The sequence below is a fragment of the Pavona decussata genome, unplaced genomic scaffold (assembly GCF_977016875.1).
Source record: "Pavona decussata unplaced genomic scaffold, jaPavDecu1.1 SCAFFOLD_804, whole genome shotgun sequence".
Lineage (NCBI taxonomy): Eukaryota > Metazoa > Cnidaria > Anthozoa > Scleractinia > Agariciidae > Pavona > Pavona decussata.
The window spans coordinates 20,416-92,111 of NW_028145922.1; the positions used below are offsets into that span (position 1 = coordinate 20,416).

The 71,696-nt window shown below is 40.3% G+C and overlaps 5 protein-coding genes and 1 pseudogene across 6 annotated transcripts; 2 read left to right on the top strand and 4 right to left on the bottom strand.

The window, feature by feature from the left end:
- The first annotated feature begins 789 nt into the window (after positions 1-789).
- On the top strand, positions 790-6,882 carry LOC146448696 (uncharacterized). 2 transcript variants are annotated; one of them, XM_085102393.1, is made up of 7 exons: positions 790-928; positions 1,588-1,754; positions 2,543-2,810; positions 3,833-4,396; positions 5,340-5,449; positions 5,837-5,971; positions 6,165-6,882. In XM_085102393.1, exons 2-7 carry the CDS (start codon positions 1,750-1,752, stop codon positions 6,301-6,303), a joined length of 1,221 nt encoding a protein of 406 aa, XP_084958519.1. In that variant the 5' UTR covers positions 790-928; positions 1,588-1,749; the 3' UTR covers positions 6,304-6,882. The 2 variants fall into 2 exon arrangements, with proteins under 2 accessions (XP_084958519.1, XP_084958520.1); XM_085102394.1 differs by lacking the exon at positions 6,165-6,882 and having other exon boundaries at positions 5,340-5,445; positions 5,824-5,959.
- Positions 6,883-9,476: 2,594 nt separating this feature from the next.
- Positions 9,477-11,275, bottom strand: LOC146448697 (uncharacterized). The gene has a single exon (XM_085102395.1). The coding sequence runs from the start codon at positions 11,134-11,136 to the stop codon at positions 9,595-9,597; it is 1,542 nt and encodes a 513-aa protein (XP_084958521.1). The 5' UTR covers positions 11,137-11,275; the 3' UTR covers positions 9,477-9,594.
- Positions 11,276-13,442: 2,167 nt separating this feature from the next.
- On the bottom strand, positions 13,443-22,929 carry LOC146448698 (lipoyl amidotransferase LIPT1, mitochondrial-like). Its single transcript, XM_085102396.1, has 12 exons — positions 22,728-22,929; positions 21,774-21,832; positions 21,055-21,118; positions 20,125-20,145; positions 19,666-19,755; positions 19,079-19,236; positions 18,381-18,486; positions 17,784-17,930; positions 17,260-17,328; positions 15,245-15,319; positions 14,444-14,549; positions 13,443-13,605 (listed from the first exon to the last, which is right to left on the bottom strand). The coding sequence occupies exons 1-12, from the start codon at positions 22,806-22,808 to the stop codon at positions 13,481-13,483; spliced, it is 1,101 nt and encodes a 366-aa protein (XP_084958522.1). The 5' UTR covers positions 22,809-22,929; the 3' UTR covers positions 13,443-13,480.
- A 1,810-nt stretch (positions 22,930-24,739) lies between these two features.
- LOC146448699 (uncharacterized) lies at positions 24,740-27,844 on the top strand. Its single transcript, XM_085102390.1, has one exon. It carries the CDS (start codon positions 24,778-24,780, stop codon positions 27,100-27,102), a length of 2,325 nt encoding a protein of 774 aa, XP_084958516.1. The 5' UTR covers positions 24,740-24,777; the 3' UTR covers positions 27,103-27,844.
- Positions 27,845-30,284: 2,440 nt separating this feature from the next.
- LOC146448700 (branched-chain-amino-acid aminotransferase-like) lies at positions 30,285-43,677 on the bottom strand. Its single transcript, XM_085102391.1, has 13 exons — positions 43,558-43,677; positions 41,661-41,693; positions 40,760-40,960; positions 39,630-39,740; positions 38,852-38,971; positions 37,828-37,991; positions 37,346-37,433; positions 34,045-34,099; positions 33,421-33,506; positions 33,245-33,313; positions 32,582-32,653; positions 31,671-31,742; positions 30,285-30,993 (listed from the first exon to the last, which is right to left on the bottom strand). Exons 1-13 carry the CDS (start codon positions 43,657-43,659, stop codon positions 30,952-30,954), a joined length of 1,215 nt encoding a protein of 404 aa, XP_084958517.1. The 5' UTR covers positions 43,660-43,677; the 3' UTR covers positions 30,285-30,951.
- Positions 35,001-36,981, bottom strand: LOC146448701 (uncharacterized; annotated as a pseudogene).
- Positions 43,678-71,696: the final 28,019 nt, after the last annotated feature.

Sequence of the window (71,696 nt, forward strand, 5' to 3'; positions counted from 1 at the left end):
TACCTATACACACTCAAACATTCACCTAGATTCAATTATGGCTGAATTAAACGAATCAGTCTAAAAATTCCCTTACTTACTCAAAAATTTCCTTCCATTTACTCATAAATTCACTCACATTTAATATAAACCTATGCATTTACTCATCCTTTCACAAATAAATTTACCAAATATTTCAACACCAAGGCAATTATAAATACCACGATGTATTTAGCAATATACATACTACAGTTGAACCTGGCGGACATCTCCTTACTGTAGACAATGTTACCGGTTCATTCCTAATATTAAAACAAAACCCCTGAATAACGCTGACGAACCAGAACTCGTTTTAGAAAGGCCCGATAACTCACCGTGCCCGAAAACTATTTTGCGTACACGTTTTTTCTAAGTTAAGGGAAACGATTCATTGTATATTATTATATAAATTTTAGTACTAAGAATTCACACCTGTTAATAAAAAGCATTTTTGATAAAATTACTCCAGCATTGTTCGTGTTAAGTTATCAAGGTTTTTGAGCAACAGACCAAGGGCATTCATGTGTTTTTTAAACTGAGTAAACCAGATTTTAAAGTATATCTGACATTTAGGCTCCTAAAACCAGTCATTTTGCTTTTTATTTTTGTTAATGCAACCTATTTTGTTCAATTTATAAACTGAATAGAAGAAACCCAAATAAGCTGACACAAGAAAAACGTGGACGTTCGATAGTTAGAGCGCGCATAAGATGATCACTCGAATTTGCTTTGATGACGTTGTTTTTTTTTTTTTTACTTCGTTCTGCGACGCGCACTGATTCAGTCGTGTCGCTTTCACGATGGGAAAAATTATTCATGGTAACATGAAAATGCATCACCTATTCGTGATTATTATCCTAACGTTCGTTGGGAACTTCCTCAGCGAATGCTAACAATGAAGGTAAGGCTTGTTTTTAAAATGACAAATCCTCGGGATTTTTTGTATGGCGTAAGTGGCTGGAACAGGTTAGGTCGCGTGCTAAAAGTGATTGCTTGACCCATTGTAACATGTCTTTTTTTTCAAATTTCTTTCTACTTCAGATTCTTCATATCTGTAACCGTAAAGTTTTCGTCAAAATCGGTTAAAGTGTTCTCCTGAAATCTTTCCTTTGCCGACTCGCTTAGTTTCAAGAATTTTCTTTTGTTTGGGTTTCGTTACCATGGTTTCTCTTCTTAATGACGTAAGTGATGTTTCGCGCGCACTATACTCGGCTGATTTGTTGGAAACGTTACATTTCATTTTTTTTTACGTGGAAAAATTGTCGCGGAAACGATTTTTGCAAAATTAAGATTCGTTTTCCGAGAAACAAACCGTGAAATGTTTAGATACATTGTGCTTCCACAATAATTGCCGTGTTTACGCAAAAACGAGGGAAACATGTGAGGGATATTTAGCTTGTTAATTTCTTGTATTTATCACCGGCATCCCGTTGTTAAATAATTTTATTTACAAACGCTATCAAAACAGTGTTATCGTCTTTGGCTCTCAAATATTTTTTTCTGATTTTTGCATTCCTGGGCTAATCCAAGCTTACATTTCTTGATTTTCTATAGGTACTACAGAAAGAGAATTGTTTGTCCGTCGATTCAGTGTCCATGTTTATGAAGATTTCAGGAACATGGATGCAATTGTTGACATCTACCTAATGTCTATTGACACCCTTGTGTCTTTGTCAGTGGACACAAAGAACAAAATTAATCTTATCGCCAGTACGTCCTTGACTGACTGGAATGAAGTAAGTACATTAGCACGTTTTTTTTTATTTCGAGTCCTAGGAACAATATCTGCAGACGCGAATTACTTCCAGCACTCCACTGAAAAGCACTAAACCAGCAGAACAACTGCGCATTGCAATATGAATCCCATTTGAGAGGGAGGGTGGGGGAGAGAGGAGGGGAAAGCCTACTTTTAAATAACGGTACATGTAATTTACAATACGCATCCATCTTGGTCTTATTAGAGGACGGGTGGGTATATTTATTAAAAAGTTAGTTGCAGCTCTCTCTTCAGCGCCCGGTTGCTTGAAAGCCGATTAACGCTAATCCCCGATTAAAAGTTAACCGAGGTTTTCATCACTCGTTAAAAATGTTTTTCAATGTGAATTTTAAACCAAAAGTAAGGAAAAAGTTTACGTCACAACTGAAGAGCAAAAGTCTATTGGAAAAGTGGTTATTGATTATTAAACTCGATTCAAACTTCACATAAACCTAGGATTAGTTTAATCGGGCTTTGAAGAACTGGGCCCAACTTATCAAATGGTATAATATATAAGGCTGCGTGAAGTCAGTTTAGCGCAATAGCCGCATATTTAGTTATTTTTCTCAGCTCTGCGGGCTGAACCAGAACACAGAGAAATGTTTGTCATAACAAATCAGTTGCAAATCTAGAGAGAGACTAGAGAGAAAGACTTGGGTGAGGTTTTTACGGAGCGACGAAGTTTTTTCAACCACAATAAAAAGTAGAAAACAAAAAACACCAAAAAACCAAGGTGGCAGAGTCATCCTTACATTTTCTGTTCCGTAGACTAAATCAGAAAATTTGGAAAAGACCTCAACTTGCCACGTACAGAATTCTTCACGTTTCAAGGTGCTCAAGACCTCCCCCAACAGCATTCATGCAAGCAGAAAGGGTGGGAAACAACTCAACTTGGTCAGTCGGACAAGTGTTCAACGGCTTCTCAGGGAGAGTAAATTCCCTTATTAAATGGCTGAACATTGGTATCGAGTGGCCATGGGACATGATTTCACGCAGGACAATCACTGCAGCGGATCGAACTTGTCCAGTAGACGGTGTAAGTTGATGGTTTTGTTTGTTTTTATAAAATTGAACAACGTTGACGTACTGGGTCCAGTTTTCATTCGTAATAAAATACGGCAGGATTTCCCTATAATTATGACACGGGTGATCGTCGTGCCTTTTTAAATTTAACAGCGTAGAAAATTTGCGGATTGGTGTGACTTAGGGAGATAAAATCCAAAACGAACACCTTTAGAGTTATAGCGGTACCTTTTTGGGTATAGAGCGTTTTCATTCACGTGACTACCGGCCATATTGGTTTACTGAAACAAAAGAAAGTATTTGCATAAAAATAGAGTTCAATTCACTGAGGTTTAGTTTGGGACACCAACATGGCCAACATTTCTTTGTTTTGGGACACCAACATGGCCGCCGTGAGGTCATGTGAAAACACTCAATTGAGCAGAAAGCAAATCTGATCGGAATCGAAAGATCTGGTCCTGGCCCCGAGATAATGTATCTTTTAAGGATTTTGTCCGACTATTTCCAATAAAATCCCTCTGCCATTTTAAGCCCCCCTTTCCCCAGAATCAAATTGGCTCTTTTTTTCACTGCAGCTACTATCCTGATTGAACACGGCCTATCTTTAATTGATTTTCATTTCTCCAGAATCAGCTGCAAATTTGAATCTGTACAAACCTTGCTCCATTATCATTTCAGAGGGGGTAAACCGTGAAGAACGTTTACCGACCCGATCCAAACTGTCCTGACACAGTTCTGATTCGTGCAAGATTTGTACCGTTATAGTGAAAACAGCAAAATGAAGATTGATTACACAATGCAACTGACAAACCCACTCAAGTCAAGATGATTGACAGCATGCTTCTACCACAAAACACTTTGCATGTTTCTATGAAGTTAAGCCGGGGGCCGAAGGAAGCTGGGAGAGGGGAGTTGGTATTATGAGTACAGTTCCAATGTTGAACTGAGAAACTTCTGTCCCGCTGATTGATTTGCCAGGAACGACTTAGCGGGTATGTCAACTAAAACGACATGCATTGTCTCCTCTTTTATTAGTTTGTGAATGACAGCATGTTCAGCAGTTTGGAACTGATTACGGAAGACATGGAAGACAAACTGACTTGTCTTGAGAATCATACTACTCCTATTATAAACCTCACGTCCATTCACAGTAACACCAATCCTTTGCTTCAGAAGTTTCAAAATGTTGCTACAGGGAACAGCGAAATCCTTGCAAATCAAACCGCAAACAAAACTGCAGATGAAAAGGACAACAAACCGAGTAAACGTCACAAGTCAATCGTTGTTTTCATGGGACATTACAATGACAATGAATCACCTGAACTTCTTCCAGAATTTGGTAATGTCAACCAGAATGGTTTATATCCAGAAATGTTGCAGGCGGAAAATAACGACAGCGTATTCCCTGGTAGTTTGAATACCACACATGTGGAAGAAGACGATTATGGTGGGTCGGAATCACCTCCAGAGTTAGCTACTACAAACTTCTATGGATTCTTTCCTCGAAAAACTGCCTCTGAACACCATGATGCAACTGACAATGTGGCAATGCTTGGTTTCAAAGTCAAAGGGAATCTACGGAATATGTGGACAAAAAAGGTTTGGCTCATCTTGTTAGTACTATATCCTCACTGCATATTCATTACCTCATCGCATAAGGTTAAGTTATGGGAAGAGTACGCGACTTATGAGGCAATGAGGATGCAATCAATCTGAGTTTGTCAACCGCCACCAGGGGAGGTGGGTGGCCACGAAGTTGACTGCCGTCCCGGAGTACAGATGAAGTGACCACGTTTCAGGTTTAGCGATCACATTTATAGAGTGTTTTCATTCACGTGACTACTGGCCATATTGGTTTACTGAGACAAAAGAAAGTATTTGCATAAAAATAGAGTTCAATTCCCAGAGGTTTAGTTTGGGACACCAACATGGTCGCCATTTCTTTGATTTGGGACACCAACATGGCCGCCGTGACGTCATGTGAAAACATTCCATACACCAGGAGCACAAAGCATTACCACCATAACCAGCATGCGCGATCACGGGGGAATGAGAAGAGATCACTCAAATTTATGCTATGAGCTAACTAATTATGCAGTGAGAAAAGCGTCGGGAACAGCACACCTGCTTATTTGGAGAATGGAGACAAATCCAACGAGGACGTTAAAGCCACATTTTTTGTAACGGATACCCCATCCAATGTTACCTTGAACCAAAAGGAATTGATATATCCAAATCCCACTGCAAATGCTAACTTCTGTATGAAGGAAGACAACCATGATATTTGTGAAACCGTTCAGGTAAATATCACCAATATGGACCCCTCAATTCCCTTCACACGTGGTGATAAACCATTATGGTGGGGTGGGGGGGTAATTTTCTCTTGCTCAAGCTCAACTAAGACAAGAGAGGAGGATTGATAATTAGTGCCGGTTGTTGTAACCTGTGCAGCAAAAGATAACGTTACGTTGACCTATCCTTTTAATTATCCAGAGTTTAATTTAATGCTTTATTGCTGAGACGGTCTATTTTTTCTCCATAGGAAACATTATTCTATCCAAAGAAACCAGGCGACTTACAATGGCGTACTCCCAAGCCGCTGTCGGACAAAGGTGTTGAAACCATTCGATGGCGCTATTTGGCGCGTTGTAAGTAAAGTCATTCTTCAATTGCTTGATGTTCATGCAAGAGTTCTTGTGTTTTTGGTAGCTTGAACTGCCATATAAGTGAGAAAACTTAAAAATAATACGGGAAATCATTTTGTTGGCGTAGAACTTGTGACCGCGATCTTTCCCCGGGCCGACCTTTTACGGAATATTCTCTACGCGGGAATGTAAATTTTTTTTTTCAAGTTCCGCCACTGCTTTATGGAGCTTCCTCTGCTCAGGCTTCGCCCCTCAAAAACGGATATTTAACTCCAATTTTGACGTGTTGTCTCATACCCTAGGGCTGCCCCTCGTCGGTGCTGATGAATAAAAGATTGTTTTGCGTTGATTCTGTTGATGATGGTCTTCCTCTTTCTTCAGATTACTAGAGCAGTTTCAAGACCACGATGATAAACTGGACATGGGAAGATACGTTTAACGTGACGATGACTATTTTGTTTATTGGCTGTTGCTTTATGGCTGTACATCTCTGTATTTCCTTCATTTACAAATGCAGTCAGCGTCTGAGGTATGGGAATATCTGCTAGGTTGATTTCTACAAAAAATGTATTTGGATACGAAAATCTTGAGCTTATTCAGTTCGCATCTACATGACGAAGCCCCTTTACCAATAAGGCAAAATACAGAATTCATAAACCACTTTCTTGCGTTCGTTTATTTACGTAGTTTTTGTTAATTTTTACCCTTTGCATGTTTTGCAGATTGCGACGACGCGAATTGGAAGAAAAACGGCAGCGTGAGCTTGAGCTTGAGCTCGCTAAACAGAAAGCGCTATGGCGTCCGAAACAACCCAAAAAGAAACGGGCAAATTATTGCGGCAAGCTGCAAAACTGGAACTGAAAACCTTGTCTTCAACTTTGGGAGTGGAACATTTTTGTATTGCTATCTTGATTTTGTTGTGGCAAATTTGGTCAAAAGTACACGTGTACGTTAAAAATAAAATCCATGTTTGTTATATTGATGGCTTTCTTTGTCTATCCTGCAAAAATAAGCCTATTTTAATTGGCTCCTGTCTCTTGATACAGTTTGAGTTCTGTTGGGTTTTGTACTTCGTGGTCAGTGAAAAAATTCAGAAGTGAGATTTCTTGTGGGTCGGTCTACTTTCCTTCTTTGGTAACTGAGGCCGAGAAGCTCTGCTTGCTGTGGTTTATTTCACAAGGCTGCAAGGGAATTTTCATAGTCACTTCATACTGACACTTCCCATGCATCGTGTATGAAAAATTAACTCATTTCCAGACGCCTCTCGACTCGTCTCTTGGCAGTCGCGCGTGACAACAGAGCTCATTTTCTCGTTTACTCCCAGGTAGCGAAGCAATCGGGCAGACATTCTAAGAAAGACAATTCTAATTCTGAATGCTTTTGAATTAAAAACATGAAACAGACAGGAAGAATGTTCATTCTAAGTGAATCAGCTAGGAACCCATGTCCTGCCCATTTTACAATAATTTTTCACATATAGGATTTTACTCCAAACTAATAGGAAACCACATATTTATAATATAAAAAAGTTAATCTATAAAACTCAAAAACAGCAATACTAATTACAAATAGGTTATAAAACAATATAATCCATATCAGGTGACGATACTTATCTGGAACAGAACAACTTACTCGAATGGGAAAGCTTCGTCAGAGAGTACCACAATTTCGCACGCACTGATGTAGTGAGCTTTCCCCGAAGTAACCCAGCCACTCCCATCCCGAACGCATTCACTTTAGAGAATTCGTGAATCATAGTGAGTGGGAGACGTACCTTCGACGGATGTCCATTAACCGCGAGTGAGGTTATTATGTTGCCTTATTAGGTCTGGTAAACATTTTCGATATTCCGGTTGCCTCTAGCTTATGAGAAGGCTTATCTATAATCTACCCATGTAACCATAGTCAAGAAGAAGCTGATTTCGACAGCATTACTTTGGTGGGCCATGAAGCCCATTAAAGCAACTTCCATACTCTTCAGCAAATGGACGCAAAAACAGCAGATGTACTCGAAGAATTAAAATTGAAGTATTAAGAAGGGTGAATTACTGAAGATCAAATTTGCCTAAAACGCAGAAAAAGTTGACAGCTATTCCCAAGACGTCTATGAGGGGGACAATGGTCTTCTGCAGGTCTATGTCGACGACAGTGTGTTTTGTAAAAGAAAATTAAAGAAAGACTGAGAGTCGAATCAGAGGCAAAACGAAAACGAAAGACAAAATCAACATATTACACGATAACGTATAGGACGACCGATGCTAAAACGTTATGCTTAAGACTAAGATCCGATTAAGAACAAAGGCGACGATAGTGGGCGAGATTTGACTGCCATCTGAAGCGAATTGACCGATTCTCCTTCCTTTTTCGGAAAAAAAAAACTTGCGAAAGTCTTAACTGACCCGCTCTTTAATTTGGAAGAGTTTCGTACAATTCGTGCACATTTTAGCCATTGTAATGGTATACAGTAAATCATTTACATCTATGTTACAGTTTATAGGTAAATTGTTCTGTTGTACTGTGCTGCTACATTATAATTTTTAAAGTTGTGAAATTTTGCATGCAGATAGTTTGAATATAACGACTGGTGTCATAAAAAAATGAATTCTATCAGTAAAGTTGAAATCCACTGTCCAAATATGAGTCCATTCCATTCTATATTTATGGTGAGGCGATCGGGGATCATTTGGGGTCCAATCTGAGGATCATTTTCCGTCCGGGGATAATTTGCGGTTCAATTTAACTGGGGATCATTTGCCGGCCGGGATCATGTGCGGGCCTGTATAGTAGCTTTACATAAGCGATAAGTAGCTTTCATAAATGAATGCAAAAACTCCCTCGAACTTATTCAGTGATGAAACTTTATCTTCGTGAAACACCGATCCAAGAACGAATGAAAATATAAAAGCAACAGCTGAAATTCAAAACCAACGACAAACTGTCTGAAATTGTCGGAGAAAACCTTAATACGCTAAATAATATGTCAGGTAAGTTGTTTCTGTAAGTGATGGCTATGGTTAAAGAAAAAATAAAATATTTTTTTGACCATCCAAACAGTGGGGGGGGGGGGGGCTTCCTCCCCCTCCGCGGTCCCTGTTACAACTATAAAGCCCCACGAGAGGAGCACTCCGTCAGTTGGCATCATCAATTTTCTTTTTGGTTTTCCTCTGAGTTCGCTACATGTATGTCAGCAAACACTTCCGGGCGCGAATTTGAATGAGCGATCGTAACCTGAGTATCGGGCCAGCGCTCGAGAAAAATGGTCTCCCGGTGGATTTGACGTGATTGTGTGTCGTGTGAATGGATTGTTCTGGGCTCTACCATCTTGAGGCCTGGGAAACTTCCGCTTGGCGTCGGCTGCAGGGCCCGGATTGCAATGCTATTTAATTGATATGAAACTAGGAAATTTGTGCTGGGATTCTGCATTGGATTTGTGGACGCTCGATCATTTTGAGCTGGGATTTTTCGCTTCTCGGAAGGGGCCCTCCGAGCTGGACTGTGGCGCCTTGTCTTTCTCTTAGGAGTAGGAAACCTAGGAAGCGAAAATTCGCTAAAATGGCCTCAATCAGCAAAAGAAGCGAACAGACAATAGGCAATACACCTCCAAAGTAAGGTATGCCATTTTTATTAAGAACTTTCCAGTATTTGTACCTCCTAAACCCGATCCTAAATATTCCCATAAAAACTCTTATATTTGGGCCGTGACATCTACCTCACTGAGCTTGAGCTTGGATCGCCTGTGCTATATTATATCGTATTGAAATTTTCTTTTTCTTTTTTACTTTTAAAAGTCTTGGTGTATTTATCTTTTTGCTTCCACCCAACTCGATTAGCTTCGCTACTTTCGGGTGGGAACTGTTCTTCAACTTTTTGTTAATATTATATTAAATAAATGATCAAATGATCAAATAAAACATATGGACAGTGTTGTTAATTATTCATCGTGCTACGTAACGTACTCTTCAGTGATCAAATGCGCCGACACTTAAAAATGCGAGGAATGCGTGACCACGGGCAATTCTGTACAATTACTTAATTCGACAAAAATAGCTCAGCACTCAGATCAATAAATAAACAATTGGCAATGAATCAAAAATAAACCATATAACATTTAAAATTCTTTCCGACGAATTAATAAAAGAGACCGTCTTTGCATTAGTTAGATGAAAAGGCTTCGTGCTCTGACGAATACAAAGAGGAAGAGCATGAGTCGATAATTTTAGGATTCTCTCTATAAAATGTTTCGTTACTCGATGCTTCTGTAATCTTTCTACGGATGTCGCTCAGCCTTTCTTGAACACGCGTCACTTGCAGTTTAAATCCTGAGGTTTCAATCAACTCTAGAGTTTCTTTTGCAATTTCCTCAGCGTCATGATACTCCTCAAGACGGTAACATAAGTCCATCTCTGCAATCAGTCGATGAATCTTCGATAATTCTACCTCCTTGCGGCTGTAGAACTCGTTTTCAAGAGTTCCCAGCCACTTTTCGGCTTCCTTAATGTTTTGCCTCTTTATGTCTTTTTTTCTGAATACACTTGTTTCGCAATTTAGATTCATCCCAGCAATTTTGCTTACAGCCAAGTGTTGAATATACCTACACATTTCGCTGTCGAAAGGAAAGCTCAATCCGATACAACTATCTAGCAGCTTCTTTCCTTCTGCAGCACCAGAATACTCAGTCCTCGACCCAACAAACATAGAGGCTATCTCTATTTTGCAACTTCCTAAATGGTAGAGCAAACACGCGACAGGAAAGCAAGGACGAAAACCTGAAGAAATCCTCTTACCCTTCTCTAAACACCTCTCGGCTTCACCAAACAATTTTCTCTTTCTATAAACCGAAGCGAGGTAGCACTTTGACAGGACTTCAAGCAGAAGCCGAATAAAACCGCTGGTTTGTTCAATCTTCTGCACGATATTGTTCATCATGTCTTGTGCCCTTTCCAGCTCATCCCACAAAGCAAAGGCGAGACTTTTCTCCAGGACAATGATGATCTCACGAGCTGGGTTATAAACCACATCATCTTTAAGTAAAAGTTCTTCGGCAAGACGTTCAAATTCAGTCCAGCTACCTTTCATTAATAGTGGATGTAATACTTTAAAACAACAGTGGAAGGTCTGCAGTGCTTGCTGAAAGCTGGAACTATCATTCTCGAAAGAAAGTTCGTTCAGCGTTGCCGTGTCTCTCCTATCTTCACCCGAGCTTGAAGTGGTATAGTTTGAGTTGCGTCCCTGTCTTTTCCTGCGCTTTCGATTACCGCGCTTCCTTTCTTCGTCTACGCATGCACAGTGATGTTGCTTACGCTTCACGACAGGGGAAAACGTCGATATCGCCGCTGACTTTTCCTCTTGAACTAACAGTTCCACAGTGCAACGGGGAACACCCCGGCTCTTTTGTGATATCTTGGCCATGTTTCGTTTTGTGAAGTCAAAACCACCAATCTTTTCATCGCCTTTTGATACGCGTTCGCTCCATAGGTCAGACAATGATTTTCTTTGAAGCTCAGTGTTATTGCTCAGCGCAGAGGAGTCAACATTGATTTCGTTATTGTCGCCAACCATAACTACTCCACAATTGTTGATATGCACAAAAATTGGATTGAAAGGCTTCGAGCTGGGGCACTGCGCCACATCAGTCGACGTGCTGGCAAGCACACGCTTGTTTAACACTGTGTTTTCCTGCGTCAAATTTGCCATTCTTCCACACGGAGGAATATACCAAGAAGAACAAAGCGGGAAATAACCGAAGACAGCTTTTTCAATTTAGGAGGTACCCACAGTTTGTAAGGGACTAGACTTTGGTGGTAATTCGTAGCTTCGTAGTGGAACACACACACATTACATCATTCTTGAGCCTCAGAAAGCATATTTTACTTCATAAATTTGTTTTGTATTTTATGCATATTTAATTTTTTTGATATTTCATATTTATTGCATTCTTCGCCTGGCTTCGATAAATGGATTTATCGAAAGAAAGAAAAAACTAGCACAGAATCATCTGTTTTAATTTTTTGCTTGGAGATAATTTTAGAAAAATGACATTAAATCTGTTGGTCAACAGTGCCTGATCTTCTCAGAAAAACAAAAGTCGATGATGTATAAATAGAACGGGACTTTCCCTGTGAAATCAGTTGTGAAATCGCTATTGTTTTCAGGTCATGCGATTGTCATATGACTGCAAGTTGTTGTCTATGAAACGCACTTCTAAAATTTATAATCTGTTTGGAATATATAGACTAGTATATCTGAACGGCAGTGAATGCTGCCTTGGGAAGTCAGATGACTATGAGTAGACCCGAGTACTGTTGCGACGAGAACAGGAAGGGAAGGTTGAAAGAGTTGAAAGTGGCCCATGGTGCCTAGGTGAAGCCAGAAAAACTCAGTAATGACAAGAAAACGTGTATAACAACGTAGTTAATGACATGTTGAAAGTACAGGCACTAGACTATTCACAGTCCCCTATTTTCCTGTGTGATTTTCGAGACTCGTACGCTTCGATCGAACTCCCGCCATCTTGGTTTGTAAAGGCAGACGCAACCTGGGGAGAGTGTCTAAAGTACCGAGGGGGGACCCGAAAGGACCCGAGCTCCCTGGCTCCCTGGGACGTCAAGAGGAGAGACCCTGGGAACTAAGTTGGTTATCCTATCTCTTGCAAGCGTGCAAATATTCAATAACAAATTAATAAGCCAATCAAATTGTTTCATTAATGTGATAGTATGTATATAAATATGGTATTTAGCAAAAATATAAATTTGCATGCTGTGAGCATGCCTTACACATTTCAACCCCTTGAGGTTTTGGTTGCAGCATAGACCTAATAGTATTGTAATGGTATTCATGTTGCCTGTTGCTTTGCAGAGGAAACATTCGAAAACAAAAAATATGTTAATTGTTTTAAATTTTATAATTAATTTTGAGTTTGTAAAATGGCATTGGTTTTTGGCACTCTACTGTAAGAAATTACCAGTAATTTAAATAATTTATCTGTAAAAATTTTTGACTTCGAGATTTCTTGCCCTCTAATTTTTTTGGCATAGCTTCCACGCTACGTATTCAAGGAATTGGGAGAAGTCTAGTTCAATAATTAGTACACTGTAAATAGCATATATAAACTTGAACAAGATTTGGTGCATTCTCACCAATGATCAACCTGTATGATTTGTGTGATTTTCACGCTATTGTTTTTTTTTTAATAACAAAGTTCTGGTCTGAAAGTGTCTCCGTCTTGTAACACTGTGATGAGTAACTGTAGCCCTGTCTGGTGTATTAATATCAGAGTAAGAGAGATTTAGAATAAATTATTATGTTAACACCAAACAGCAAAAATGACCACATGGCCATGTGTTTATCCTACTCTCGCCACTGACTGTTTTCAGTTTCTCAGTAAAATGTCAGGGCTGTCAACCTCACACGTCTACAAATATGGAGAATATGACTTCCCCAGCCAGCAACAACAAAGCGCCTTACAGAGGCGTCCCATCAAGGCCAAATTCACGGGTTCAGTGGGGAGGGGTGGGGGTGGGAGAACGTACTTTAAACAGTACCAGAAACAAAGCTAAACATTTCAGATTTTCTTGTCAGAAAGTTGAGTCTACGACAAATAGCAAACTTCGTCAATTCTCCGGGAGATATACAGACATAAATCTAGAGACCGGAACATACGGCTCAAAATCTGGAGATTACAGACAGAAATCTGGAGACCAGGAGATACAGTTCAAAATCTGGAGACTCCCGGATTATCCAGGATAATTATATACAGTGTAGTTGACAGCCCTGAAATGTACTACTAGTTTCATCACAGGCCAGAATTATTTGCACCATTCTCATCATCTATGTACTCAATTTTTCAACAAAACATAATGTGAATCTTACGTTTCCCGCGACTCTAAATCTCGCTACAATTACAGGGTACAAACATCTGAGAAGTCTGTAACAATCAATGTTTGAAAGAGGAAACAAGCCGATGAGACTACAAAAGCATGCACTACACGACTGCATGACTGTTTTGTTGCAAAACTTACATGATTTTATTTCCACATATTCATAAAACACTCACAATCCATTGGATAAACTGATAACCAATCTGCCTATCTAGGGCTGTCAGCGATGCAGAGTTGACAAACGTAGTCAGTACTGCCTCGATATCCCCAGCTTCAAATTTCACACCTGATAAGAAAATAACCACAACAGTTATGTGTCTGATACTCACAGCAAGAACAAAACTGATGTGTCCTAACACAGACTGAGGTTTTTTTTTTTTTCACTTTATGAATGTAGGAAAAGAAGCTCTTAGCAAGAGCTATTGGAATGCTAAAGGAAAATGAGGGTAACCATGCATTTTTCAGAGGTAATTAAGCAACAGCAATTCAATAAGGCTCTAAAATACAAAACAATGTGTGGATTTTTTTTCCAAATTGAGGTTCAATTCTCTATGAAAAATGCTTCGTTACCCCCAATAGCCCTTGCTAAGATCTTCTTTTACTGCAAACAGTAGTCGTAAACTAAAAATACCTCAGTTTGAATTAGTGGAAACCATCCTCAAGAAATAAGAGTTTCTCAGACTATCCTGAAACACACAGTACATAAATTATATTTGCAGAAGCAAAAGGAGACGACTTCCTTACTAAGGGAAGCTCCATCAAGTCCCTTCCTTACTTCAGATTGTAGAATGTGGGAATGGATACTTGGAAGACAGTGAAAGGGAGCTTATATTTCTGAATTAGAACTTTTGAATAAACTTTAAAACACCATTTAGTGAAATTAATAACAAACAGACTTTGTTTTACAACTCACAATGTAATCTGTACTTACTTGTCTGAGCCATTCTCTACAATTTTGTGACAAATGTGTTTTGATGTCTAATAGTTTCTAACTGTCAGTTTTAAAATTCCTACCAGGAGTAGTGGGCATGGGGGTGATACAAAATCTTGCAGTATGACGGTGGGCCGTCATGGTATCCAGTTACAAGGTAGAATGCCTTTTGATTGACGTTATTGACAATTACCTCTTAATCCACCAACAAGATCTGTGAACAGTCTCTGAATTCCCTCCTGATCACAATCAATGTCTGTATTTTCTACCAAACCATGATAGGAAGTAATTCTTACAGACTACAAAACAAATAAATCAAATCATTATTAATAATAACTAATAAAAACTCTCTTTGTCAAGGCTCAGTGTGAGAGACCTACTTAATAGCCGTTATTACAGTTGAACCTGTGGTTAATATATTTTTTGTTTAAAAAAGTGTAAACAAGGGTAAAGGGATAAAATCAAAGGGGTGCACATAATTATGCCCTAAGTGGCTTTTGATGTAAAGTCAAATTCTCCTTTGGTTCCACAAGTGAATAACAATGCAGTTTGGAAGAAGAATCTAGCAATTTTATTTATCAAAAGTGACTTAGCACTTTTTTTCCACGCACCCCTTCAATTTATCATGCATAATGCCTTATTTGTATGTCAAACTGTTGCAATTGACACCCCAGAGATCAATTTTTAGAAAAATTAGGTCTTCCCTACAGAATCTCAGTATGTAATTTTTATTTGATCTTGTAGATTCATAAGTCAAGAACCTTTTTGTTACTCACTGGATCTATCACAGAACAGATAGGGAGTAGCATATTAATCAATGACAATTGGAGCATTTGTGATAGAGCCCTAGTAGATTTATCATTAGTGAGAGTTGCTGTAGTCCTAATTAAAAATGACTGGTATTGGCTGGTGACTCAGTGATTATCCTGAATAAAACCAAGGGAAAATTAATAAAACAAGGACCTTATGAGAAGGGTACTGACTGCTGACTTACAATATTTATGGATGCAAGGGTGGTTGAAAAAGTGACAGTAAATCTTGGTGTTTTTCCGTAAATCCATTGCCATTCCTATAAAAACAAAGCAAGGATTAATAAATTGGTTAGGATAAACAACTGGAAGTGTTTTACAAGCCAGAGGTCAACAAGGTCACTGGTTCAGGACCTGGTTGTGGTTAGGTCTGATTTTGTACTTCCTTTAAGGTTACCCGGGACCTTAATAATAATAATATATAATTAAGCATTACACTAAGTCTCAATGCTTTACAACTCTATAAAAATGCCAATTACAAATGTGAGAAAAATACATATATAAAAGAAACTTCATAGTCACCTTCAGCGGTGTCTCGCGTTTAAGCGATGTAGCGCGTCCAGTTTAAACTGTAGATACCTAAACCCCTATATCAAATTAAAGCTTATAGAGCTGACTATCAAACCATGCCAAGAATTTTGAAATAAAATGAATTGTCGAATTTTTCACAACCTCTAATTGCGAGCGTCCGAATCACCTTTTTAAAGCTACAAGTCTAAGTGAATTTTGTTTTTTGCTAATTTAATTTGCTCCTCAGTTTCCTGACCCAAAGCGCTAAAAAAAAGGTGTCTGCGTTTTGCCATATTCAATCGCAGTGAAAAGTTATAGAGCATTTTCGAAATAGGATGAAAAAAATGTGGAGTAATCGTACAAAAATCACTCTCGGAGAAAAAATATTACGAAAGAAAAAAATCGCAGACTTTTTTTTTGTTGTTTATATGTTAAACTAGCTACTGTCCAAATTTGAAGGCAAACGAACAAATTCCTTTTGAGTTTTAGCTCTCTGAACTGGCTCCTCCAAGTGAAAAAAATTTATTCAAGAAAACAGCGCTAAAAATTCGGCAATTCATTTTATTTCAAAATTCTTGGTTTAGTTGGATAGCCAGCTCTATAAGCTTTAATTTGATATAGGGTTCAGGTATCTACAGTTTAAACCGGACGCGCTACATCGCTTGGACGCGAGACACCTCTGAAGACACACCTCTGAAGGTCCTGGGTAACCTTAAAGACAAGAAACCTTAGTAAACATTGTCTCTGCACCTATTATATGTACAGCTATTTCAATTAACATTGTCGGATCAGAGTATAAAGCTAAAAGACAAGACCTCAAGATTCTGTGAACTTTTTTACGAATAAGTTCATCGAAATCAGCTATGCCTCATTTGTCCAGTGAAGACATATGATGGCGAGCCATTTGGATGAAAGAAATGTTAGGATATCAAATGGATGAGGTGGCAGCCTCTTTGAAGTTGTCTTTTAGCTTTAAGCTTTGATCCGACAATGTTAATTGAAATAGCTGTCGGAATGGGTTCTACAAAGCCTTTAGCGAAACAAATTCCAGGCTGGGGAAGTCCTGCAATCAAATAGCCTTCCTTTCACTGGGGGAGGGGGGAGGGGGTAATAGTTGCTTCAAGTTTAGGATCCAGTGTTGATAATTGTTAGGCTGTCTTTTGGACTGCCTGTGCCTCAACTGTGAAATGACCTAAGAGTGAAAATCATTCCAGAACAACTATGATGACACCAGAGTAGCCAGTCACTGACAAAAACAGTACTGGTATATTAAGGACGGTGCGTACTAATACCAAAGTATTTTTGAGCGGTTTATGACTATGTGAGAAAAAAAGATCTTAGCAAGGGCTATTGGAATCCAAAAAGAAAATTGAGGGTAACCACACATTTTTAGAGATAATCAAGCAACAATAAATTATTATTCTAAAAAGCCGTAAAATACAGAGCAATTTATGGCATTTTTTTTCCAAATTGAAGCTTTATTATCGCTGAAAAAAACATGGTTACCCCCAGTTTTCATTTTGGATATGAAGAGCGCTTGCTAAGTTCTACTTTCTCTGCTTTGTTTTAAACTGTGCAAAAATATCCCTGTATTAGTATGCACCACCCATAGGAAACACAAGTGTCTCGAGATATGCAGAACGTATGCACAGTAGCAAAAGTAGGCACCGTCCTTAATTTTATACATCACCTGAAGCTCAACCTTCATAGCTGTTATTCCAGGGAAAGCTTCCTCATTAGAAGGATCAATTTCCATCATCTTCAATTAAAAAAAACAAACAAAATGTGACGTTTGGCCTTTTCAGTAACTAAAGTCCCATCTGCATGTGCCAGAAAATCATCACTGTGCCCCAAATTTTGGTACCTGGTCAAAATGACCTGTGCTGAAACTAACACTAAAATTTCGCCCACCGGTTAATCAGGGATTCAAACCTTCTGTGGGGATGGGATGGAAGCGTTCTGGAACAACACAATCGCAAAAACTTACCAATGTTCAAGTTTGACTGAAAAAGTGACAAAGCATAAAATTCTGTTGTAAATTTGTTTTAAAATTACATAATGGAGACAAGGTGGAACAAGCACTGATCACTGTAATTTTGGCCCAGCAAGAAGATTGCTTGGAATGCATTCAAACAATGCAGGGAGAGACATTCATTCATGATAAAAAAAATAATAATAAAAATGAAAATTCATGCAGTTATTCATTAAAATAACCTTGACATCCTTTCCAGGAGCATAAATCTGGCAAAATAGCTGGGCAACTGCTCCTGTGACAGTGGTATATTTTATTGATTGATCTTTGGTTGATAAGTTCATTACACTGGACTTGACACTTTGTGTTGCTTTACTGGAAATGTCTGCCTACAAAAAAAGAACACAGAAACTTCATTCAGTATCAGTATCAAGTATTGTTACTTAACTTACAATAGGCTAGATTTTGTTGGAACAACAACAGAATATTGTTCAGCAGAAACAATAATTAATATGTATCTTAAATTACGAGCCAGGGCTTTGTGAATGTGGCCCTTGGCTTAAGCCCCGAGAGGGTACAAGAATAACCCTTAGCTTTCATGATGATCATAATTTCAGATTTCAACACTCAAACCATGGATTGATTTTAACCCCTAAAATGGTACATAGCAAGCACCCCTGATTTTTTATATGGGAACACCATTCCCGGGAACTGACAATGTGGACCACCTGTGGGCTGACAGTAAGTAAACTTAACTTTAAACAGTCAGTCAGTCATTTCACCATAGGTATAACATGTAGGGTCACAGCAAGTGTAAAGGTACCAGTAACATAGCTTACATAAGCAGGTTGAAGAAGAAATCTGAGTAAATGTTCATCAGCATCCAAGAGTAATGTGCAATGATGAAAAGCAACACGGTGACCAAGTTTAGAGGAAGAACCAGAGATGTAATAAGTAGTCAAGGAATGATGCCCACACTGTAATAAACAAACAAACTGAGATACTTATCAGTCACGATAATAATAATTCCTCTGCAAGGGAGGCTACAAGATGGCGGATACTATAAATCACACACTTAGTTACTTTTCCCTACGATTTTAAGTTAGAAAAAGAAATGACTGAAATAAGAGACAAACACAGGTCGTCAGATTCCCAAGCAGGAACCTTACCACTAGACTATCGATAACTGGCTGCCACAATCAGCACTTTTTTGGCTACACATCCTAAACATAAATATATTTAAGCTTCCTCAAAGCTACCTAAGCTAAATTAGGCTAACCGGAGAGCTATAATTAAAGCTAACCAGAGTGCTATTTAGGCTAACCAGAGTGTCATTTTGTTAGTTATCAGTCTGTCACAGTGAGTGTCTGCCATCTTGAAGTGAGCGTAAAAAAAATTGCCTGGGCGGTGAACTGTGAAGTGGGCTGCGAGCCGCCTTTTAGCAAAACCCGTGGAGGAAGCCTAGGCTGAGCATTTTACATGCTTTGTTGTTTTAAAATATTAATGACTGTGTGAATAACAGAAAAATAAAAAGGATATTTTGTATTTTCCATCAACTAGTATGTCATCCCTGGAAGAAGCCTGCACATCCAGTTTCCATCTCTCTTGCAGTACTTTCACAATAAGGGCTAAGTTTTCTTTCCTATTGTACAACTTGCGAGGTGTAAAGAAAGATAAATTGACATTACCTAAATCCTGAAAAAGAGAGCAAAGCATTTATTAATTATTACTTCCAGGCATAAACAAACAAACAAAGGAAAACAATAACTTTGGAATGAAAGGAAAGGTGACACATTTCCAGAAAAACAGAACCATTAAATCAAATTCTAATACAATTTTTATTAATTGAAGGAGAAGATCTGCATTTAATCAAAATACAAACAAGTCAATTAAAAATTCCACTGCACAAGAAGGCCCATTTGCAGCGAACAAATGGCATGAGTGGTCTTAGCCCACAGGCTGTGTTATCTATAATTAATAATAATAATAATAATAATAATAATAATAATACTTAATTCATATAGCGCAATTTCCAGCGATGTCCAATCGCACTTTACAATTACAGCAAAAAAATTTCATTACACCATACAATACTGAATCTCTTCATTTTAAGCCCAAACTTACATGATAAACTGTTCCACCCCCACTCTTTCTCCTAGCTAAGTGCACATTGCATTGCTGAAGATTCTTCAAGTTGCATTCAGCCCATGGATTCTAAATAAAGCATAAAATTAATAACAATATCACAACAGTTACTAATTTACTAATTCACATAATTATGATAACAAACTGCTGAAACATATACAAACGGGAAATTCGCAAGCATGGCAACCAATCCTGAACTCTTTAAGCCTTAACAGTGATCAGCATCAAATTTCTCATCGTAATATCAATAGTTATTCAACCCCTGAAGTCATGAGAATTAAGGACATTAAGGATATTCACCCAAGGTGAATTTCCTTGATATTTTAATAACTTCTCCCAAGTTCTTTCATAAGAAAAGTATGGAGACAAGATAGGAGAATAAATATTTGTTCTTTGACATAAGGGGTTAACGGGTTGATTAACTGTCTATTAACATACCTGATGTCTTCCTACCACAATCTGAAAAACAAAAATTAAAAGTTAACCGAATTGCAATATGTGAGCTCATCCACTAACGATGAGTTTAATTGACCCATAACTTGACCAACCAAGGTGTTAATAACAACAACACTTTATTTAGACAAGGTACACCAGAATTACAGTTTCTCCTTGATGGTAAATAATTATTGGTAATTTTGTTAACTAAATCCTTGATTAATCATTTACATTATGAGGTATTTTCTGAGATGCTAGTCATTAAGGAGGGAAAGGTAGAGTAGTATCCTTGATGCCCTCAAGGATGTCTAGAGCTCAGCTTACTTATGCAGCAGGGCAATAAAGAGTGGAAAGAGGAAGGGGAGACAAAAAGGGAGGGAAGATTCTCCCACCTACAACTCAAACAAATGAGCTAGCAAGGATAAAGTTTTGGACTGCAACTTCAATTCTTCTCCATGTCTTCCTTTTTTAGACTGTGAGCAGTCATACCCTTTTCTTGCTCGGCACTCGCTAGATCCATTGTGTGGGCTGCAGAACTTAAGACTCAGAAGGAAGAGACTGCTTGCAGTGTGTTGTTTTAATTTGGAAGTGATATTTATAGTAAGTTTAATTAAAGCTGGAGAAATTTGGACAATACTCAATATAAAAACCTTTGGCACTTGTTTGTTTTGAACCTTTTGTTACCTTGCACAATAGCAAACTATTGTTCTACTGGAGTTTATACCTTTTGTGTCCTTTGTTTTACATGTACATCACTCATGAGTTTCGCAGCTTGTTATACCAAGGATGATATAGAAATTTGCCTGTAGCTTTCTCTTGGCTACATACATAGCTATATCCTTAACAAGTAATAACAATAATTTCTAATCTGAACTAGATCCCCATTAAAATCTGTGTCTAATTGAGCATTTAAAAAGATAGGCATGGACTCACTGTGGGTTCGTTCCTCCATAGGAAAAGAATTCTTCTGTTTGTTATGTCAGCATTAAGATAAAGCCTGTAGCAGACAAAGGAAAAATACTCTCAGTATTAAGTAAATGATTTTTAATATAAAATATCTATGCATAAAGTGAAGTTTCGTCAGTCTTGTCCAAAGGAAGACATGGGGTGTTTATCTTAGTACAATGGGTGCCAGAGACTTTAAGTGTGGTTTCCGGTTTTTGTCTCGAATGTTATAGTGACCCAACTCGCCACTTGTAGGTTCGGCCTTCGGGTGAAAAAGTGTTCTCGTAGCGCTCGTGCAAGAAAAAGACTCTGGTATTCAGGGTAATATCTTAGTAAAGTTACAAGGAAATTGTTCTGAGTTTGTCTCAAGCATGTAATTCTAAAGCTGCTACAGTTTCATGCTCTAAGCATGAGCCTGGCTGGAAGCATGTGTACAGGATGTACTGTTCATACATCAAGGGTTTTATTAAGACTTTGAACTGACAGACAAGAGATAAGTGCACCCAGGAAAGTTAGTTAACTTGAATATGTTATTTTATGGAAAAAGTCTGTTAGATTGTTAAAAGCAGCCAGGCCAACTCATGTTCAAAGACAGTCAATTTGCCCAGTGACCAGCCCTTAACGAAACCCTTGATATGTAAGTGGGAGAGTGGGTAGATTCATGAGTGATAAATTAGCAACAATTAAAATCATGGAAATGCACTTACCAGTCTTCAAAAGCTAAGTTTTCATAAGGATTGTGGGATAATGACTTGTACACAGAAACCTGACAAAACCAACAACATTGCATGGATTTAAAATGTCAGCAGTTTTGAATGAGTTAGTTTCCACAGTAGAATCCACTTTTTCAAGATGGATCAAGCAGTGCAATAAATGGAGGTCTTTGTGTGAAAATCGGTGGTTATGTGAAGCATTAAATAATTGAAAAATTTAATCACAGCTACAGTGCTTCTTTGAGGAAACATAGAGTTATTTAGGCTTTATAAGAAATCAGATAAAATACTACAGGGAGTAAACACATTTTTAATGGAAATCCTTAGGATTGTACACAATTTCAATGAAATTCCTGAGGCATTCAAACATTCTTAACAAATTTCCTTAGTGTTCCTTAGCGGCAAGAATTTTTTTGTATAAATGCCCTACTATGGAATTTTTTTGGATTATCAAAAGAGTCTGAATCATCTTTAAAAATTAGGGCAAGATTTCCGCACAACCCCGTGCATTAACTTTGTATACATTTTGCAACTCAAACTCCATTCATGCTTGCTCTTTGTGTAAGAGGGTTAGTATGACAGTGATGCACGCATACTTTATGTATGGGGTTGTGCAGAAATCTTTCCAAAATTTGTTAGAAAGTCGACTGAGACAGTCAAAAGTTCCCATAACGGGCAAATCCCCCGCTTATACGCCCCCCACCCCAACCTCCAACCCCCCAACCTAGTTCCCAGCGTCTCTCTTGAAGAGAGACGCTGGGAACTAGGTTGCCAACCCCCATCATCACCAGCGTGTTAGAGGGGCGCAAGACAAACACATAAATCGTCGCTGCTCTGGCGTATTTTCAAAACAGGTTTTCAAAGAAACATTGTTTGTCCTAAACTTGGGAAAAAGTCAACAAGAGCAATGACTGATCAGGATTTACAAATGCACCGTTATACACTAACCTCACCTTTCCAATGAGAAAACGCACGGCATTTTAAACGCGTAAATTTGTTCAAAGTCGTCTTCCGGACAATCCAACGCATACTTTGGCTGGATGAAAGGTTTTAAACGTAGAAAGAAAGTTGCAAGCAAGCAAGCTAACGTCCATCTTGCAGGTTATGTCATCTCCACGAAGCGCACTTCGTCCGCCATTTTGAAACTAGTGCGCGCTTGCGCATGTACAGCGCCAATAACAAATTCAGGAGTCTGGTGCGAGTAAGGGATTGTGGGATCGTTTGGTGGTCGCGGGACTTTTAAAAAGTCAGCTGTTTATATTATATAGTCAGCTGATGCTACAATGACACATCTTTTTTAGATGAACCTAAGAAGGCATGCAGTGGTGTCACCCAGAGAAAACACAGAGGAATCCAGTTTCTCAGTGTCTTGTTTTTCTTTCCGTCCCATGACCGATACTATAATCCGCCACTCACTCCGAGTAATTACCCGGCTCTCGACCCTAGAAGCGTAAGTTAAATTGAAATTTTATTTGCCCCTGGGTCTCCGAGGATGCCCTAGATGCAGAGTATTTGAGAAAACGTCTGGAGTAAATTGCAGAAAAGGTAGTCTTGCTTACAAGTCGAGCTCAGAGCGAGCGACTTGAATCTACAGAAAAGGTTTGTTGTATTTCCGGAAATCCTTGGAAATCCTTTCATGTATCGCCGGAAATACTATCCTAGCCATTACATGTGACGTGTCGAATGGCTCCAATTTTGTTTCCGACAAATATTATGCACTCGCTGAAACCAGAGGACCCCTCAAAACCCCTGCAAACTCGCAAACCTACAGAAAAACCCGAACACTGAAAAACTAACTGGAACAAAAGCCTGTAAACCTTTGGATTAGATATTACGAAGAGTAGAAGTCGGGGAAGAATATATTTTTTCGGAGTATTATTTAGGTCCAGTTAAGCTATATTCAAACGTCTTGCTTTCTGCCATGCATTATTTTTTTTTTTAATATTCTCTCTCTCTGGCATCGCCTCGCTTATAATCTCTACCTACCTTGGTAGCAGGTCAAATATACCGTGATGAATTTTCCATCTTGATTATCACATTACATAAGGGAGGTGTGGTGGGGTGAGAGAATATATTTAAAATAACTCTTTTTAAAAAGAAATACAGACACCCGTGGGACTGTGAGTTAGTGTCCTTATAGCGAGAGTCCTTATATGGAGGAACTTATTTCAGTCAAACGTCTGTAATTTATTTTTGCAGGGGATTTAGCTGTTGTCCGTATTATCGGGGTGTCCGTAATAGCGAGGTGCTCAAAGTAGAAATATATTACAGAAACGTAACATCAAGGTAGAATTAAAAAAACGGAGCGCGATAGCATCGCACGGATCAATATGCGTAACAATGAAAATTGCATTAATAAGCACACCTTCCCATTTACGCCCCTGTGAACGAAGTTGCAATTTGCACGAAATATTGCGTGTCTCAACCTGTTTGAGCCATCCAACAAGGCGGACTTTGTCTTTTCCCAAAAACTGGTTACCAAGCTAGCGTGCGAGCGATTACTAATGAAGGACGTTATTTTGAGGAGGCCGGTGCCGGGCAGCTGTGCAAAACTAACACTTAGGCTCTTTACAAGATGCACGTAACATCATATAAAGTAGTCCACGGGTAGTTTTGTTGTTGTTGTTCTTTATGGGAGTCGTGTTACTCTTAACCTGGGGCTATGTTTTACTCTCAACGATTTCATGGTTGATAGTTGTTACATTAGGGGTTGTTGTTACATAACATTACGTAAATATTGCATAACGAAACCAAATTGCTGAAAAAAGCATCTGTTGCAACGTTCTTATTTCGATTGTTGGAACCCAGCTAATCTTCTTAGCCTTTTCTGTTTCGATGGTTTTCCACTGCAGAATTACATGTTAATTTATGCTTGGGTACGTGAGTGGGCGGAGCAGTCAACAACAATAGCCAGCCAATCACGTCCCTGCGATTCACACAAACAGTCTGTTGAACGGAACATTTGTTTGTAAATGGTGAGTGTTTTCGGCGTTTGAAAATGTCCAGTATAGACAAACTTACGCAAGAAAAGGCACACAAACTTCAACCTAGACAGCGACATCACGGATGTGACGAAATCAAGAGAAACGATCGCAATGAATTGGAGAAGAAACGTCGCAATCGATTCAACGGGTTGGTCGACGAGCTCGCGGAGGGTATCGCCGATAGGTGCACAACGAAGCGAAGCACTGAGAAAAGCTCGATTCTGAGACTCACCATAGAATATTTTCGCGAACAGGAAATGGTAGCTGCCGAGAAAGCTGCAAAGGAGCCTTTTGGAAGTACGAAACCCGTATTCGTCACAGACGATGAATTTTCCTTTGTCTTCCTGGAATCCTCTCTTGCCTTCGTGTTTGCGGTGGACAAAATCGGCAATTTAATTTATACTTCGGATAATGTACTCAATGGTGTTGGACATCTGCCTAGCCACATTTTACAGCGAAACATATTTGATTTTATTCATGTACAGGATCATTTTATTTTCCAGCGATTGTTGTCAGCTTTGAGAAGCGATAATCAATTTGAGCGTTCTTCTGGTGGCAGTGATTGCAATCTCGCTCAACGTTTCGGACCATTTACTTGTCACTTTCGCCGCGGTCCTTACAGTCAGGGAAATGGTTTGGAAATAATACACTGTTTCGGTACGATTCTAAGAAATTTACCGAAGGAAAAAGTGCCAAATCTTGACGTCTCTGACTGTCTCGTTGTGTTGGCAAAACCTTTGAATCGCGCACCGTTGAATACTACTATTCCACGTTCTGATGGGCCACAAATGAAATTCACCGCAACGCTCAATGTAGATGCAAAATATGATTATCTCGACAAGCGAGTCGCCTCTGTTCTCGGTTTTTTTCCTTCGGAGTTGATCGGGAATTCACTGTATGAGTATTGCCACCATGAAGACCTTGAGGATCTCATGGAATACCATAAAATTTTGCTTTTGACCGGGAGTATGACAACCTGTTATTACCGTCATTTAACAAAAGGTCACTCCTGGATCTGGCTTCGATCTCAGTACCATTTATCTTACAGTGACTGGAGCGCTAAGCCACAGGCGGTAACTTGCTTGTCTTGGGTGGTTCCTTACGAGGAGGTTTGCACAAAACAGCGAGAACTTTTGGCATGCGATCGAGAGAAATTTGCTCAAATTCGAGTAGGTTATGGAAGTACAGATGGAAAGTCAACCTCCTCGAAAAACTCCACCATTCCAGTTGTTGCTTCCCCAGCTTCTGTAAGCGAGATAACTGCGGATAACTATTCCCGCTGTACATCGGTGGCATCTGTGGAGCGGACTGTTGGATCAAAGGATTCCCAGACCGACATTAGCGCGTCACAGGTTCCGTACAATGATGACTTGATGGCGAATGAGGTGACTGAGTTTGAAGAATTTCTACGGAAACTTCAAGTTCCTGTGGACCTAACTACTGCACAACACGATCTTCATGTGTTTCTCTCAAGAATGTACATGCAACTTATAAGTGCTATCAACAAACAAAGAGAGGAACTCGGAAATATTCAAAAACAAATCAGAATCCAAGGCGAAGTGCGCGACTTGGTCGAACGACTCGAAGAAATCAAAGCTAAAAACAACATCGAGGAGGAACACTCCACCACCCGAGAAATCAGGGAGAAATTTGAAGAAATGCATCGCATTTGTGGGGGCTCAAGCGCAGAAAAATCGGAGGCTGAAACTTCGGGTGTTTGTTCCAAGCGACTTCCAGAAATTGGCGTGGAAAATACCTCTCAGCAGCAGCAAGCGTCGGTCTTGCCAGGGAGAGAGCCGGTGGCCTCCAGGGGAGTTCAGCAGCGACAGGACCGTTCACTTATGCAAGTAGAACAGACGTCTCTCTCACAGAGGCAACAGGGTATTTTCTTTAATCAAGAGCGATGGCTCCAAACGCAAGCTCAACAGGCTCAGCTACATCAACAGTTTTTAATGCAACAACTTCGCAACACACAGTATTTCATGCCTCAGGAGCAAGTGACGCCATTGTTGTATCAACATCAACAACAGCAACAACAACTTGAACAAATCTCACGGGATTTTCAGCAACAACAACAGCAACATCACAATCAAGTTAATCAAGCGCTTTTATCTCAAGAACAAATGAGTCAGAATTTTATTCCACAGACCTTCATTTCTTCAAATACGGCAGCTATTAACAGCGAGTCTCTTCAAGGAAGGTTAACGCTAACAAACCAATCATTTTCTAGTACGTTTGGGCAACACATGCGTATTCCTTTACCTCCGTCACCGCCGTTGGAACATGAAATGCCTGTATATAATTCTCTTCCCCATTGGCAGAACGCTGGGAATCCTTAGCTGTTTTGTTTGCCAGGTGTAGGGGAACTGAATATGCAGTTTAGAGTAAGCGCAACTACGCGATAGTCGAAGTTACCATGAAAAATAAATCTTAAAGTGACAAATACTTTCTTCGAGCAATCACTGGTTTATGTTGATGTCGAGACATCGATTTGGTTTTAAAGGAAGTAGACCATTAGACATTGACTTAAACTTTTCGTTAAGAATAAAACCCTCTATAGTAGTCAACTGTGCAAGGTACTGAGTGGCTTGCCGACAACAAACTATTTCATTGCTTTGCCCGTTTGGCCGCTGGAAGGTCCTCCCATCGTCCGCTCTGTTGATCTTTTTCCTCTCATCGTCTGGAGCGGAACAGTTTAAACTCAGTTAACGTTTAAATCAGACTGCAGATAAAATCCAGTGTTTGAAAGGATTCCTTTGTCGCACCAAAAGTTCCGAAGAGCACCCCCTACCCCCGGGGTCATAAATTCTCTCTAGGCAAACCGTCAAAAGCAGTGTGATCTGAAAAATCAATCCTTTTACTCTTGGACAAAAATTTCCAATATTTCTGCGCGAAAGACAAGATTTTGTATAGGTATGTAACTAACAGACTTTTGTAACTAAACGGAGTAAAGAGGCTGCAGCATCAATTATGGCGATATTAAGGATTCATGGTCGTGTCAATGAAAACTTGTATTTTGTGATTTAGCTTTCGTTTTACCAGGGTTAGCTACAGCAATTCGTGACTAAAGCTGACCTTCAGATTTTCGCCCATAGCGATAACAGGTGTGCAATAAAATAGCTGTTTCGTAATTATCCGGCTGAAAGTGGTCTGCAGTGTTTTTCGACATTCATCAACGGAAGGGATTGCTTTTAAATAATTCTTATAAATACTGCAATTTAGACTAGCATAAGCCACACAAAATGAGCGCTTTAGAGAATTAAACGATGGGAAATTATAGCACTAGGACAATTTTTTTTCTTCTTTTTTTTTTTACTAAACCGAATTGTAAATTTCCTGTACATTTACAATCTCGTTAGTAAGCGCTCAGTGCTGTTATATTATCGATGGCTAGGGACTGCGATTACTGCTTATACTAAACTGCTATTAAGGCTAGCATAAGCCACCAACAAATTCAGCACGTAGGACTGTTTTCTTACAAACTGGATTGAAAATTTCACAAAGCTATTCAAATGCCCCTTCCCCAAAAACAAACGTTCCAATTATTGGTACAAACCATTTGGAAACTGGTTTATTTACGTTCTATCAAATTTTCCACACATACCTTCGAAAACACTGCAACGTTTGTCACGGGAAACCCTTTTCGGTGGGCCAATTGCTCACAAAAGCGACAATTCCCCCCCCCCCCCTCCCCCTGAACTCATCCATGAATCAGGAACCATGTGTAATTCCACCGGACAAGATGAAAGATGTAAACTTGACACTTTAGGTGCAAATTCCCCACCCCACCCTACTCAGATAAAGTTCAAATCCCCCACCCTCTGGAGGGCCTTTCGGCCGGGTCAAATGCTTTACTCGCCAGGCACGGAATAGTCAAAAGCCCAGGGTATGCCCAAGGTTGCGGGAGAAATGCTGAGGGTACGAATTGATAGGCGCATAATATGGTATCAGTTTGAAATCCGTCCAACAAGTTGATTCAGACACCGTGCCACTTGGTCCAGCGCATGCGCTTGACAGGTGCTGGGCCTAAATTGATGACAAATAATCATGAGACAGAAGCTACAGAACACTCCCCTATTTTATTGAAACTAGCTTCTACATAAATAAAATATTACACAGCGTGACAAAAGCCAATTCTAAACGATCGGCTTTCTGTCGGCACGTGTTCGAAACCTGACTGCAAATTACCCTGAATTAGTTGACTAATATTTTACTAGTACATTAAATTAAATGCTAAAGCAGATTAAATTACTAACGAACCATTGCCAAAAACCAAAACCTCCGAATTATTGACTTTGACAATCCAAGGTTTTTCTGAAGCTTTTGTGGGTACAGGACGGAGCTCATAACATTCTCGTTATTTTCTTGATTTTTTAGCGATTTGGGCCTGAGAACGTTATTAAAGATGACCTTAAAAGTTTAGAGGTAAAGGCATTCAGTAAATCAACGAGGATTTGACCAGGAAGCCTAAAACAGTGAGATACCCCGCGCGGTAGCAAAGTTGTGTTGCCGTAACGTGCTCATGTTCTCCGCTCTGCTGCCAAATTTTTGCCTGCACGCGCGTTAAAAATGCAGTGTTACGGGAATTGGTGTCATTTGAAAAAAATGCAAAAACGTTTTATTTTTTCTATCAACAGAAACCTAAACGAGTCCGACCATAAATGGGCTGGGTCGGAATCGATTGCAGCTAAAAATCAATGCGCTAAAGCAGATCATGAGTTGCTCCTTTCAGGAATTCAGTTGATTTCTTTCTGCAGGTTTTCTAGAATTATTGTGTAACTTTTTGTGAACGCATTGTTTCACCATTTTTACCAAACAAAGGTCAAAATTCCCCACTGCCTATTCGACTTGGCTGATAAAGAGTCTTGTGGACAGTTTGACAGTCTTTAGTTCATGAGTTTATTTTTCTCCTTCTCAAAAGTAGAACTTTGAAAACACTACTGTAGGCTTCCCAGAAAAGAGCCATACGTAAAATTTGATCGAAAAAGGTATTTTGTAAAAAGCGAAAAGCTTCATTGTGAAGAGAGCAGAGCATCTCGCGAAAAACGCGAACCGATTTTATCATTTTAAGATTCTATTTGTGGAAACATTGAAAACAATGAAATATTCATCAAGACTGCTTTAAGCTAAAGCGAGAATCAAACCAACAAAAGTGTGTTTAACTTACATATGAGCTGAGTCGTAAACTCGACATTTTTAGAGCACGTTTTCTAAAGACTGTGAAAAACCACAGTGTCCAATCCAAAAAAGCGCACCTAAAGCAATGAACCAATCACAACTCGAGACAAAAGCATGCTGCACGTGCCAAGAGCGACATTTTTTCTCGACAGTCCAAAGAAAAACTGCTCCAGTAAACAAACAAAAGTTACGTTTAGTGAAAGAGGAAGATCATAGAAGGCGAGACAACTTTTCATTTCGTTTACATGCAGAAATGTCGGTCGGGTTGGTTACCAAGTGGAGAAGGAAAAGAAGAAAAACTGTCGGCCTTTAGCAGTCCGGCCGCCGCCATATTTTTTTGTCCCTAGTACTAGGACCTTCCGAGCGATGGTAGTTTACATGGTGCTAGGATCTTCCTTTCTCTCAGCTAGGAAAAACCTATCGCAAGAAAGATCCTAGCGCTAGGTCCAAGTGCAATCTTTTGCATGTATTTCCTAAATAAAGAAAACATATGGCGCTAGGATAATCCGCCTTCTAGGATCTTCCTATTGCTAGGATCTCCCCCCCCCCCCCCTCCATGCAAACAACCCCTTAATTGAAAGATGTTCCCATTAAAAAGTGATTTTATACCACTGTAGTTTCGATTCAATTATTTTTCGGTATTAAAACTGTAGATAGCGAGCCTTGTTGGTCGGCAGAGAAACATCGAATCATATCATATTTTGAACTTCTGCAACTCCACTCAAATAGGTCTAACTGCTGATAAATATGTTCTTTTAAAGCTGTTATTGTATCTACGCTTTGGCGTTTTATAAATAAGAGTAAAATAACAAAGCCAAAATTACAGGAAACTAATTACCGAGGAAGAATATTGTAGTTCAAGAGCATAACACAAATTTTGCAGATTTACGGAAACTAAAAGCTCAATATTTATAGAAAACGTTGTCTTCATGTGTTTTTCCACCAACCATCCAGCACCAACAACTGCAAAAGCTTCTTTTCCACTGTGCTTGTTTTTCCGGCTTCCACAATTAGTCAACAATTTCGGTCCAAGAGGAAGTTGTGCGTCCGTACTGAAACATAACACAACATATTACTTGCTTTTGAGTCGAGTTCAAAGAGCTGTAGATAGCCAGCGGGGTGGAACGAAGATTTTATGGACACAACCGTAAAGTTTGCTGGCCCCGATTTCACCCGCAGAATCTTTCCGTCCCGTTCGGAATATCTATCTGTCCCTGCATGGGTCTTCGATGATGTATAAAATAGTCTGTCTCAGCGCATTTAACCAAATGACAATATTACAATTTTCTCCTTCCATAGACTGAAACCAGTCCTTTACAAGGTTTCCTCAATAACTCTCTTGTCAATAATTCGTTAGGTTTCGCAAAGAGTTTATTCACTGATTAATCCAGCCTTGCCTTGGAGAGCGGAAAAAAGAAAACGGAAGGTACAATGTAAAATGCTTTTGGAGAGGAAAAGTTTACGGCCCTTGCGTTCAATGAGCAAAAAAAGTGAAGGACGAGGGTATGTGTACATTCAGGGGGAGCGGGGTGGAAGTAGGGGTTCATTAAGGAAGGGGGGGGGGGAGGGTTAAGGTGAGGGCTCATTTAGGGGAGTCCTAGATGGGTGCAGCCAATTACGAAGGAAAACGTTTTTTCAAGGCCGTGGAATAGACCATTTCAAATTCATCTTGTACCAGTGCCATAATTCTGAAGCTTGAATAGCACTGAACAGGAGTGATGCTGCTTACCTGGATTGCAGTGAGTTCATCATAAAACCTCTTTGTGACCTCCAGACTTTCCATGGTGGGAATCATAATGTTCTATATCAAGAAAACACATGATGTTAGATCTCTGATGACTGTTAAATGAAAAATAACTGCCACAAACAAATACAAAACTTAATAAACAAGTCTAAGTATACATTAACCTGTGCCAATTCAAAGTTTGAAAAAGGCCTGCAAATTGACATCCAAGAATAAAGTTCTATCTTCAGATGATCAACTATTAAACCTGTAACTACCCTACAAACTTGGACAAAACAAAAAAATTAACCCCTCCCCCTCCCCCTAAAACTCGGCAATGATAAATTCACGGGGTGGCCTTAATTTTTCATTTGAATTGTCCAAAATTGTAGGTGATTCCTGTGGTCCAAGGTTGCTCAATGCCAGTTCCCCCCTCTAGTGTTGACATATCAACCTCAGATTGCCTGGAAAACTGGTTAGGTGCCACGAAGTGACTCTTTTTAAGTCTTCCAGAGTATTAATCCTAGCCACTTACACGTCTGTAGACCAAGACATACCCAAAGTCTAACCATCCAAATGACAGCCTTTGAGCAGCATATCCGCACAGTACTTTAATTATAATATGAAAGGTAGTTCTAACTTATGATTTTACTGAAATGGCATTTGTTCACTTTTTCAAACTTCCTGCAACACTTGTTTGAAATTTGCCATGTTTTTTACTCTGGCACACGTGACAAGTTGTCAGCGTGTGAACGTGTGCCCGCCATAACAGTTTTTTCCTTTCTGAGAGTGCAAGAAGGCACCAGCTCCAGGTTTTCATTTCTTTTTTTTCCTTCTCTCTGGAAGCTTCTGTTTACTTTTTGCGCTCGCTTGAAAAGGAAACAACTGCTACACGGGCTTGTCAAAGTTTTTCTTACCTGTCCCTCATAAAGAATTCTGTTCACTGGACACACCACACAGGCTGTACCGGCTCCAAACATTTCCTTTATCTGTAACAATGAGAAACAAAATAAGGAAAGGATGGAATGGCCACTGTTGATAACTGTGAGTTTGGTTAAGTGGAGTAGAGTAGAGTAGAGTAGAGTAGAGTAGAGTAGAGTAGAGTAGAGTGGAGTGGAGTAGAGTGGAGTAGAGTAGAGTGGAGTAGAGTAGAGTAGAGTAGAGTAGAGTAGAGTAATTAATTTAATGTCAATAACATGGGGAGTGCTTGCACAATCTCCCGAGCCAGAGCCTCATGATAAAGTGATTGACAATAACCCAGATCGAAGTGGAATTTGGAAATTTTGGTTTTTGAGGAGAGGTCAAAGCCATAGTACCCAGAGAAAAACCTCTTGGAGCAAGGACGAGAACCAACAACAAACTCAACCCACAAATGATGTGGTGGGAAGCGACTGCTTTCCCCACTGGGCCAGTGGTGTGAGCTTATGCCTATCCCCTAGGCGGAAACTCTGCGTAAAGGAGACAAGAGGTTCATGGGAAGTAGGAGCAGAGGTGAGGCTGGAACTGGGATTTCAAAACAGGTAGGAAAATAAGTTGCATTGCTCCTAAGTTTTCTTGCCATGGAGTATTGCACTTTATACCCTGTTTTCTTGAGAGGCACGGATTACATCATCCATGGTAAACTCCTTTTCTGTAACTTTGAATTCTCCCTGCAAGAAAAAAATAGTTAAAATTAGTAAAACTGATCTGTTATTAAGTGAGTGAACTAGCACTTGCAGTTGAAATTAAATTAATTTTATGATGCAAATTTACTCACCCAGCTCTTAGCCAGCTCCAGCAGAGATTTGCGTGTGATTCCAGGAAGAATTAATCCATTGAGTGGAGGGGTAATTAGCTCCTTTTCTACAAATCAAAGCAGAAATGGATAAAGTCAAAGTAAACAAAAGTGTCATTTTTTTGCCATGTAAATAATTTGTGGTTCTTATTTGCACGCCTATGAATAAGTCCTGAAGTGCCACCATCCCAACAGTTTTTCCTGGTACCTGCACTTGGGGCATATTGTACTTTCTATTAGTTAATTCTAAATAACATTCTGGTTTGGAATATAGGTAAAAAGATAATTTTGCACCTTTTCAGAATTTTTTTTTTCATTAGAAAATATGTTATGTGTGACTGTCTCAAGTATAATAAGCAGACACTTACTACCTGCCAGGAAAGCTTGCATTGCAACTGTGTTTTTAAATTTATAATGTCCAGTGTATATAACTGGACACTTGTGTTGATCAAATAAATCCACATTGCATTCAAAAAGCTATTTCTCAGTACACTTTCAAGCATTTCTTTTAAAATTTCTGACAAGAGGAGTTGACCACTGTCCCTTCACCCAGAAAGAAAAGCTAGAAGCGGTCAACCTTCAAGACATGTCTGACACAATACAAACCTCCTTTTTCATTTATCCACAGCATGAATATATTCATGGTTCCAACCTCGGTGATCTGAAAATAAAAGAAGGATATAAACAAACAAGCACAATACTTACTGGAAAATTTAACGACGTCAAAAAGAAGGAAGGAGGGATGGTTAGAGCTCTTTTAGACAGAGAAGGAGAGGATAAAGTCTTCAGGGAAGAACTAATTATGAGCTCCACTGTAAATTAGACAAGATATGGAAATGATTACAGACATGTCAGAAGATAGAAAAAATTTTCTGCAACTTAATCTCCTCTTTCAACTTATCCCTTTAAGCCCTAAAATAAGGACACATATTCGCACCACTGTTCTACATATATTCCTTATGATACTATCTGGGAGAATTTGATGAGTCTGTCAAGTCATTTCATCTTTGGTGATCAGTTTCTTTACACTCATGACCTATACATTTCAGTGATCAATTTTTTTTATTTTATTTTTTTTTTTAAGGCTAACCAATGAGCAGCACTGCATGAACTGAAGTTGTAACAATTGTATCTTTTTTCTACACATTTTTCCTAATATGCATTTCGTATGACTTATGCAGACTCATCAGGGAGTTGGACAAGTAAAATGTACAAGCCTGTATATTACATGTTATACAGAATATTGTAAATCACACAAAATGTTTGTCACAGATTTATATACAATGAACAGGCAAAACATTTGTGCAAGGCTAAACTAAGGTGCAGCATATTTAATTATGTGTGACATATTTGACATATGACATATGCGTGACGTTTATTTATTATAAGTATTTTGGGGGCACAGATTTAGTTAAGCAATAGACCGCACTTTCCAGAAGTTTACCAGCGTAATAAAACCATGCGGGATGTTGGGAGAACATGAGAAAGCTTGTAAAAAAAAGCTTGTAAATCACTCGCCAACATCCCGCGTGGTTTTATTACGCTGGTAAACTTCTGGAAAGTGCGGTCTATTGCTTTTATGAAATAACTACTTGGACAAAAACACTTAGAAATCGGCGCTTTTTATTTTGTAACTTGATCAAGTTGTTTATTCTCTTCAAATTCATCAGTAAAGCGGGAGAACCAATCACAAATCGGGATCTATTTTGAGCATAAGCCTGTTGAATCGCCGAAGGACGCATCACAGTTTGAGCGAATGAATGAAAGTGTTTTTTAAGTTGAATTACTGTCTAACACTCACAAAAATGTGGCTAAAAAAGGTTAATGCCTTGGCTAAAGAATGCTTTTTATCAGCAGATAGCAGTTACTGATGAAAAGTGATGTTTACACTGCCGATTTTACATGAATTAAACATATTGCTATATGCCGTGGACGTCGCCACTGTGCTGTGGTGAGCCATTCCTGTCGAGACGCTGTTCATGTTTATTGTGGAACTTGTACACGGCAGCTGCTGGAATGGAATTCTTGTAGCTGTACTTTGCTGAACGGCAGATGTTTGTAGTTCTTCATCTTCGCAATTAAGTGCCACTGTCAACACGTCGCTGCACTTTCGAAGCTGATTTACTGATGGCTGATTGTGATAGCTTCGCAAGCTCGCTTCATTGCGGTGGCCAGAAATTGCCATGATCTCTCGATCTGTTAATCCGGCGTTGGCCCACAGGGTTATGGCTGTCGCTCTCACCGAATGGTTGGTGTAGGTACGGGACAGACCTGCTTCGGCACTGATTTCTTTCATTAATGAAGACAACTTGTTCTTTCCAAGTAGCCGATTTTCATACCACACTTTATCTGAAGGGCGCCAATTTCTCTTCGAATACTGAAATAGTGCATCGCAATGTGGATTGAGCTTTGTGAGGAAGACTTCCAGAGCAGAATAGCCATCGGTTGTACAGGTGGTTTTGTACATTCGGCCATTTTTTTCGAAGCTCTCCACTTCTGAAATTCCCCCTGGATGGTTCTTTGTCGTTTCGTCGTGCGTCATAGTGACAAAAGGGCAGCCTGTTGCATCTCTCTCAAACGCAAAGCTTGTTTTCTTGAGGTTTCTCTAGCCTTTAAACCCACGACGACACCAAAACAGAGAAACATGAAACCAGACGTTTCTCAAGAGGGACAGCGGCTTGGTGAGTGAAAAAACTTCACTTGTTTTGAGCTTGACCAGGTCTTCTTTTACTATTGCTGGTTTGTGCTTGGTGTTTTGCATGCCTTCTTGCTTAAGCTGCTTAATTTTGGCGTCAAGCATTTGGTTTGAGAGGACAAAACGTGGGTCGTGAGTGAACCTTATTCCTAAACTGTGTGGTGGTGTGTTTAGATATCTCTCAATGCCATTTCTTAAGGAGAGAAGAGTCGCGCGGCTGTAATTTTCGCCTTCTTTATTTCTTGCTTCGGCGTAAAATTGCCTCAGATTCCTATCCAGCTCTTCGACCTCCATTTCCGCCAGACTTACGCCAATAGCCTTTTGTTTACTCCACTCTAGGTGAACAGAGAAAGAGGAATTATGATTTTAGCAGTTAATATCAAATACCTTGTACTCGGGTTGAAGTCGGTTTTAATTGTTTTAAACGCTTCAAGTTATTTGTAAACAACTTGACTTTGGCATATAAACCTTCAATAAATTACAAATTTTGTACTGTTTATCAATACAGTTTGAGCCGTTTATTTTATAAACTTACAGTACAGTTTCAGTGAAAAACCAGGCTAAAATATTATCCATGTAATTAAAACCAACCTGTGAATACGGAAGTTTACTGCCCACTGTGTTGCCTGCTTGGTTTTTTTGGCTTGTGCATTTTCGACGATCGAGTCTAGTTCTTCGTTTTCCACATCGGCAAATCTTCTCTTTTTGCTCGACCTTTCTTCCTCTGTCTCAGTATTTAAGCTCTCCTTTTTAGAATTTGGTTCCAAATTTTTATTGTGCGGCAAAAGCACATCAAAGCCTGACAATATGTCGAAGTTCGGAAAGTTTTCGTCGCGCTCGTCGGCCATAATCGAGAAATCTCCAGCGGGAGAGCAGCGGGAGTTTACTGGTACAATAGTACATAGGTTTGGCAACTCTATTGACCAATCAGAACGCGCGTAGTATGTTAGTTATTTTATAATACTTTATAGTCAGAAAAAATGCGTAGGAAAAATTAAACTACAGTGTTACAACTTCAGTTCACAAAGTGCTGCTCACTGGTTGCCCTAAAAAAAAATGAATTGGAAAATGGAAAATCTGGTGAAGTGGGGTGAGGGGTCCCAGGTGAAATTCCCTCTGTGGTGGGGGTGTGGATATTTTCTGGAGACCATGTATGGAGAAATTAGATAGTGATCACTATTGAGGCTAAAAGGCTTGGTACAATTTCCACACCTGTCGTTCTTCACCAAACAGCCATAGCACTTGCTGAAGGCCTTGCATTTCTGCATGCCGCTGGGCAAGAATTGTAGGACCATAATTTCTGTTCAACAAATTTTACAAGAAAAACAGTCAAGTAATATTTTTTTAACAAACAAGGAAATACATAAGCACAGAAGTATACAAAAACAGTACTGTCTGATAAACTAGTAGGATAACATTAAAAACTTTGGCTACTCTTCAGAATAGGGTCTTTATGCAATTTGTTAGAAATTTTCCCAAAAGTTTGGAAGTGGCCAACCAACCCAAGGGTCTTCAGGATTCTTTGGACAGATTTCAGAAATATTTTTACAGTTGTATATTTTACACAAGCAAAGCAATCAAAAGCTGCAAGTGCTCCTTTTATGTATTTGAGTACAACAACGTAACACAAATTTTGTTGAATGTACTGTTGAGCCACAGGATGTCTCAGTTTTGCAGGTAGCGTTGTGACTTACCCTCCCATCTTGGAATCGCCGCATCCACCTGGCCAGGCTCTGACGTAAGACGGATCAGCCAGTAGGGCAACAGGACTAAATGTACCTGTCTTGAAGTATGGGCCCACAGGCGATAAAATCACATACAAGAGGGCAGAGGAAGTCTTGTTTACTCCAAGAGTGGGCTGAGGGATAAAACACCATACACAATATGAGACATTGCATCATTGGCTGTTCCTGTATATTGTAGACTGATGTTAGAAAACAGGAGAGATGCTTCAAGTTCCAATAACAGACTAAAGATAACTTATGGTTTCAAGAAACACTATCACAGGGCAAGTGTCGAGGTTAATATTAAAACTGCAAATGCAGAAAATATTTGATGGCATATTCATTGTGCTACAACCAATCAGAGTTAAGTTAAGGTTGTCCGACCTGTTCTTTGGTTTCTTGTGGATATGAGTCAGATCTTAAGTTGTATTGCAGGTTACAATCCCGGGGGGTTGGGGGGGGGGCTACTTCCTAGTAATAGACTAATAGGGATGTGCCGCTGGATGGGGTTACATTTTCACAACTGGATTGACTATAATAGGGTTGCATTTTCAAAAGAGTTACTAGAATGGGGTCACACATTTTTTGGGATTTTGGGGGTAAGGAAATTCTGGCAAGCAGAGATTTTGAGTATAAAAAAATTGGAAGATTTATGGTAAAAAATATTGTTATTGTATTTAGTGCTCTTGTCTTAATATTTAACAATCAACTTGCATGAGATTTCATTCTTGAAATCACAACTTAAACATTAACTAAGTTGGGATCACAAAATTTACACTTGTTCAGAAGTTAATAAGATGGGGTCTACAATAGACTATAATGGGGTGGGGTCCTCAGAGTCCTACGGCAAATACCCAGCAAAAAATGACCCAGGTACCCCCTCCCCCGGAGTTACAGTCATCATTCTACAAATATTTTCAGTGTTCACAGCTTTATTAGCCATGCTGTAACTGTGCACTGTTGTCAAACAAGTAGACTGTGGGATCAAACTTACCTGTGTTGCTATAAGTGTTGGCCTGATGTAGAGTGAACACTTGTTGGAATATGGCACCCATTCCTTTTCAATACTTATAAGGTGCTTTAGACATTTAAGGAATTCCTCTCCATCAAAACCCTGCAATTACCAAATTACAAGAAAAGATGTTATGTAACAGCTTCACTTTGGCTCAACGCAATGACAGCTCTGACATTCTTACTGAATAATTATGATTTTCATAATACAGTGGAACCTGTGTTAGGCGGTCACCCTCCAGGAATGGATGAGTGACTGCTTAATAAAGGTTATACAGAATACACATCAAGCACCATAAAAGTGACATTTTAGTTAACATTTGATAACTTAGTGTACAGTTTATGCACCAAAGCAGTCACAAAATCACTTATTATAATTGGTTGAGAAAGTTCAGAGATAGAATGTTATGACAAAGGAGAACATGGTATAGAAACGGACTAATAAAATATTAATGCCAAGATCGTACAGTCAGTATTGTAGGTCATATTTAGAAATTGAATTGCCTGGCACGCTATTTATTACCATGTTTAAGTGGTCGTCTAAAACAGGTCAAGACAATATTACTAGAAACAGGGTAAAGGGTGACCGCGACAGCTTAATAGAGGTGGCCATTAATTTTAATACGGGTCAGAATTACAGTAATTAAGGGAAGTAATTTTTAGGACTTTCACAATTGAAAGCTTAATAGAGGGTGACTGCTTAATATGGTACCCACTTAAGACAGGTTCGACTGTAATAACATACTAGAAAATTGGCTTACAGGTAAACAAGCTCTATCTGCTGATCTGTTCAACCTTCGCATATTCTCCATGGGACGGAATAATCTAATTTTGTTATCGTCACCCCTGTATGCCTTCAGCCCTTCAAAGCACTGTGAAAAAAAAAGATGAAAAATAATCATTTATGACAAAATACCCTTAAAAGACTTGTTACAAATCAAAATATCCAGTTTTTAGCTGGTTCTCAGGTACTTGCAGACTGAGCTACATGGAGAGCTTTGCACCACTAGGGAATTTTCATCAGGTTTAAATACATAAGTATACAGTCACATCAAATGCGATGTGTATATTGCTAGGATCAGTAACCTTGAATGTTAATGGTAAATAACTTTTAATTAGTTTAAGTGAATTCCACTCAACATCTTTGTAGTCATTTACTATACTCACTTGTAAGATATCAAAGATAAATTTCATTGCTGTGTATTATAAACCCTGGGATCATTCCAAAAAATTAAATAATACCTCCCTCATGAAACTGTGAGCCAACTGTCAGTAAGTCAAGTATGCTAACTGACAGCCAATTTGATTCCTTTGGTGATTTTATTTCTTCATTGGTTATCTGTTGGTAGCCTGTCAGTAATCTATCGGGAAACTGTTCGCTGACAGTTCATCTTCAGTTGGCCAACAGATTTACGAGGAAGCTGTTCTTCAATTTTGCTTATTATTCTGTAAATCACATAAGTAAAGGTTACTCTTTTGATGCACCACCAAATTTATCTTCACAATCATCAATAAGCTGTTAGAGTGTCAATTACCAGTAAGGAAATGTAGTTCTCAAACTCATTAATAATTCATCAAGAAAAAACAAAGAAAATCACTACTGTGACGGTGGTTTGGATATGTGTTCCTAATTACCTATTTTGCCAACTTTGGCCTTTAATTTCTCTGAGAAGTTTTGGTCATTTGAGATATCAATATCAAACACTCAAAAGCGTGTTTCATCAGATATCCAAACACCTCAAAGTTGTTTAAAAAAAACTTGTCTGCACCTCGTTTTTTCAACCTACTTCTCAGTGTTTGAATACATGTATCTGATGAAAAATGCTTTTATTATCACTTTTCAAACTGAATAGTTACGAAATCAGCTACAGAGTTCAAACTTGCAGATTACCTCCAATGCGTAATGGAATGTTGAGCATGATGGTGCAAGTGAAAAGTTTTGATAAGGTGTAATCTTTGGTTCACCCCAACCATGGCTGGCATCCCACTCTACACTGAGCATGTGATCCGAGAACTCTGCTCCAAAAACTAATGAATTGACATCTGGCTTGGCCTTTGGAGTTGTAACTGGTTCAACAACAAGCTTTTCATACTGTAGCATAAAAAAGCAAATAACATTAATTGCTCAGCAGTTAGTTAAGTAAGAAAAATTGTAATAGGCTTATTTTTATTAATTGAAATTAGGACAATTTACATAAAAAAATTCCAGACAGAACCTTCTCAACATACATACAAAATCTAGTTTAGTTCTACTGCATCCAATAACATTAAGTAGCTATATACTAAACTAACCGGTTGATGAATTACCAGTAAATAAGTACATTGAAAAGATCCATTGTGCTCAAGCAGGTAGATATGACATTCAGACTGATTCATAGCTGTTATTTCATGGAACACTTTTATCAAATGTTTTGTTTGATCTAAACTATTGATAGGAGTCATGAGTAGAAGCTTAACTATAATTCATCAATATTTTTTCTCCAGTTTGGCTGAGAATAGTTTTAAGGAAGGCAAAAATAATATTTAATGGACAAACAAATTCAAGACAATTTAAGCAAGATACCTATTACACATACTTGACAGGGTCGGGGCACAATCAATCACTAAAGATAGAGTATTTCAAGCTGAAATTTGGGCCTCAGGAGGAGTACTAATTCTTCACAAATGCAAAATGTTTTATAGGGACCTCAAATTCAACCTTCACCTTACCCTTTCCCCTGCATTTAGCTTAGAGTAACATCCCCAGCCCCCCGCCCAACTTAGTGTATCTTGATAGGTGCATAATTGCATACCTTAATGTCCGAGTCTGTTGACAGGCACCGAATCTTCAAGGGAAACGAAAAAGTTAAAAATATAAAAGTCACTTCATTTAGACTTACCAGAAGTAAAAATAAAAAACAATCCAGAACACAACTGATTTGCATAAATAGATACAGTCAATTCCTAATATAATGGCTACCTTCTGAAAGACCTGATGATTTAGGTGTCTGTAATAGAGAGAGTCTTTTGCAACAGGAGCTATTCAACAACTTGAACTCCTGTTTCTAGTATCAGGGTATCTACAGGTAATAGCATTAGGTCACGCACCACATTCAAGTTACCTATTCTGCCAGGGGCACTATCCTCCTTGGGCGGAGGAGGGTACTCATCATCATCATCATCATCAATCTTTATTTACCCTCGGATTGTAGAGTAGCTTAATGCAGCTAATATCTCCGAGCATTTTCCCACCCAACCATGATAATATACGCACAAAGACCAGACCACAACACCGGGAACTACGTCCCCTACTCTTTGCGAACAGTGAGTGGGTTCTTTAACGTCCCACAGAGTTATTTACAAACAAGGATTGTGAGACGGGGCCTACAGTTTATCGTCCTTATCTGAGAAGACTAGAAAGTCTAACCATTTGCAGATGTCAGAGCAAAGGCAGCACTTTCTCCTCAGTTAGACCCTGAGCGGTGGTCCGGCCGGGGTTTGAACCCGCGACCTCCCGCACGGTAGTCCGGCACTCTACCAACTGAGCTAACCGGTCGGCGGATTTTTTTTCAGAGGATTTTTGGATGGGGGTATGTCACTGGGTCTCAGTGAAACCCTTGCCCTATACCAGGCCATGTTTAGCCACATTTGCCACCCTATTCTACACTAGACACCAAAAATACCTACCCTATCCTAGACTTCCTATTTTCCAGATACTCTAGAGACCTGTTCCGGACTAAATCACTTCATAAGACCCTATTCTACACCTAAATTCCCTGATTTCTAAATCCTACCTTAGATATGTAAAACTGTTTGCAAAACATACCCTTCACAGTGGAACATACTTGTGTAGAATACATACACTCCAACCTGGACTAACCTCTTACCTAAAACTATTCAAAATCTTAATGAAACCCCTGGCTTAATAACACCCACATGTGCAATGCAGTCCCAGACATCTCTAGTATATTAAAATAATGAATTAACCAATTTATATCGTGCATGCTCCATGTGAACATCTTAACATGTGTATTACTAACCAAAATTAGTACTAAACTATGCTTTAAACTCTATCTGGAAGCTTTGAAAAGGATAAATTTTAAGAGCCACTTTAAAAGGCTTCCAGTAATGTATTCACTGGATGCTTACACAGCCATTATCTTGTTTCTAGAGTAGATTTTTATACTTAATTTGTGTAAGCCTAGGCCTGGTTCAAACGTCTCGCTATCGTGGTGCATGGTGCTAAATCAATTTATTCAAGTCTGCATGAATTGAGGTCAACGTTATAACGACGTTTTGAACCGAGCTTTAATTATATAAGATGGACAGAACCTACGAACCTACTAAATAACAAAGAGCCAAACATCAGCACGCCATCAGTAAAAAATGCAGTTTCATTTCCTTTATCAAGCTCATATAATCTTAATCACATTAATATTAATTTGCTAATGGCTTTGTACATTTGGAACATGTACGCGGCTCTAAATCATTAAGTCGGAAAACTAACAAAAAATACAAACCTTTTTAACCGCTGCTATCACTAGATCAATCTAAGATTTACGGGAATCAATCGATCGAGACGAAACGAGTGCAATACTTAAGTAATACCGGTATTCGAATGATGAAATATGCACGAGAACACTAAATTCTCAATTCAGACCATAAAAACACTCGATTAAAGACTTAAAAACATTAATACAGAACACTCACCAAAATCTGAGAGGATAGGCGTTTATTTTGTGCTCCTTTAAACGCAGAGGAACGCACAGAACCGGCACAGGTAGAAAGTAATTTTGCAATTCGCGACGCCATCTTGTTTTTGCAGGCAACAACGCGGGCTCCTGAATAGAAGCAATTTATGATAATGAGATTCAGTTACGCAGTTTCTTATTGGCTGCTGTGGTGGGTGGAGTGGAGGCGGGGCTCGAGAACCGCTGATTTTTTAAACTTTGCGCGCGTTTCTCAAACTCCCCAAGAGATTTTGATTTTCATTACCAAAAATTCAATTTTAGATAATTTTGAAAGCAAAAACACGTTACTTTTTAACAACATTAAGAAACAATGATTTAGTTTGTACGGAAAATAACTGGCAAACTGAAGAAAACGGATAAGAAAAGATCAATTTTTATTTCTGAGCAACTAAACTACTCTAGGGCCTAAAATTTAATACTAATTTCTCTAAATATCACTCTTTCCTTTAGCTGTTAACCTTCGAAATAGCCAGGTAAGGCCCGGTTCATACGTCGAACTTTACATGAGCCGAACCTAATCATTTGGTTCGCCGTTTGTAAAGATCGACGTATGAATCAGTTAGGATCGACAGATTTGTATTTGGGTCGACCCGCCGTTCTATTCGACTGCGCCAGTCGAACAGAACGGCAAAAGTTCGACTTCGATTCATACGTCGAACTTTACATGTGCCGAGCCAAATGCATACGTTACGTATAAATTATATAAATTATATCTATCCCAGAGGTCTGCGCGTTCCATCGACTTGGCATGCGCAAGGGACTTCATTCTGAACAAGATGGCGGGAAAAGAGGAATGTGCTTGTTCTTCTTGTTTCGAAACGACTAAATATATTTGTCTGAGATGCGAAAGATTTAAAAAAAAGAATCTATTCTTGATGTGCACACGCACTTCAAGCCGACAGAAACTTTCCAATACAGGCTATATCAAAGGCGAAGCGTCAAGACTTCTCAGAACAAAATCTTCAAAAACAACATTTGAAGAAAACATTACTCTATTCAAACAGAGATTACGCAACAGAGGTTACGTCGATAACCTTAAAAATAAAACTCTTTCAGAAGTCAACCTCCGCGAAAGAATGTCAGCACTACAAAACAAACTAAAACCCGCAAAAACATTTTGAGGTTTGTTATGGAATATCGCCCTTCTGTGCCTAACCTAAAACAATTCAGATGAGTAAATACAGGAGCCATAATCACGGATGGAGACCGTAAGCGTGGAGTCCACGCGTCGCCATGAGTTGTACCAATAAAATCTATTTTTAGAAAAAATTTGCCCCCCCCCCCCCCCCACTTCATAGACCTGCGTGAATACACGCAAATTTGCGTGGGGCTACTACCTTATATGTGACACGGAAAGCAGCTGAGAAAAAATTCACTAAAGATAAAAAAAGTCCTTACCTGTCTGAGTACATGTCCGTAGAGTTCAAGCTTTTTTCATTCATTCAACAGTAGCAACGCACGCAGCGCCACCATTTTGGCGCCTTTTTGACTTAACGGTGAGAGTCTTGTGATCAATAGGCCACTTATTCCAACTTTTCCCGTCTTCTTTCAATTGTTACCTTTTCTTTGTGAGAGTCTAATTCCTTAAATGTGGGCACTGAGGAGATATTCCCTGGCAGAATTTTAAAATTTGGACGCCATTTTGAACGGATAGAAAAAAATTTTAATTTCTCCACGCGCGATCCTGGCCGTTTACACGCGTGCGCGCACGCGCGTATGGCGCAATTTTTTTCTAAAAATAGATTTTTTGAACACATGGGGACAAGTCCACTAGTCAAAATGGCATCTCGTTACGGTCTCCATCCCTGATTATGGCTCCTGGTAAATGACACTTGATAGAAAATTAGCCTCCGCTAAGGGAGATCTTCAAAGACCCTTCCTTACTTTCGTACAGAAAAGGGAGATCTTTGAAAGACGTACTCATAAGAGCAAATTAGCTTTGAAGGTCATATTCTTCCTATCTCGACCAGTAAGAGCCGTGTTTGGCCTGTCTTTATTATTTTACCAAACAAGCTCTTCCATGTCAGAATTCATCTTTCCCACCATTTTGAATCTTGTTGAGTAAAAACAACAGCCGCTGACCACGAAAATCTACTTTCTTACTTTGGTTTTAATTAAGTTCGACTTCAGTTAGGTTCGACGTCTGAATCAACTGCCGAACTTAATTATTTGGGTCGACCTTAATAGGTATTAGGTTCGGCTCATGTAAAGTTCGACGTATGAACCGGGCCTAAGAGCCCTCAGTGGCTTGCACATATCTGTCTTTTTTGGATTCGCTGAGCTTGAAGATTCCTGTGAATTCTGTGTTTTATTTTTTTTATTATTATACATATGTGTGTAATGTTTATTAACAAATGTCCTAAGCGTACGTGAATGTGGTACACATTACGCGTAAAATTTAAGCACTGTGTGAGGGAACTCTTGAATTGAGGAGGTGTATGAGACGTTAGACTCTTTGTTACTTGTAAAGTGACTTGGTTCCTTGATTTTTATAGTATGAGCGGCTGTTGTTCGCGAATATGTTAAAGAAATATGTCTGTGGGCAGTGTTTCTGGGTTGGTGTTGTGGTAAATCCTCGAGGTTGTAATCTGTACTTCCCGGGACGGATCTATTCCCGAAGGGCATATACTGTGGCACTTTGTTTCTCTGCTTCTTTTTTTCTGACTAAGAGGTAATTGTTTACCGCGTTTGCGGTACTGAAAACAACATTAACCGTAATGTAGCGCTCTCCATTCCAGTATTCCAGTATTTGAAAAATCCTTGTTAAGTCCGCACTTCGTTTTAATCGTTCGAGAGCTTGTGCTGTTTATCGAATTGAGATTCTCAAAATCCCCAACATCCTCTTTTTCGGCGGTCGAGTGTTATTTTGCAGCCTTAGGCTATTTCTTTCAATTTCTTCGGAATCCTTTAGTTACTTTTTTTTTCTTTTGACGAGTAGGCAAACACGTCTTGAAATAACAGTGTTTGTATCGAAATTCGATGTCAAATGATTTTCATAAAACATCGCCTCTGAAAAATTCATGAATTGGAAAACTTTAGGCACTATGCAAAGGATTTTACAGAAAATAACTGAGGAATGTAGCTGTGCTAGAAAGCATCTAGTTGCGTTTTGACATTTCTATACATTTGTCTGTATAGCGAACCAGCCGTGAACTGCTACTTAAAATAGTTCGCGGGAAAAAAATAGAGGGAAATGTAAACAGCATGGAAAGTTCAAATCACGACTAGACGCTTTATGGCACTGCTACATTCCTCCAATTTTTTTCTTAAAATCCCTTCCTAGTGCCAAAAGTTTCCAATTCATGAAGTTTTCAGAGGCGAAGTTTTATGAAAATTATTTGACATCAGATTTCCATACAAACACTGTTATTTCAGGATGTGTTTGCCTACCCGTCAAAATGGCGTCGAAAACCGTGATAAGGCCTATTTAGAACACTAAAAATTCATAAAATACAGCTTGTACAGAATGAATTATATTTTCGCCAAGTTTTGTTTATAGTCCGTGTTTTTCGCTGTGCGAGCTCCGGTCTCGGGTTATGAAAATAAGTTTATCAAACTTTCAATCTCGGATCTATTTTCGTTTCACCTTGTAAACTATTGTAGTAACAAAACATCTTCGCTTATTTTCTATTCATGTCAAAGTGTATCGTTGAGAGATGAACTAAAAACTGAGGATGATCGTTTTCCTTCGGAATTGTGCGAATGTCTGAAAGTCCAGTGAATCTTGCGAAAAACAAAAAGAAGCATCCAACCTTGAACCAAGTAATGGTATTCCCATTTCGGAATATGGTCGATCGAACGTGGCCTAAGTGACAACAAGTATGGGGTGGAGAAAAGGACCAGAAAAACAGGCCCTTCCATTTATTGAAAAATGAACTGCCCAAGTAGAGCCAGTACACTAACAATAACAGCAATTATGAGAGGGAAGGGAAGGAAAGCTAGTAAAGATCGAGCTCAAGTTCAGCGTTCTAACAGCGCGGACTCAGGCAAACTCGCACCAGTCTTCCCTCCTCCCCTGAGTAAAACTCTTTCCACAAGCGCTACCTCCACCCCCCCCCCCCCCTTCTAAAATCTAGGAGTGTGAATCAAAGTAAAACAAAAACTAGATAAAAACAAACAGGTGAGAAGTTGTTGGTTCCTTGTTTGACCGTTACTTCGCTAAATATTACGTGCTTCCTATTTTCCAGCTAGGCACATTTTTTGAAATCTCGGTGACGCCAGCTTTTCATCGATTTTTGCAATATTCAAACAAGATAGACGGAGTCGACGAAACAGGTGAAAAGGCGTTTAACAGATTATATACTACTATTCATGGTTTTGAAAGTCTTGACATGTTCAGTTTTTAGTGTTCAAACAATTTCGTCATTTTGACTTTTTTCTTTACTTTTCTACGTATGACAGGAACATTGAGTAAGCGTACCTACGTATCTATTTTTCTTCCTATGTGTCCCGGATGTTAGTATAGGTAACCTATTTTGTGTGCGTGTGTGCGTTGTTGTACTACTATTGCGAACAAATAGAAATAGTAAGTACGTTAAACAAGTATTCCAAAAGAATTCGTGACAGAAAATAACAATAACAACGACAATAACATTTTTGTTGACACGTGCCCTTTAGTAAATAGATTTAAACCTTGACAAAATTAAAAATAAGTCACAAATGTTGCAACCGGGCAAGCGTGATACGTATTTATGGTGTGCGTGTTTTTCAATTCTTCAAAAAAACTGCTTCCTGGTTGGAAATCAGATCAAATATCACGCGGTAAAAAAAGGGGAAATTTTTACTTTTTTACCTCCATTGCAGAGAAACATGCATCTGGAGTTTCGGGCGGAAAATAGCATCAGCATCCTTTATATAACCTTGCACTTAAAATTGCAGCTTGTAGCTCAAGTCTAGCGATGCTCAAGGGTTTCTTGGGCGCCACACGCGTCTTTGCTGTTAAAAAGGCGCACCGGCCGACGACACCATTAGAGTAGCTGAATCTGAAATAGGCTACAGAACAAAATGCCTGTTCACTCGCGTCCCCAAACACATGCAGCTGTATAACTGTTGGACTGTCCACAACATGACGTTAGAATTGAGGGACCAAGAATTCTGAAAGACCATCAGCTCTTTCTGTCATTTTGACCACTCCAAAAGAAACTCTTGTGAAGGCTTCTGATCCCAGCCAATACCAAATTGCCACACTTGTTGCAGGAGAGGTATTGCTCTCATCACCAGGAATGGGGACAGAAAACCAATTGAATCTAACAATTATGCTATCAAACTCAGGATCTTACGCTGCGTGTCTGCGGTCTCTTTTTCCACTTTGTAAACAAAACAGTCAGGTTTTGTGTCCCAAATGACACCAAGGGTACTTTCCACGTTCTAGCACCTTGATCTACTGGGAGCTCTTTCTGATTCTGGTATGCGTTCTATTACCTCTTTCACGTGCGAAACCCGCTTGGTCAAGTTAAATCCAGCACGTTTCATCATTGCAACAAGCTGCTGTTGCAGTTCCAGTGTTTCAACTGTCGTCTTAACAGGCTTGAACTAATCGTCCATATAAAAATTGCGAATTACGGCACAAGCCGCAATAGGATACTGTAGTCCATTATCCTCTTTAAAAAGGGCATAACTAGCATGTTGGTGCACACTTGGCCCCAAAGATATGTCGCAGATACTGGTAGACTTCGATCTCAGACTCCGGTGATCGGTGCCACAGAAAACGGAGGGTTACTTGATCTGCTGGTGGGACAAAACACTGCCTCTAGTTCTCCAGAAGGGCAACCTTTTCTTCTCTGAATCGCATGGGGACTCCAACAAGATTGTTAAGCAGGTCAGGTCTACTTTCAAGGTGACTGTTCAATGAAGACCCTTGATACTTTGCAGCAGCATCACACACACGTCTGACCTTTCCAGGTTTACTAGAGTTAAGTATAGGATGATGAGGGGCGGTACCACTTATGCTTCACTGGCCGCAGCAGCTTCCTCTTTGGTTCGTTTCTTGATATACCCCTTTCTAGGACTGCGCCATTTTTTTTGTAGGCTCTGCCAAATTCAGGATCACGCTGAAGTCTCTTCTTTAGAAGACCAAGTCTATGGATAGCAACAACACGATTGTCAGGAAGTTGGATGTTTTGATTCTTCTAAAGCAGCGGAACCTCATAATGACCATCTACCTGCCGCGTTCGCTCACTCAGGAACTTCATCACCTTTCCATCCTCAACAGAACGCTGTGAATCGATATCATAGCGACATCCAAAGTTCTCCGTTCGTCACTAAGTTTTCACTGTTTCATGATCTCAGAAATGAAACCCCTTGAAACTAGTGGCTAGACAGTCTGGACTACCCACAAGTGGCCCAAAAAATGTGTGTAAAATAAATCAGGGATCGGATTCACCAGGCCCCTCTAAGTTAAGATGCATCCTAAGTATTTTCTCTTAACAATGGTCTATTGTTAGAGTAATAACGGACTTTTGACAAGAAAAATGCTTAGGAGACATCTTAACTTAGGAGCGCTTTGTGAATCCGGTCCCTGGTCTCCGTGTCATTGTATGCAGCGGAAGCCAGCGACCTTGAAAATGTCTTCAGCGGGCGATTTACCTTAGTTGGTAATCAAAATAAAAACAGTGGGGGTTGAAGCTTTCAGATCAATCATTTCTCTCTTCCCTTTTAGAATAATAGCGAAATTTTACTTGTTATTTCAGGTGATGTTTCATTGGCCCATCGGATGACGCTCTGTCGATATAAACCAATAACAACAATATAGGGGACAATTGAGAGGGAACAAACAGGTGTCAACTCTCCAAACATTAAAAATTATCACCCAACGAAAACGTTTGTGGGTATGAAACTATGGAACTATAGCTGAAGTCGTAGAATAGGCCATTTCCGAGTTGCTTTGAACCTCATCATGAAAGCGAGGCTAAGTGCAAAGTTTTTGTTATGAAAATTAGTTTCCATTCATATGCAAACAAAACTAATTTTCATATGAAAAGTTTTGCACTTAGCCTCGCTTTCATAGTGAGGTTCACAGTAACTCGGAAATGGCCTATTCCCGCTATAATGTTTTAAGGTATATGAATATTTCGACATTCTTTCATCGGAAGGGTATTCTTTTAATAGTTTGCCAATTTATGGTTTTTTAAAACTTTCATTTTAGCAGGTGCTTCGATACGGGCTCAAGTCCCTCCGCTGTAACTAAGCAATATGAAGAAACAGAGTGCGTTTCTAAGCACGCACCCTCAGGTACGTAAACTGATAATTTGAGGTTTTTGCAATGAGAGCAAAATGTTTAAATTACTTTGCAGAAATTCTTACCCACTAATTATATGATCTGCGTTTGACCTTGTTCGAAAACTTGTGAGTTTCAGATATTACTCCGTGTCAATTTTTTAGCTACATCAAGTGTAGTGTGTGCCTTAGAAAAAGGAAGAAACAAAACACAAAATTCAAAAGTTGTTTAATTTTTGCCTCAATATTTTTACAGAATTTCAACTGCTTTTCATACGTTCGGCAGTATGATATGGGACGTGTGAGGGAATGTCTGAGGAAGAGGCTGGACAAAAATCAATAAAGATATCTGTGTTTGAGAAAATAAACCTGAATAACGATTACGCAAATAAACATATTTTGCAATGCTTAAAATTAATTCGTAGAACAAATTAGAAAGTGGATTTAAATATAGTTTTACCAAATGTAGTTTTGTCGAAACTTTGTAACTTCGTGGTGAATTCATATTCAGGAACAGGTTTAATTTATCCCACTTAATTGTTGTGTCTATTTTGGCACCTGCATCTCAAGTTTCAAAAATATTTTCTCCAGTAGGTTTAACCAGAAATCTCTAAAAGAAAAGTGAAAAAAATAGTTTTCGCTGATGCAAGAGAGGACGATTTTTCCTAGACAAATGTACTTGAACTGCAGATTCACAAAAGGTATAGAGATGTTAAAAGCAGACCTGAAGATTTATTGTAAAGGAAACCATGAAACAGAAAATAGCCAATGGTGGGGTTATAACGATGAAACACGGATACATCGCGAATGCTTATCTTCATGGTGCAGTTGTTTTGTAAAAATGATCGAAAATACAATAAAAGTTAAAATAAATCATTTCAGACGATCGTTATCCAAGGGGCAATAAACGGAAACCTTTTCTATATTTTGAAAGACGTACTTCATTGTCAAACAGATACTGAGGAATTTCTAAAATGAATAGTGACAAATATTTTCGTGTTCATAGTTTACTTTGAAGAAGAAAAAAAAACAATATAGAGGCATGATTTGTAGGAAGCAGTTGAAAACCTTCCCTAAAACAAATTCTTATTTCTAAAGACAAGATCAGTTACCATTCGAGGTTCTGACGAGGTACTAAAAGGTATTTATTACCCGTAGAGAAGTATTATTTAATTCAGTATGAACCGTACATGATATTACCAAGACTACTAAAGTTTATACTTTTCATAGTTTTATAAACGATAGAGATGTAAAGAACACTTCTTCACAACAGAGAGAGTTTTTCGTAGTTTACTTAAAGACAAAGACATTGTTGTATCGGCTGCATGGTATTCCAAGAAACCAATAATGAGCTGTAGTGACGAAAACATTATTTGATTTAAGAATTTTTGTTTACAGGTTCGGCTTAACCAAAACAAAAATGAATATTTTATTCAACTGGATATTTAAGAAGTAAACTATGCACCTCTTCGCGGCTAAGAAAAAATAAATACGATGGCCTTAATCGCCTCGGAAAATAGGATTTAGTCGTAAAGAAAATCTCAGCCTTCTAATTCTTCGGCAAAATATCACTTCAAAATTTCGTAACACTGGAAAACGAATTCCTTCTGTTTTCGAAGGAACAAATATGTCTCTAAAAATGCAAAAGAAGGTCAGCTAGAATTTTTGTTCAAAATTCCATTTTTCGTTTAAAATTCCTTTTCCAGAATATTGGAGCTAAAATATGGAACAGTGTTCCACCTGATATTCGGAAACTATCCAAACATAACTTTAAGAAAAAACTACACGAAGCGCTACTTAAGGTTCTGTCACTTGAGGATACCTGTGTTGACGTGTCTACCCTGATCTCTAAACTGTTGCAATACTCATGACTTATAACCACAAACCGCCAGTGTATATCATATACATATATTTAAACAATTATCCTGCGAAATCGCGCGAAATATCGCCTGATACTTAGCCGACGAGGCCGTAGGCCGAGTTGGGTAAAGTCAGGCGATATTCCGCAAGATTGTGAATGAAAGCGGCAGCTTTGTTCAAATTTGAATGAAATCGAATCGAATCGCACTCGTCTAGTGCGCCAATCGTTCCGGAAAAATTTTCGACAAATTTCTAGCCTTAAAAGCTAAAACCATACAGTATTTTGAAGCTGCGAAGGATTTGTTGTGTCTGCCGAGCCGAGCTGAAGGGACTGGAAAAGTTTTCAAACGATTTATCGGGTGAGTGTTTCTTTGTTTACTGCGCAAGCAATTTCACGATCTTTCCTCAGTGTTTTGACAAACGTATCTAGTGCCTTGTTGTTTGCAAGAACTCTGGATCTTTTATGAAACTAAAGTAAAACGGTTTTTCAAGCGGCTCTGATGCTTCTGAGAATAATTGCTTGTATGCCGTCTAGATCTTTTTGTCTGCCAGAAAGATAAAATTTCTCGAGGCACTTCAGTGCGAGCTCGGTTGTGAGAACCAACCTAAGGAAATACATGTACTGTTTGTAATTTCTGAGCCCTAGATTACAGGACAATCCAAAAGTCTAGCGAAAAATACATCAAACGTTTTTGCTGAACTTTAATTTGCCAGTTCGTAAACAGAAAGGTAAGCAATCGTTTTTGCACTAATCATTACAATTCCTAACGGCAAACTTGGTTGCCTTCTTAGTGTTAAGTATAAAACAGCGTCATTAGTAGTTTGGCGTTCTTGCAGGATATCTGTTATGTGCGGGCGACGCATATGGGGTTCACCATGACCATATTTGGGCAGAGCAACTATGTGTTGAATAATAGCTGTATTTATCATTCGATGCATTTTTTCTTCCTTTCCATTGGCCGAGAGCCGAGCGCAAACCACGTGATTTTGCAAAACAAAATTCTGCTCATGCGTACTGAATTGCTCTTGTGCAAAAATGGCAGACTCTTGAAAAGGCAGCGATTTATACCGCTTCCCGAAAACAAACTCGTCAGCGATCGAATGATAAAACAATTATTGAACTCGGTTATCGCAAAATATCGTGATTTGTCAGTGTCTTGCAGATCAATTATTTGCCTCAGCCAAATATGGGCAACGAAATTTCTCTGTTAAACATTGAAATTTTTCTACAACACCTGAAAGACGCTTCTCATATTGCTCAGCAGAATACAGAAGAAAGTGTTCAGTCGCTACTGAAAACGTGTGCGCGTAGAAACAAAGAAAGCCATCCGCCTGATTTGAAGCATGTAACGTGGCTTCTGACACCGAAAACAACGCCTGATGGTAAAGTCTATTGGGTGTACGGAAAGGATAAGCTACTTTATTTGCTTAAACAAACTGTAAGGTTCGGAAGAAAGTGTCAGAACAAGAAAGGACGTATCGAAGCTGTTTACCGCTTCAATACTTGCGTTGGAATATACTGTGTCTTCAAAAATGGGCGAGACGAAACAAGTGGATTTGAAATTACAGAGTTGTACAGTGTGAGGGTGGTATACAACCAAGTTGATGAGAATTCTATCATTGGAATAACATCTTTTCCTGACTATTTTGAACATTGACAATTCTGGTCGCAGAGTCCTGCGCTACCAGGATGGAAAGACATGGAAACTAAACTGATCCTAATGGATTGGGATCAGACGCTCGATTTCAGGCAGCTAATATCTAATCTTTGGAATTAGTATTAAGTGGTAGTAGGAGTAGTAGCAACAGCAGCAGCAGCAGTAGTAGTAGTATAGTCTTTATTAAGTGAGGGTAATACATAATAGTGCCTAATAGTAATAAACTTGTAGCCCTCAAGACTAAAATCAATAACGACAGATAAATCAGAAAAGACCCCCAACCCCCCCTCCCCCCCAAAACAAACAAACAAACAAAACAAACCACAACAACATGCATAAATTGATAGATACGCTAAAAAAGTAGATTACAATATACAAACTCATAACTATGGTTAAAATGGTAAATTTGCCTCTGTTTTTCAAGTAAACAGTTCACATAATTATTCTTGAAAGTACGAAAACAAGTGCCGCTATAAATCTTTTACTTTATACTAGATAGAAAAGTAATCGCTTGAGGCCTTTTTAGGAGGACGATCAGTATTTCCAACCAATGCAGAGGAAACATGAATTTCTCAGTCGAATTTATCATGATTACATTGGTGATGCAGGAAGTGGAGTTAAAACTGTGATGACCTTTACATAAACAGTCAAAACTGTTATTTTGAAAGAGAAGCAGCAATAACTGATGTATGATCGCGCAGTATCTAATGCCTAAATTGTACTAAATATTTTAAAGGCACTATCATATGGAATTTCAACTGACCCACCTGGAAATAGCATTCTCTTCTTGTTCTTCATGTACATATTGCGTAAATAAAGGCATTGCTGTGATAAGTGCGATAATTATAAGTTTAAAAAGTTTAATCAGTAATCAGTGTAACTCAATAGCAATGGACACCTCCATGTCATTTTTCTATTTTTAAAATCTCAAGCCCTTGGCTCCTCCCTTGGCTCCTCTGTGGATCATAGGTCGTCAATGACTTAGTCTCTCCTCCATCTGGCTCGATTCTGTGGAAGCCGCACTCTAAAGTGTTCTAGATTTGGCCCAGTGTTCTCCTCTCTACCTCAACATCCCACTTCCAGATACTCTTTGGAAAACCTTTCATGCTCTTCCCTTGTTGATTACATTTCAACGAATTACCTAGTAGTGTTATTTTGAGGCTTTCGTAACGTATACCCAGTTTAAGCCCACTTCCTCCTCTTGATTTCTGTGTCTACCAACAGTTCGTTTGTTTTTGTCCACAGATCCTCCTTCTTTACCAAGTTCGTTCATTGTATGCAGGTGAGCCTGGTTTTCAAACGTTTAAGCTCTTCCTTGCAAGGCTTTGGTCGTTCTCCATATCTCAGATCCATAGAGTTGACAGGAGGACAGATCTCACATTAGAACTAAATATTACAAACTTCGTCTCCCTCGATACCATCTTTGATGGTCATATTTCGTTCAAGGGGATCCTAGCTTTTTTAATCCTCTATCTTGGCATCTTCATCCCTGCACACACTCACCAACTCCAAAAACGAGGTTTGCTCAGTTGACCGTTTTAAGCTTGTTGGAAGTGGGTGACAGAGGAAACGTCATTTTATCCTGCGGCTTTTTTATGTGAAACAGAAGGGCAGTGTCACTAGCAAAGTCTACAGCATCCAGTTGAACCTACAGCGTCCACTGAATTCCGTTCCTTCTGTCCGCAGTCTTTTCGTGGTTGCCCTCATAGCCCAATAATCTATCGCTAACAATTTTTGGTGTTTATAAATGTCTGTGGGATTCCTTAATATTCCAAAAACTTCCTTGGTGTTTCCGCCTACATCAATACATTGAGGCATAGGAAAGCATCCCAGTCGATCTGTTTCTCTGCAACTCTGTGGCAACTGTGACCTCTCTTCCTTGTCACAGTTCGATTTGTGTTGGGAGAACTCGGATTTTCTTTATCCTGCTGTGTCTGTGTCACTGACTAAAAAAAAATCTATCAGCGTGTTCAGCTCCAGGCTTAGGGCTTGCTTTCGCTCGGGGACGTACCAGGATGACTCTCTAGGTTGCTTTGCCTGCAGGCGTACCAGGACGATTGACTCTGGTAATTACCTTTTCCATGACTGATAGCAGGCTATATTACCCCGTGGTCTCTTTCCTCTAAGTGGGAAATGGAAAGAAAAACGCAAATCAAGTCCCCTGCGCTCCGCATTATCTCACTCTACCCAGTCCCTTAATTGTCTCCGCTCGAGTGCGAAAGCAGGCTTCGGAGGAGAGAGCCCCTTGGTTCTTAAAATTTCCTTTCTTTGGCACCTTGATGATATGCTCCTCACACTGAAAGATCTTTTTCTTTTCTTATTCCAGGTATCTCACAACAATTTATGCCCGCTGTTTTGCCTGGTTTCAGCAAATTTATTGCCTGTCAGGGCTCCTACTGGGTGTTTAATTTCAGCCTAACTGATAGGTCTGCACACCTTCCATCCAGGACAGTAATTCTTGGGGTTCTGGGATTATTGGTAAGTTTTTCAGTGGGATGTGGTGTAATAATGAAAAACCGACAGAGTTTATTGATAAAAAATATTAATCTTGTCAGATAAGTATAAGGTTGAGGGAAACACCACTGTGAAAAATGTGGAATGTGCTGCTAAGACAGGTACCAAGCGAATTAAAACTTGACCCCACTCTTGCGCGTTTTGAGTCGGGTCTTTTAGGTTCGTGGGATTTTCGTCGGGATTTTTGAGATTTGTGTCGAGATTCGTACACTTGGGGTCGCTCTCCCCAGGTTGTGCTCGCCTAAGTTACAAACTAAGATGGCGAGAGTTCGATTGATCCGTACGAGTCTCGAAAATCCCATGGGAAAATAGGGGACTGCGCACACTCTAAGATTAAATTTGCCGTTGGCCGTTTGTGTATTGCACAAGTAAGTACATGGCGGTGATTTTAATAACGCTAGTGCTAAAAACATCATAGAGAAAGTTGTAATCAACTTGATACTTACTGGAGACGAGTAGAAAGATAGTGACATATAAAATCTGTTGCAACTCTTGTAAATATTGGGTCTCTTATGTATCTGCTTTATCCTTAAGATAGCCACCTTTATTGTGTATGTTTACTGCAAAACCAATAGATCCAAGGGTGATCTCCCCTGAAAAGCTCACAAGCTTGCTGAGATCATCCTTCTACTAAACAAGATGCCCCTAATGGCATTTTCGCGGGATGCTTAATGTGGCCTCATTTATTCCCATTGTATGCTTCACAGATTTTTTAAAACTATCCTAGGTAATGGAATAGTTTGATTCACAAAGAAAGCATGATGTTGTTTTCGTATTCCTTAGTGTTATGTACCAATCAAATTGAAGCTTTAGTATCCTCCCCCCCCCCCCCCCCCCATGAAACCCCCTGGGCATTTGAATTTTTGGACAATTAGTGTTTAAATTTCCCCTCCCCGAGCCATATGGCTGTTCAAATGTCCCCACCCCGGGGAAATAAGCCATTCTATTTAATATAGTTTTAAGGCAATATACAATATTATACGGAGATCAAAATTGCTCAGTAATCTAGCGTAACAACATAATCGAGGATGCCGCCAGTGTTTGCATGTGGTATCTCAAGTTTTACAGGCACATGGATGAATTTAGGATGCCAGAAATGCCTTCAGTTCTCGAACCAAAGTTTAAATTAACAGCAAATGATTCACATCCAAATATAATAAAAACTGAGAAAACACTGTGAACATACTTGAAATACAAGCATAACATGTCAAACATCGTAGACTAAACCCAGATTATTTAAGCTTTTAATATAAACTGTATCTTGTGCACAGCGGCGCCGCATGAAGCCACAATCCTTCCCTTTAAAATCAGACAAAATTGACATGTTGACTTCTGTCATGGCTTATCATGCCTCATGCAAGCAGCGAGACACGTCACATGACATTGAGGCTAGAGCACAAATTCTCCACCCCCTGGGAAGGCAAAGGGGTCAAATGCCCTGGGTTTGCCCGAGGAGGGGGGATGTTGAAGCTTCGATTTGACCGGTACATTATGCTACTTATCATTATGCCAGAAATTGCATTACGAAAACGTTATGACCACACACATGGCCTGACTCACATTTTCCTTTCTGGTTAAAGTATGTAATTACAGTAAAAGTGTAAGATTACAAATTGTTCTCATATCACCAAACAAAAAAAAACAGAAAGAAAAACAGGCAAAAAGCTTTCCTAAATTAAAACTTTTAGTAAAAGTTGACAATCAAACCTTTAATCTTTTTTTAAATTTTTCAGTTACATTTAAGCACCAATAAATTTGACAAAGTGATGTGATGTGTGTTTTAGCTTTTCAATGACCTCTCTTCAGTTCCTCGCATAATTTGTGGTTCTACAACTGTCAAACAAAGCATGATTTCTTTGCCAGGAACTCTCCAATTTCCACCGTTTTAACTGTTGAGTGCTTCTTGGAAGGTATTCTTTCGATTTACCGCTTCAAAAGGGTTAATTTTATTTTTGAAAACGGCAAAAGTAATTGTAGACTCAATTGATGAAGTAAGAAAAAAGAGGCAAATAAAGTGAAAAGTGAAGTGAAAACTGGGTTCACTCAGGCCGGAGACAGGATGCTTGTGCAATGTGAACCTGGTGCAGACGGTGAAGCTGCGTAGTCAATTGAATGTTCTACTTCATCCAACGCAATCCATGAGTTTAATTTGATTGGGTTCATTAATCGACCAATCCTGGTTGCTTCATGCTGCAATGCTACAGAAACCATTGGAGAGCTACCTGTTGCCATTACCCCAGTTTTATACACCCGGATCAAGAGACAACATGGAGCAAATTCTGTTGTCTAAGCCTTGAACCACAAACTCTCCCCTCTTCTGACCAAATGTCCAATTCATTATAAGCCAGATGTGCTAACTCCTACACCACCGTGCTTCCACAAGGTACACTTCGAGACAAAAGTTAGTGATGTACTATGTCTCTCTAGGTACTGGACTTTTTTGTCCAGTTAGATGAAGAATACTATTGTGCCACAACTGCAGAAACATATGAATGAAAAAAGTAATAAATAAATAAATAAATAAATAAATAAATAAATAAATAAGTAAAAGATCTTAGTTGTTGTTATTTTTTGAAGGATTGCACCCTGTTAAGATTACAAAAGAGGTACTTGCTATTTAATTCACAATTGTTTGCTTTGATGAGTCAATTAGCACTTTCAAGAAGGAACCTTAAAATGTGCTCTCCCTTGCCTGGGTTTCCCGCAGGGGTGGCCAATTGGAGCCACAATTAAGTGTCAGTTGTAATCTACTCTTAAATAATAATGCACTAGCTTACAGAGTTTAAACTCCAAAACCAAAAACACAACTTAAATGTGTGCAGAATGCAGATATTTTACATGTACAGCTTGTAAAATTTATTGTAGTTTGCTTCACTGCAGTTTTATGTCCCTGTGATAAATACCTTTACACTCAACATCTATAGATAAAATACTGTTTTGAATAAAGTGAATGCTGTGAATGCCAAATACCAGAATGGTTGTGATAACAATTTTTATTTATTTTTATTGATATTTGTTTCAGCTATATATATACCTGATTTTATGAAAACCGGGCGCACAACTAAAAAAGGCCATGTCCACTAGAATTCTCCTGTTTGCTGGCAACTTGCTGCGACATCGCAAACTGTTGCCATCCAACAGCCAACTTGAGTCTTCTGTTTATGTTCCATGTCTTCAAGGCCATCTCAAAGCTTCATGTAGTCTGCAATTGAAATAATAGCAGACAAATGACGCCACACCTACTCACTCAACCAAGAAAATGCATTAAGTGTCAAATTCTGACCCACCCCTCCCCCTTGAATTTAACGGCAGGAACCCCCGAGTACAAGTACAAGCGTGCGAAAGTTTTGTGATTTACAGCCATGTATTGGCTTTCTACAATATTTAACCAATTAGATTCAAATGCATGCTGAGTGTTATTAAAGTTTTTTAATGTATCCATTACGATGCAATATAAAATAATTTAGTTATCTTTGTGTGGATATAATGTCAACATTTGGTTGAAGTTTGTAAATTGTTAAATATTTATTGTGATCTTTGCAATAAATGTCTGAGATATCTCATCTGAATGATCATTTGACTGGTTTGCGTAATCTGACAAAGATCTTTTAAAATACTTGCAGGAACTTCACTTGGCAATTAATTAAGGTCCCGGTCTCTCACAGAGGACACTGTTGCAGATCTGACTGAGTAACTCGTAACCGGCGAAAACCACCCGGGACTTAACCTGGGATCCCACCTTGGAAATTCTAGCAAGGGCTTGTTTTTGGGATCCCACTCGGGATCCCAGCTGGGATTCTAATCCCACTTGGGATACCGCTGTGAACCAAACATATATAGAAAATGTTTGGAGAGTTAAAACCCCACCTGGGATCCTCCCTATCCCACCTGGGATCCCACTTGGGATCCCATTCCAAAATCCCACCTGGGATCCCATCTGGGATCCCACTCGGGATCCCACCTGGGCTCCCACCTGCGATCCCTGGTGGGATCCCAACAAATATTTTACACGGGTTGTCCAGATTTGTCAGCCGTAATGATTCAAATAATACCGTAGAGAGTAAGTGGTTGTTTACTTACAGGAGTTATAAATTGATATATATATATTCAATACTTGCAGGAACTTCACTTGGCAATTAATTCAGGTCCCCGGTCTCTCACAGAGGACACTGTTGCAGATCTGACTGAGTAACTCGTAACCGGCGAAAACCACCCGGGACTTAACCTGGGATCCCACCTTGAAAATTCTGGCAAGGGCTTCTTTTTGGGATCCCACTCGGGATCCCAGCTGGAATTCTAATCCCACTTGGGATCCCGCTGTGAACCAAACATATATAGAAAATGTTTGGAGAGTTAAAATCCCACCTGGGATCCTCCCTATCCCACCTGCGATCCCACTTGGGATCCCGTTCCAAAATCCCACCTGGGATCCCATCTGGGATCCCACTTGGGATCCCACCTGGGATCCCACCTGGGATCCCTGGTGGGATTTCAACAAATATTTTACACGGGTTGTCCAGATTTGTCAGCCGTAATAATTCAAATCATACGGTAGAAAGTAAGTGGTTGTTTACTTACAGAAGTTATAAATTGATATATATATATTCAATACTTGCAGGAACTTCACTTGGTAATTAATTCAGGTCCCTGGTCTCTCACAGATGACACTGTTGCAGATCTGACTGCGTAACTCGTAACCGGCGAAAACCACCCGGGACTTAACCTGGGATCCCACCTTAGAAATTCTGACAAGGGCTTGTTTTTTGGATCCCACTCGGGATCCCAGCTGGGATTCTAATCCCACTTGGGATCCCGCTGTGAACCAAACATATATACAAAATGTTTGGAGAGTTAAAACCCACCTGGGATCCTCCCTATCCCACCTGGGATCCCACTTGGGATCCCGTTCCAAAATCCCACCTGGGATCCCATCTGGGATCCCACTCGGGATCCCACCTGGGCTCCCACCTGCGATCCCTGGTGGGATCCCAACAAATATTTTACACGGGTTGTCCAGATTTGTAGGCCGTAATGATTCAAATAATACCGTAGAGAGTAAGTGGTTGTTTACTTACAGGAGTTATAAATTGATATATATATATTCAATACTTGCAGGAACTTCACTTGGCAATTAATACAGGTCCCCGGTCTCTCACAGAGGACACTGTTGCAGATCTGACTGAGTAACTCGTAACCGGCGAAAACCACCCGGGACTTAACCTGGGATCCCACCTTGGAAATTCTGGCAAGGGCTTGTTTTTGGGATCCCACTCGGGATCCCAGCTGGGATTCTAATCCCACTTGGGATCTCGCTGTGAACCAAACATATATAGAAAATGTTTGCAGAGTTAAAATCCCACCTGGGATCCTCCCTATCCCACCTGCGATCCCACTTGGGATCCCGTTCCGAAATCCCACCTGGGATCCCATCTGGAATCCCACTCGGGATCCCACCTTGGATCCCTAGTAGGATCCCAACAAATATTTTACACTGGTTGTCCAGATTTGTCAGCCGTAATGATTCAAATCATACGGTAGAAAGTAAGTGGTTGTTTACTTACAGAAGTTATAAATTGATACATATATATTCAGTACTTGCAGGAACTTCACTTGGCAATTAATTCAGGTCCCAGGTCTCTCACAGAGGACAATGTTGCAGATCTGACTGAGTAACTCGTAACCGGCGAAAACCACCCGGGACTTAACCTGGGATTCCACCTTGGAAATTCTGGCAAGGGCTTGTTTTTGGGATCCCACTCGGGATCCCAGCTGGGATTCTAATCCCACTTGGGATCCCGCTGTGAACCAAACATATATAGAAAATGTTTGGAGAGTTAAAATCCCACCTGGGATCCTCCCTATCCCACCTGGGATCCCACTTGAGATCCCGTTCCAAAATCCCACCTGGGATCCCATCTGGGATCCCACTCGGGATCCCACCTGGGATCCCACCTGGGATCCCTGGTGGGATCGCAACAAATATTTTACACGGGTTGTCCAGATTTGTCAGCCGTAATGATTCAAATCATACGGTAGAAAGTAAGTGGTTGTTTACTTACAGAAGTTATAAATTGATATATATATATTCAATACTTGCAGGAACTTCACTTGGCAATTAATTCAGGTCCCCGGTCTCTCACAGAGGACACTGTTGCAGATCTGACTGAGTAACTCGTAACCGGCGAAAACCACCCGGGACTTAACCTGGGATCCCACCTTGGAAATTCTGGCAAGGGCTTGTTTTTGGGATCCCACTCGGGATCCCAGCTGGGATTCTAATCCCACTTGGGATCCCGCTGTGAACCAAACATATATACAAAATGTTTGGAGAGTTAAAATCCCACCTGGGATCCTCCCTATCCCACCTCGGATCCCACTTGGGATCCCGTTCCAAAATCCCACCTGGGATCCCACCTGGGATCCCTGGTGGGATCCCAACAAATATTTTACACGGGTTGTCCAGATTTGACAGCCGTAATGATTCAAATCAAGCGGTAGAAAGTAAGTGGTTGTTTACTTACAGAAGTTATAAATTGATATATATATATATTCAATACTTGCTGGAACTTCACTTGGCAATTAATTCAGGTCCCCGGTCTCTCACAGAGGACACTGTTGCAGATCTGACTGAGTAACTCGTAACCGGCGAAAACCACCCGGGACTTAACCTGGGATCCCACCTTGGAAATTCTAAAAAGGGCTTGTTTTTGGGATCCCACTCGGGATCCCAGCTGGGATTCTAAGCCCACTTGGGATCCCGCTGTGAATCAAACATATATAGAAAATGTTTGGAGAGTTAAAATCCCACCTGGGATCCTCCCTATCCCACCTGGGATCCCACCTGGGATCCCGTTCCAAAATCCCACCTGGGATCCCATCTGGGATCCCACTCGGGATCCCACCTGGGATCCCACCTGGGATCCCTGCTGGGATCCCAACAAATAGTTTACACGGGTTGTCCAGATTTGTCAGCCGTAATGATTCAAATCATACGGTAGAAAGTAAGTGGTTGTTTACTTACAGAAGTTATAAATTGATATATATATATTCAATACTTGCATTAACTTCACTTGGCAATTAATTCAGGTCCCGGGTCTCTCACAGAGGACACTGTTGCAGATGTGACTGAGTAACTCGTAACCGGCGAAAACCAGCCGGGACTTAACCCGGGATCCCACCTTAGAAATTCTGGAAAGGGCTTGTTTTTTTGGGATCCCACTCGGGATCCCAGCTGGGATTCTAATACCACTTGGGATCTTGCTGTGCACCAAACATATATAGAAAATGTTTGGAGAGTTAAAACCCACCTGGGATCCTCCCTATCCCACCTGGGATCCCACTTGGGATCCCGTTCCAAAATCCCACCTGGGATCCCATCTGGGATCCCACTCGTGATCCCACCTGGGATCCAACCTGGGATCCCTGGTAGGATCCCAACAAATATTTTAGATGGGTTGTCCAGATTTGTCAGCGGTAATGATGCAAATCATACGGTAGAAAGTAAGTGGTTGTTTACTCACAGAAGTTATAAACTGATATATATATATTCAATACTTGCAGGAACTTCACTTGGCAATTAATTCAGGTCCCCGGTCTCTCACAGAGGACACTGTTGCAGATCTGACTGAGTAACTCGTAACCGGCGAAAACCACCGGGGACTTAACCTGGGATCCCACCTTGGAAATTCTGGCAAGGGCTTGTTTTTGGGATCCCACTCGGGATCCCAGCTGGGATTCTAATCCCACTTGGGATCCCGCTGTGAACCAAACATATATACAAAATGTTTGGAGAGTTAAAATCCCACCTGGGATCCTCCCTATCCCACCTGGGATCCCACTTAGGATCCCGTTCCAAAATCCCACTTGGGATCCCATCTGGGATCACACTCGGGATCCTACCTGGGATCCAACCTGGGATCCCTGGGTGGACCCCAACAAATATTTTACACGGGTTGTCCAGATTTGTCAGCCGTAATGATTCAAATCATACGGTAGAAAGTAAGTGGTTGTTTACTTACAGAAGTTATAAATTTATATATATATATTCCATACTTGCAGGAACTTCACTCGGCAATTAATTCAGGTCTCCGGTCTCTCACAGAGGACACTGTTGCAGATCTGACTGAGTAACTCGTAACCGGTGAAAACCACCCGGGACTTAACCTGGGATCCCACCTCGGAAATTCTGGCAAGGGCTTGTTTTTGGGATCCCACTCGAGATCCCAGCTGGGATTCTAATCCCACTTGGGATCCCGCTGTGAACCAAACATATATAGAAAATGTTTGGAGAGTTAAAATCCCACCTGGGATCCTCCCTATCCCACCTGGGATCCCACTTAGGATCCCGTTCCAAAATCCCACCTGGGACCCCAACAAATATTTTACACGGGTTGTCCAGATTTGTCAGCCGTAATGATTCAAATCATACGGTAGAAAGTAAGTGGTTGTTTACTTACAGAAGTTATAAATTGATATATATATATTCAATACTTGCAGGAACTTCACTTGGCAATTAATTCAGGTCCCCGGTCTCTCACAGAGGACACTGTTGCAGATCTGACTGAGTAACTCGTAACCGGCGAAAACCACCCGGGAATTAACCTGGGATCCCACCTTGGAAATTCTGGCAAGGGCTTGTTTTTGGGATCCCACTCGGGATCCCAGCTGGGATTCTAATCCCACTTGGGATCCCGCTGTGAACCAAACATATATAGAAAATGTTTGGAGAGTTAAAATCCCACCTGGGATCCTCCCTATCCCACCTGGGATCCCACTTGGGATCCCGTTCCAAAATCCCACCTGGGATCCCATCTGGGATCCCACTCGGGATCCCACCTGGGATCCCACCTGGGATCCCTGGTGGGATTTCAACAAATATTTTACACGGGTTGTCCAGATTTGTCAGCCGTAATGATTCAAATCATACGGTAGAAAGTAAGTCGTTGTTTACTTACAGAAGTTATAAATTCATATATATATATTCAATACTTGCAGGAACTTCACTTGGCAATTAATTCAGGTCCCCGGTCTCTCACAGAGGACACTGTTGCAGATCTGACTGAGTAACTCGTAACCGGCGAAAACCACCCGGGAATTAACCTGGGATCCCACCTTGGAAATTCTGGCAAGGGCTTGTTTTTGGGATCCCACTCGGGATCCCAGCTCGGATTCTAATCCCACTTGGGATCCCGCTGTGAACCAAACATATATAGAAAATGTTTGGAGAGTTAAAACCCCACCTGGGATCCTCCCTATCCCACCTGGGATCCCACTTGGGATCCCGTTCCAAAATCCCACCTGGGATCCCATCTGGGATCCCACTCGGGATCCCACCTGGGATCCCTGGTGGGATTTCAACAAATATTTTACACGGGTTGTCCAGATTTGTCAGCCGTAATGATTCAAATCATACGGTAGAAAGTAAGTGGTTGTTTACTTACAGAAGTTATAAATTGATATATATATATTCAATACTTGCAGGAACTTCACTTGGCAATTAATTCAGGTCCCTGGTCTCTCACAGATGACACTGTTGCAGATCTGACTGCGTAACTCGTAACCGGCGAAAACCACCCGGGACTTAACCTGGGATCCCACCTTAGAAATTCTGACAAGGGCTTGTTTTTGGGATCCCACTCGGGATCCCAGCTGGGATTCTAATCCCACTTGGGATCCCGCTGTGAACCAAACATATATACAAAATGTTTGGAGAGTTAAAACCCACCTGGGATCCTCCCTATCCCACCTGGGATCCCACTTGGGATCCCGTTCCAAAATCCCACCTGGGATCCCATCTGGGATCCTACTCGGGATCCCACCTGGGCTCCCACCTGAGATCCCTGGTGGGATCCCAACAAATATTTTACACGGGTTGTCCAGATTTGTCAGCCGTAATGATTCAAATAATACCGTAGAGAGTAAGTGGTTGTTTACTTACAGGAGTTATAAATTGATATATATATATATTCAATACTTGCAGGAACTTCACTTGGCAATTAATTCAGGTCCCCGGTCTCTCACAGAGGACACTGTTGCAGATCTGACTGAGTAACTCGTAACCGGCGAAAACCACCCGGGACTTAACCTGGGATCCCACCTTGGAAATTCTGGCAAGGGCTTGTTTTTGGGATCCCACTCGGGATCCCAGCTGGGATTCTAATCCCACTTGGGATCTCGCTGTGAACCAAACATATATAGAAAATGTTTGCCGAGTTAAAATCCCACCTGGGATCCTCCCTATCCCACCTGCGATCCAACTTGGGATCCCGTTCCGAAATCCCACCTGGGATCCCATCTGGGATCCCACTCGGGATCCCACCTTGGATCCCTAGTAGGATTCCAACAAATATTTTACACTGGTTGTCCAGATTTGTCAGCCGTAATGATTCAAATCATACGGTAGAAAGTAAGTGGTTGTTTACTTACAGAAGTTATAAATTGATACATATATATTCAGTACTTGCAAGAACTTCACTTGGCAATTAATTCAGGTCCCTGGTCTCTCACAGAGGACACTGTTGCAGATCTGACTGAGTAACTTGTAACCGGCGAAAACCACCCGGGAATTAACCTGGGATCCCACCTTGGAAATTCTGGCAAGGGCTTGTTTTTGGGATCCCACTCGGGATCCCAGCTGGGATTCTAATCCCACTTGGGATCCCGCTGTAAACCAAACATATATAGAAAATGTTTGGAGAGTTAAAATCCCACCTGGGATCCTCCCTATCCCACCTGGGATCCCACTTTGGATCCCGTTCCAAAATACCACCTGGGATCCCATCTGGGATCCCACTCGGGATCCCACCTGGGCTCCCACCTGGGATCCCTGGTGGGATCCCAACAAATATTTTACACAGGTTGTCCAGATTTGTCAGCCGTAATGATTCAAATAATACCGTAGAGAGTAAGTGGTTGTTTACTTACAGGAGTTATAAATTGATATATATATATATTCAATACTTGCAGGAACTTCACTTGGCAATTAATTCAGGTCCCCGGTCTCTCACAGAGGACACTGTTGCAGATCTGACTGAGTAACTCGTAACCGGCGAAAACCACCCGGGACTTAACCTGGGATCCCACCTTGGAAATTCTGGCAAGGGCTTGTTTTTGGGATCCCACTCGGGATCCCAGCCGGGATTCTAAGCCCACTTGGGATCCCGCTGTGAATTAAACATATATAGAAAATGTTTGGAGAGTTAAAATCCCACCTGGGATCCTCCCTATCCCACCTGGGATCCCTGGTGGGATTTCAACAAATATTTTACACGGGTTGTCCAGATTTGTTAGCCGTAATGATTCAAATCATACGGTAGAAAGTAAGTGGTTGTTTACTTACAGAAGTTATAAATTGATATATATATATATATTCAATACTTGCAGGAACTTCACTTGGCAATTAATTCAGGTCCCCGGTCTCTCACAGAGGACACTGTTGCAGATCTGACTGAGTAACTCGTAACCGGCGAAAACCACCCGGGACTTAACCTGGGATCCCACCTTGGAAATTCTGGCAAGGGCTTGTTTCTGGGATCCCACTCGGGATCCCAGCTGGGATTCTAATCCCACTTGGGATCCCGCTGTGAACCAAACATATATAGAAAATGTTTGGAGAGTTAAAATCCCACCTGGGATCCTCCCTATCCCACCTGGGATCCCACTTGGGATCCCGTTCCAAAATCCCACCTGGGATCCCATCTGGGATCCCACTCGGGATCCCACCTGGGATCCCACCTGGGATCCCTGGTGGGATTTCAACAAATATTTTACACGGGTTGTCCAGATTTGTCAGCCGTAATGATTCAAATCATACGGTAGAAAGTAAGTGGTTGTTTACTTACAGAAGTTATAAATTGATACATATATATTCAGTACTTGCAGGAACTTCACTTGGCAATTAATTCAGGTCCCCGGTCTCTCACAGAGGACAATGTTGCAGATCTGACTGAGTAACTCGTAACCGGCGAAAACCACCCGGGACTTAAACTGGGATTCCACCTTGGAAATTCTGGCAAGGGCTTGTTTTTGGGATCCCACTCGGGATCCCAGCTGGGATTCTAATCCCACTTGGGATCCCGCTGTGAACCAAACATATATAGAAAATGTTTGGAGAGTTAAAATCCCACCTGGGATCCTCCCTATCCCACCTGGGATCGCACTTGAGATCCCGTTCCAAAATACCACCTGGGATCCCATCTGGGATCCCACCTAAGATCCCTGGTGGGATCGCAACAAATATTTTACACGGGTTGTCCAGATTTGTCAGCCGTAATGATTCAAATCATACGGTAGAAAGTAAGTGGTTGTTTACTTACAGAAGTTATAAATTGATATATATATATTCAATACTTGCAGGAACTTTACTTGGCAATTAATTCAGGTCCCCGGTCTCTCACAGAGGACACTGTTGCAGATCTGACTGAGTAACTCGTAACCGGCGAAAACCACCCGGGACTTAACCTGGGATCCCACCTTGAAAATTCTGGCAAGGGCTTGTTTTTGGGATCCCACTCGGGTTCCCAGCTGGGATTCTAATCCCACCTGGGATCCCGCTGTGAACCAAACATATATAGAAAATGTTTGGAGAGTTAAAATCCCACCTGGGATCCTCCCTATCCCACCTCGGATCCCACTTGGGATCCCGTTCCAATATCCCACCTGGGATCCCACCTGGGATCCCTGGTGGGATCCCAACAAATATTTTACACGGGTTGTCCAGATTTGTCAGCCGTAATGATTCAAATCAAGCGGTAGAAAGTAAGTGGTTGTTTACTTACAGAAGTTATAAATTGATATATATATATTCAATACTTGCTGGAACTTCACTAGGCAATTAATTCAGGTCCCCGGTCTCTCACAGAGGACACTGTTGCAGATCTGACTGAGTAACTCGTAACCGGCGAAAACCACCCGGGACTTAACCTGGGATCCCACCTTGGAAATTCTAAAAAGGGCTTGTTTTTGGGATCCCACTCGGGACCCCAGCTGGGATTCTAAGCCCACTTGGGATCCCGCTGTGAATCAAACATATATAGAAAATGTTTGGAGAGTTAAAATCCCACCTGGGATCCTCCCTATCCCACCTGGGATCCCACTTGGGATCCCGTTCCAAAATCCCACCTGGGATCCCATCTGGGATCCCACTCGGGATCCCACCTGGGATCCCAACTGGGATCCCTGGTGGGATCCCAACAAATAGTTTACACGGGTTGTCCAGATTTGTCAGCCGTAATGATTCAAATTATACGGTAGAAAGTAAGTGGTTGTTTACTTACAGAAGTTATAAATTGATATATATATATTCAATACTTGCAGGAACTTCACTTGGCAATTAATTCAGGTCCCCGGTCTCTCACAGAGGACACTGTTGCAGATCTGACTGAGTAACTCGTAACCGGCGAAAACCACCCGGGAATTAACCTGGGATCCCACCTTGGAAATTCTGGCAAGGGCTTGTTTTTGGGATCCCACTCGGGATCCCAGCTGGGATTCTAATCCCACTTGGGATCCCGCTGTAAACCAAACATATATAGAAAATGTTTGGAGAGTTAAAATCCCACCTGGGATCCTGCCTATCCCACCTGGGATCCCACTTGGGATATCGTTCCAAAATCCCACCTGGGATCCCATCTGGGATCCCAGGTGGGATCCCACCTGGGATCCCACCTGGGATCCCTGGTGGGATTTCAACAAATATTTTACACGGGTTGTGCAGATTTGTCAGCCGTAATGATTCAAATCATACGGTAGAAAGTAAGTGGTTGTTTACTTACAGAAGTTATAAATTGATATATATATATTCAATACTTGCAGGAACTTCACTTGGCAATTAATTCAGGTCCCTGGTCTCTCACAGATGACACTGTTGCAGATCTGACTGCGTAACTCGTAACCGGCGAAAACCACCCGGGACTTAACCTGGGATCCCACCTTAGAAATTCTGACAAGGGCTTGTTTTTGGGATCCCACTCGGGATCCCAGCTGGGATTCTAATCCCACTTGGGATCCAGCTGTGAACCAAACATATATACAAAATGTTTGGAGAGTTAAAACCCACCTGGGATCCTCCCTATCCCACCTGGGATCCCACTTGGGATCCCGTTCCAAAATCCCACCTGGGATCCCATCTGGGATCCCACTCGGGATCCCACGTGGCCTCCCACCTGGGATCCCTGGTGGGATCCCAACAAATATTTTACACGGGTTGTCCAGATTTGTCAGCCGTAATGATTCAAATAATACCGTAGAGAGTAAGTGGTTGTTTACTTACAGGAGTTATTAATTGATATATATATATATATTCAATACTAGCAGGAACTTCACTTGGCAATTAATTCAGGTCCCCGGTCTCTCACAGAGGACACTGTTGCAGATCTGACTGAGTAACTCGTAACCGGCGAAAACCACCCGGGACTTAACCTGGGATCCCACCTTGGAAATTCTAAAAAGGGCTTGTTTTTGGGATCCCACTCGGGATCCCAGCTGGGATTCTAAGCCCACTTGGGATCCCGCTGTGAATCAAACATATATAGAAAATGTTTGGAGAGTTAAAATCCCACCTGGGATCCTCCCTATCCCACCTGGGATCCCACTTGGGATCCCGTTCCAAAATCCCACCTGGGATCCCACTCGGGATCCCACCTGGGATCCCACCTGGGATCCCTGGTGGGATCCCAACAAATAGTTTACACGGGTTGTCCAGATTTGTCAGCCGTAATGATTCAAATTATACGGTAGAAAGTAAGTGGTTGTTTACTTACAGAAGTTATAAATTGATATATATATATTCAATACTTGCAGGAACTTCACTTGGGAATTAATTCAGGTCCCCGGTCTCTCACAGAGGACACTG

Coding starts and splice junctions, on each gene's coding strand:
- LOC146448696 (XM_085102393.1), top strand. Junction 4,397..5,339: donor GGAATATGTGGACAAAAAAG/GTTTGGCTCATC, acceptor TTTTCTCCATAG/GAAACATTATTCTATCCAAA. Junction 5,972..6,164: donor AAATGCAGTCAGCGTCTGAG/GTATGGGAATAT, acceptor CATGTTTTGCAG/ATTGCGACGACGCGAATTGG.
- LOC146448697 (XM_085102395.1), bottom strand. CDS start 11,136: ATGGCAAATTTGACGCAGGAAAACACAGTGTTAAACAAGCGTGTGCTT.
- LOC146448698 (XM_085102396.1), bottom strand. CDS start 22,808: ATGCGTTGGATTGTCCGGAAGACGACTTTGAACAAATTTACGCGTTTA. Junction 19,756..20,124: donor TTGTGGTAGGAAGACATCAG/GTATGTTAATAG, acceptor TGCTTTATTTAG/AATCCATGGGCTGAATGCAA. Junction 15,320..17,259: donor CTATGAAGGTTGAGCTTCAG/GTGATGTATAAA, acceptor TTGTTTTTATAG/GAATGGCAATGGATTTACGG.
- LOC146448699 (XM_085102390.1), top strand. CDS start 24,778: ATGTCCAGTATAGACAAACTTACGCAAGAAAAGGCACACAAACTTCAA.
- LOC146448700 (XM_085102391.1), bottom strand. CDS start 43,659: ATGGCGTCGCGAATTGCAAAATTACTTTCTACCTGTGCCGGTTCTGTG. Junction 37,992..38,851: donor CAACACTTATAGCAACACAG/GTAAGTTTGATC, acceptor TTTATCCCTCAG/CCCACTCTTGGAGTAAACAA. Junction 33,507..34,044: donor GTGGATAAATGAAAAAGGAG/GTTTGTATTGTG, acceptor TTTGATTTGTAG/AAAAGGAGCTAATTACCCCT.